We start from the raw sequence: 72,089 nt of genomic DNA, 5'->3' as shown, positions 1-72,089 counted from the left end.
AAAAACTATTTGACTGGAGGACTACATCAGGTCTACATAGGGTAGTAATCCCAAGTCTTAAAATTAAGTATCAAGGGATGAGATAGAACTTGAAAAACACTCAATTTCAAGATAAATCGCCCTGGCGTCGCAACACCGAAGGTCAGAAGCAAAAATCCTATGCAGTTTGGGGATGTCCTAAGTCACCATATGTCAAAATCCTGTCCTAAAATGGTATTAGCCAGCAGCCCCCCTCAAATGATGAGGAAGAAGGAAGAACACCCAAGGTCTAAAAAACCACTCGAAAAAACTTGAAAACAAGTAAAAAAAAAACTCCCGAGCAAACTATCAAGAGGGTGCTGCTAGAAGGAATTGCAAACATGTTTTAAGCACACTGGGATTGGAACTGTAACGGCTCTCTCCCTCAAGTATCCAATCCTATCCCCTATCCTTCGAGACAAGGTTGACATGTCCCCGTTTCATACACGATATCTCTCAAGACATTCGCTCCAGGGAAGAGAACCCTGTGATACCTATACAAGAAAAATTCTCTGGTATATTACTCGCAGAAATATCCCAAGTAGAAAGCTGCCTTTGAGGAACTTTCATCAGGACGACATGGCTCGAGCCCCAAAAAAAGGACGAAGAAAAACATAATTTGGTCGGAGATTTACATCAGGTCTAAGTATGGTGGTAATCACAGGTCTTGATATAGGTATCAAAGGAGGAGATAGAATTTGAAAAATGCTTATTTTTGGGATAAATTGCACTGACATCACAAAATTGAAGACGAGGCAAAAAATCATATGTGGTTAGATGTCCAAAGTCACCTTATTAAGTGGTATGAATGTCAAAGTCCTGTCCTTTAAAAACAGCATTGGTCAGCTGACTCCCTTATGGTTCTTTACAGGCAAACGCACACAAGCTAATGCTTAAGCACGTCAAAAAACGTGATTGGGAAATCGATCGTTTCCTTTCAGGAGAACTTGAGCCATTATTGTCCCTACAGCGAGTGTTCCCAGCTCATGCCAGTGATTGTGAGAGTGGTGAAATTTAAGGATCTACATGTGCGTTCAGGCATGGTGCTTGTGGTCATGGTGACCTAATCCTAGGGATTGTGCACATGCTAGTCAGTGTGTGTGTCCTCGTCAGCGGAAAAGGCTTCGCTTTATTAGAACTCCTCTCAACCCTAGAAACGTTTGGAGAAAGGTCAGCAGGGAAGAAGATGCAGGAACAGATGAAGCAGGTGACGTGGAGTGAAAATGCTTCTACTTCACCAGTCACAGATTTCACAGCCAACTGGCCCTCAGTAACAAGTGGTGGCTCGTCAACAATCACATCAAGGGATGCATCCAGGGGCATTGCTCCACCACTCATCGCCACAGGCATGATGGAAGCAGCAGCAGGGTGGGAAGGCTTCTGCAACTACATAAAACGCAGCTGTAGGAAGGTCTAGAAGCTCCAAGAAAAATTATTATTATTACAAGCTAAGCTACAACCCTAGTTGGAAAAGCAGAATGCTATAAGCCAAAGGGCTCCAACAGGGAATAACAGCCCAGTGTGGAAAGGAAATAAGGAAATAAATAATTTGCAAGAGAAGTAATAAAAAAATTAAAATAAAACACTTCAAGAACAGTAACAACTTGATATTAAATCTTTCATATTATAAACTACAAAAACTTCAAGAAAACAAGAGGAAGAGAAATAAGAAAGAATAGTGTGCCCGAGTGTACCATCAAGCAAGAAAACTCTAACTCAAGACAGTGGAAGACCATGTCATTACCAAAGACTGGATAGAGAATAATGGTTTGATTTTGGAGAGTCCTCATCCAATAAGAGATGCTTACCACAGCTGAAGTCTCTCCTCTACCCTTACCAAGATGAAAGTAGCCACTGAACAATTACAGTTCAGTAGTTAACTCCTTGAGTGCAGAAAATTTATTTGGTAATCTGGTGTTGTCAGGTGTATGAGGACAGAGGAATATGTGGGGAGAATTGGCCAGATTATTTGGTGTATGTGCAGGCAAAGGAAAAATGACCCATAACCAGAGAAAGAGATCCAATGTAGTACTAACTGGCCAGTCAAAGGACCCAATAACACTCTAACGGTGGTATCTCAACGGGTGGCTGGTGCCCTGGCCAACCTAGTACCTACGAGGCATCTAAATTCCCCCTATGAAGAGGGAGGATCTGGCAAGGTTGAAGAACTTTGGAGCGCTCTGTAGGCAGCATTCAGGAGGTCAAGGCCCTCGGTGAGCACACTTCAAAGAGCCAATGATCTGGAGGAGATCTCCAGAAGGCCAAGACCTAGGGTTCAGAGCTGAAGAAAACAACTGCAGTCGCCAGCCACACCTCGCAAGCGGATGACGTCTTCCCTGAAGGTCCCTGTACAAGCGAGGGAAGAACAGGAAAACTCGAAGTTACTGCCCTTAGGGAAGAGCTACTCCTCCAAGGGGTAGGGATCCCCCATAGCAACGTCTCGTCTGTCTCTAAGGCCTAAGGGCTCCCACACAAGTTGAAATAAAGACTTCCCTCAGGAGGAGGACTCTAACGGGAAGGCCTCCCTACTTCGAGGAATGACAAGTCAAGTGTTAAGCGAGAGGTCGTGGTCAAACCAACTCCAGGATGACTACGAAAGCACTGAAGACTGCTTCCCCAAGGACGACAACCACATAACAAAGAAGTCCAGACTCCCTAATGCCAGGTAGAGACAAACCTAAAAGGCTCTGAACATATACACTTTCAAAGAAGCCCTTGGAACCGGTCAAACAATATGTAAGAACACATCATCCATTCAAAAAGGCAATGAACATTGGCCAAAAGCCCTTCAAAACACAACCCATAAAAATACTGGAAAAATAAGACACCGAATTTAGCAATGCCGAAAAGCAGCCAGCAAGAACGTCTGTTCTAACCGACGGCTGAAATTTAAGGGAGACTTCAGAGTACAGGCAGGAGAGGAAGGTTAACTATTCATCAGTTGTTTACACCTCATTATACAGTACAGTAATTTTAACCGACGTGTTCCAGCTTTGCTCTCCTAATCACAAATACTCAAAACTTTATTTAAATATTATACAGATCAATGAACTGCAAATACCAAAGACCAACTTTATAACCTTGGCAGCTTCAGCCAAGAATCCTCAGGTTGTGGCTGCTCTTTCTTGACCTGCGGGGGAGTAAAACTTGACTCCAGAGGGCGTTTTACCACTGTATATTGTGCCATTTCCTTATCCATTTCGATGGGAACGACTTGTAACCTGGAAGCTTAGGGTTGCCTCTCTTCTTGTCAATCACAACTCTTGGAAAAGGGACTGGATGTTCATCAGACAACAACCTTTCTTTGGCTTCCTTTCAAAGAGTACTTCAAGAGCCATATATTCTGAATGCTCCCTTCTTATTGCAGACTACTGTATTCATTGTGTCGTCGTTTGTCCTGTGGTGAAAGTCGAGCCAAATCGAGATCAAAGCATGCTCCTGAGGATGTAGTCGTTCTCGTTGTCTGGGCTGAGGATAGCATGCTCGTGTTCGAGATTAATGAACACGTGGTCAATGGTCACACTCTTGTGGCTATGGGTTGCGTGCATGCAGCTGGCGTAGATCTTGGTCACACACTGGTTGGTCTCGCAAGCCCGTAGGTCCAACAGACTCGAGCAAAGCCTAGCCTATCTGATGTTATTGCGTCATTCACTCCTAAAGGAATTAGCAAATCCCTTGGACACAAAATCCTTAATCACAAGAATAAATGGTCATGGGCATCAAAGAGGACAATGACGCAATAAGGCGCTTCTAATCAAATTTAGGGAGAGCTTCGGTAGGAGCAAGTTCAACATCCAGGATGTCTAAAACTGGCAATCGGAGATCACCTTGAAGCGTAGGCCTCAGTTTCTCTAGGAGGAGCAGCAGAGTCCATCGCCTGGGACCAATGTCTTTTAAGTGCAAAGGTCATGGATCCTCTTCATTTTTCCCACCGAAGAGTTCACCAAATATCATTAGAAGAGACTTTCAGTAGTCTGAAGACGGGATCTCATTGAAGCCGAAGAATGATTAGGATTGGCTTTCGTCATGTTCCTACACTGAAATCTAGCCAACTGGGAAGGCTAACGGTCCCAGCACAAGGTAACAAAAATGGCATCAATTATTATTAATTGCTAAACTACAACCCTAGTTGGAAAAGCAGAATGCTATAAGCCCAGGGGCTCCAACAGAGAAAATAGCCCAGCGAGGAAAAAAACAAGGAAAAATAAGATATTTTAAGACCAGTAACATAAAAACAAATATCTCCTATGTAAACTATGAGAACTTTAACAAAACAAGAGGAAGAGAAATAGGATATAATAGTGTGTCGGCGTGTACCCTCAAGCAAGAGAACTCTAACGCAAAACAGTGGAAGACCATGATATAGAGTCTACGGCACTACCCAAGACTAGAGAACAATGGTTTGATTTTGTAGTGACCTTCTCCTAGAAGAGGTGCTTGCCATAGCTAAAGAGTCCCTTCTACCCTTACCAAGAGTGTATTTGCCATAACAGCGAATGTAGAATAAGTATATATGTGAAATAAATAATATGACTATACTGAATAAAGGGAACTAGAATAAAGAGTTAAAAGCTAGCGAGAGAAAATATGCTTATTATTGAGTAAAGCGCTCATCCCGGGCACATTAACCTTAAGCCTTAACACCACCATAGGAAAAGAATCAAGCCATTGATGTGCGAACGTATAATTTAGTTGTGAACGAGAATTTGCAGAGAATACACACCGTAGAGCAATCTCCAAACCTACCACAATACTGCATCGTGTATGTATAATGTTGTACACAATTATGTAATATGTTAATATTTTAACAACTGAAAGTTAGAGGAGGCTATAACAATCAACATACAAATCATTGTGTTATTCATTGTCTGACACATGGATTTTAGATCAATAACATGTCAATTTGTAACGATACTAACTAGCATATTGTCTATGTCACCAGGTTTGATCACAACAAATAAATAGTGAATTCAACGCTGCGGTATCAATTACTCCACCATTAGTCGCTAGAGAAAGAGAGGCGACTACAATCAAACACGGACGGATATTGAAGTTGTGGGACCTTGGCATCATAGTACGGACAGAAATCAAGTCTACGGGAATCTCCCCCAATTATGAGGACTGCTCTTACAGAAGTGGATCGTATCTACAGAGGACGTTGCTGAATAGCACCACGCACCTATTTAAGTTACATGTGTGCAGATTATGAATATGCTAGAAGGGTTTCCATTAATATTTCGTTTGTATACGTGCGTGCTTACTCCCCACTTTTTTTTCATTTGTTGGACAAGGAAAGGGGAGGCAAATGCTGTCGAGTGACGAGTGAAATGGAATTAACTTGGAGAACAGATAACCGATATCATGCATAGATTAATGATAAGTAATATTTGAATATTATCGAAGTGTAGCATATATGTGTGTAATTACATATGTATAAAAAGGGGTGAGTGAAGTGATATTAAGGTATGTAATTGAACTGATTCATAAGGGATACATAATGATACGCAATTAATGAAATTTCCAGTGAAGTGATTTTCATGTGAACGATTAAATAGACAGGTAAGAGATAAATAAACTTAAGTCAAATAAACGTAAATATAGAAGGTATGATGAGATAAAAATTTCAGCAGGATTGTGTTTATTGTTAAAACTACGAGGGACATGAAGTTCGCTTAAGTAATAAAGGGACAAATAGAAGAAAGTGGAATAAAGAGGTATTGACAATTTTTGGATGCAAACTTAAACAAAACTAAGTGCATGACTTAGTGTAATTTGAGACACAGAAAGGCTGATTCCGTTGTAAGCGAAGTTGATGATTGGGTTATTAGATGCAAGCTTAAACAAAACTAAGTGCATGACTTGATGTAATTTGAGACACAGAAAGGCTGATTCCGTTGTAAGCGAAGTTGATGATTGGGTTATTAGATGCAAGCTTAAACAACACTAAGGGCATGACTTTGGTGTAATTTGAGACACAGAGAGGCTGATTCCGTTGTAAACGAAGTTGATGATTGGGTTATTAGAGGCAAGCTTAAACAAAACTAAGTGCATGACTTGATGTAATTTGAGACACAGAAAGGCTGATTCCGTTGTCAACGAAGTTGATGATTGGGTTATTAGATGCAAGCTTAAACAAAACTAAGTGCATGACTTGATGTAATTTGAGACACAGAAAGGCTGATTCCGTTGTCAGCGAAGTTGATGATTGGGTTATTAGATGCAAGCTTAAACAAAACTAAGTGCATGACTTGATGTAATTTGAGACACAGAAAGGCTGATTCCGTTGTAAGCGAAGTTGATGATTGGGTTATTAGAGGCAAGCTTAAACAAAACTAAGTGCATGACTTGATGTAATTTGAGACACAGAAAGGCTGATTCCGTTGTAAGCGAAGTTGATGATTGGGTTATTAGAGGCAAGCTTAAACAAAACTAAGTGCATGACTTGATGTAATTTGAGACACAGAAAGGCTGATTCCGTTGTAAGCGAAGTTGATGATTGGGTTATTAGATGCAAGCTTAAACAAAACTAAGTGCATGACTTGGTGTAATTTGAGACACAGAAAGGCTGATTCCGTTGTAAGCGAAGTTGATGATTGGGTTATTAGATGCAAGCTTAAACAAAACTAAGTGCATAACTTGGTGTAATTTGAGACACAGAAAGGCTGATTCCGTTGTAAGCGAAGTTGATGATTGGGTTTTTTGGGCTCAAGCCATGGCGTCCTGATGGAAGGTTCCTTTTTGGTAGCTTCCTTGGGTAAATAACTAATAGATATTCCCAGAGAATTTAACCACAGGTTATCACAGAATTCTAACTTCTGGAGCGAGTATCCTAAAGGTTTCCCTTTAAGACATCGTATATCAACAGGGGACGCATGTAGTAACGCGCCACATAGCTATCTGCACCCCACATAGAGTTAACACTTCGATGTGTAGGGGCGGAGAATAGCTGGGGAGCCGTTCCACAGCTAATCTCGTCCGTGGCTACTTTTGGTACTCGAAACGTAAACAAACTGGCGCCATTGCTAAATGACGTCACGTCCGTCCTCATCCTTCGCATAGTAGCTTGCCTTACTAAGACGGATTTTCCCTGTGCTTACTTTATCGACTAGCATCTTAGCCATGTCTCTACCCTCGGCCTCGCCTTCTTCTGGAAAGTTGAGTACCAGGTTCCAGTATTGTTTAAATAAGCTCTGACCGTAAAGTAACTTTTACTTTTCGAGATATTTTATGTTTTTTGGCAGAGCTGTGCTGCTACCGGACACGCCATTTTATGGCGTCGCTGTTGTCTTGCATGCCTTATTTAGCTAGCCTCAACAGCTTCTCCGGCCTTATTAACTAATCGATACTATTAGTTATTTAGTCTTCATAGCTAGGAACTTTATATATCGTGTTTTGACGCTCTTTTATTGGTCATCGCCTGACCCCATACCAGATCGCTAGCCTAGCCCCTAGGCCAGAGTGCCTATCATCAGTGTTCATGCATGATATATTACAGTGATCCTAGGTTAAGTTATGAAGATAGTGGCTTATTCTATGATACTGTTTACTGAGATGCAAGTGTTTTCGCCTTCAGGGACCATATAGGGGATAGGTTTGATAGTGTGCCTTTCTAACCTAACCTAAATGTAGGACCCCTATATGCTCCCTTCACCCCCTGCCTTAGGGCATTCCCTCTGTGTAGCCTTGCTCCCCCTACCACGTAAGGGGATCAAACTCATATCAGAGTACCTATCGCTTCTCTGTCCTCCCTAAGGGAATGATCCCCCCTTAGGGTTGCGTCCGAGAATGAGGAACGGCCTGCCCTTCCTCTATTGCTGAGGCTAGGTTCCTGACCTTCCCTGCAATAGCGATACGTCTTCCAACCTTCCTGGTTCAGGGTGTAATATCCCTGCTCTAGGTTAGGCTTGGGGGGAGCTAGTTCTGTGCCTTGCTTGAAACGGTACCCATGCACCGTTCTCAGCCAGTCTGCCTACCTTAGGCTAGGGAGCGTCCTCCCTTCCTTGGTGGCCGTTTTGGTACAGAACCTCCCCTATGGAAGACCCTTCTTTTTCTCCCCTCCCCACCTATCTCTTGTATGGCCTAGCCTATACTTAGGTTAGCCTATACCCATCTGTCCCCTGTCCTACAACTCCTCCTTAGGGTGGAGTGATAGGGCTTCCTTGAGTCCCTGTATGCAGTCCGCTCTGGTACATATACCCTTCATAGTGTCCTATGGGGTTAGCCACTGGATGCGTTTTGTCTGCAGGGGTTCTCCCCCTCTTGGGTGTTCCCTAGCCCTCCCTTGGGCTACTCTGGCTCCCGGCCGCCGCCGGCTCCCTGCCACTGGGTGATAGGGCTAGCCCCTATCATGGATACACCCATTCAGGTGGGATGCCTTGGGGTTCGTGTCCGTACTCCTACATCCCTCCTTCTGTCTCTTTCACTGTCCTGGTGCCGGTCCCTTGCCGCCTCTACTGTCGGCGATACCGACCTCCCCCCTTGGTGACACCTTCCTTGCCCCCGTAGCCGACAGCCCTCCGTGTGCCGGAGGGCTGCCGCCTCCCGTCGGCGTACAGCCGATGGCCTACCCTCATACCTCCTACCTTCGGTCGTCCGTCCTTCGGACCGACCCCCGGCGTGCCGGCATCCATTGCCGGCAGTCCGGTTCTGCTATAGCTCACCCTTGTCCCTGTCACCAAGCCGGCAACCTTCGGCTGCCGGAGCCGCCGCCTCCCGCCGCTGTACCGGCGGCCGCCATCCTGGCATTACTCTTGACTTCTCTATTTGTCTTCCCTAATGCCAGAAACTCTGCTGGAGCGGCCTCCGGCGTTCCGCCGGTCTGCTGGCGCATTCCGGAGGCGCCAAGAGACTTGCACCCCTCCTCCTAGCTATCAACACATGCTGATAGCCCTACCTTGCAACCAGATGGTTTGACTACATAAATAGATAGGTATTGTCTTACCGTTCTATTAGTAGCCGTGCTGTCTTCTTGCATATCACAATTTTCCAGCATGCTGTGTGTATCTTAACACGGCTGGTTGCCGGAAACCGTTACCCTATGGGGTTTTCTACATCCGAATTCAATGGTCTGAGTGGTCTCAGTCCCAGTTCTATATCCTTGGCAATTCCTTCTAGAATTCCTTTGCCTCCCTGGCAATCTATGGAGAATTCTACCCTGTGTCCTCGGTCACAAACAAATTGCCTATGGATAAGGTTACGGTAACCAGCCGGGCGGGTTACACGGAGTATGTGTCTATCTACTTCATTTCCCGCTCCACTCTCAAACATCCCAATGTTTATATCACTTAAGATTAAGTTAAAAATTAACCTTTTAATATTTAACTTTAGAATATAAGTCATTAATATGACTTCCCTATACTCATGTTCTCTTTCTCTTACAGGAGGAGTACGTGAAATGCGACCACGGCTTCTGTGGAGTGAAGCGCCCGCACTTCTACGGGCACACGGCGTGTAGGACCCACGCCCCTTGCGCCAACAAGAAAGGCGATCTGAAGTTTTGGGACCCGCAGAACTGTACAGTCTGCAAGGACCGCCTGGTCGAGGCGTTCAATAATCCTCCCTCAGCGGAGGTTATGGACACTTCTCGAGAGAAGCTACGCAAGTGGGTGCGTGGCTTCCAAAAGAACGCCACCGGACCATACCTTGCCACCGAAGACTTGAGGGCCTTGCTTTTCCCGAAGGCATCCCCAGACTCAGATACCCACCGTCCAGATAACGGTGGAACCTGATGTAGTCATGGCCCAGTCCATGCACGAGTGCCGTTTGGATACCGACAACGCGGAACGTATGTCGGAAGTGTCGGAGAAAACGGAGAGGAACCTCATGGGCAAAGAATTGGACTATGAGGAAGACCAGGTGGAATACACTGAGTCGGAGCAGGAGGTCGCTCCACCTTCCACCCCCACACCGACTCCTACACTGACGGACGTATCACTCACGTCTACCTCCGCTACCCCGGATCCCATCCCATCCAGCGCCCAGGAGATGTTCCGAATGCTCCAAGCTCTCATGGACAAGAAACTCCGTGAGACACACGAATACATCAGGACCAACATGGGAAGTTCAAAGCAGCCGAATAGGATTTCGGTTAAGGACCTCCCGGCATGCTCGGATGCCAACCCCTGGAGGTATGCCGAGCACATGCCAATTACAACAGGAAGGATCTTCATCAGTGAGAAGATCGGCTCGATTGTCCTGGAAGAAGTGGAATTCTTCCCGAACTGTTACGTCCGACTTTGATCCGAACCTGCCTCTAAAGAGGAGACCGAACCGAAGGAGGCGATTGTGTTCGATCTCCCGAAGGCCCAGGCTATGCTGGCCAATACAGTAAAAAGTAGGGGTTTTACCTGCTCAAAACTTCCGGCGCTTAGCAAGAAACACCCTACCTACGTCGCACCAGACGATGGGACCCTCCCCTTCTTGGAAAAGGCCTTCACTGCGGTACATAAGGCAGTGGAAGAAGGAAAACCTTGCCCTGCACTGGAGGAGTGCAGACCCTTCTCCCTGACTACTCCCCCCGATGTTCGACACTGGAAAGATGTCCAGCATACATTCGTGGTGGGAAAACTAGAACCTGACGTCGCTGGCCGTCAGTTTAACGAAGACCTCCCGAAACTTAATGACCATCTCCTTCGTCGGGAACATGACACGAAGGAAAGGCTCGCCGCATCCATGTCCCTCCAGGTACAGCTCGACGTCATGGCCGGTGACACTAGAGTCCCTGACTACTATATGGTTCTCGCCAAAACACATTTGGCGACCGTAGTAAAAGATCTGTACAGCTTCACGAAGGCTTGTAGAGCCTGTCGTGAATTCGTGTTCTCCAGTGCCACAGTGAGACACGAACCCCGGAGGCTGATTTCCTCCAACATCTGGGGTAAGCCCCTCTTTTCCTCCTCCCTTGTGAAAGAGATCACCGACAAGGCCGCCATGGAGAACAGGAACCTTCTCCACAAGTGGGGCATGTCGAAGAAAAGGAAATCCTCTCAGGACGACGGCCCTCAGCCGAAACCCCAGCAACGTCAACAGAGACGGCAGTTTCCGGGATCCGCTACTCCCCAAGTGGCAGCTCAGCCACAGCAGACCTTTCAGCTGGTCACCCAACCGGTCTTGTCACAGTCGCCGGTTTTCACCCCTGCTTTCGAGCAACAGTCAACTACCTTTCGTCCCAAAGGTAGAGGCTCAAACAGAGGTGCAGGCAGAGACACATCTCGCCGTCCCTCCAGAGGCAGAGGAGGAAGGGGAGCTAGCGGCCGAGGCAGTAAACCCTCGGGACACCAGAAGCAATGAAGTGCTTCCGGTGGGAGGAAGACTCCGCCAATTCCAGGATCGTTGGACCTTCGATCCCTGGGCACACAGCATCGTCAAGAAGGGTCTAGGCTGGAGTTGGACTCAACCACCCCCAACCTTCCAGCAGTTCTTCCAACAATCAACCCCCCTTCTGGAAGAATATGTCCTAGATCTCTTGAACAAGAAGGTGATAAGGAGGGTAAAGTCAACCAGGTTCCAAGGGAGACTGTTTTGCGTCCCCAAGAAGGACTCCGACAAACTCAGAGTCATTCTAGACTTATCCCCCCTCAACAAGTTCATAGCGAACAACAAGTTCAAGATGCTGACTCTCCAACAGATAAGGACCCTTCTGCCTCAAGGTTCCTACACGGTCTCCATAGACCTGGCGGATGCCTACTGGCACGTTCCAATGAACCACCACGCTTCCTCCTACCTAGGATTTCGACTCCAAAGGAAAAGCTACGCCTTCAGGGCCATGCCCTTCGGCCTCAACGTGGCCCCTCGGATCTTCACAAAGCTGGCAGACGCCATCGTTCAACAGCTTCGCCTCCGAGGCGTCCAGGTGATGGCCTACCTCGACGACTGGCTGGTCTGGGCTCCATCGCCCGAGGATTGTTTAAGATCCTGCAACAAAGTTACCCAGTTCCTAGAACACCTGGGATTCAAGATAAACACAAAGAAATCTCTCCTCTCTCCAGCTCAGAAGTTCCAATGGTTAGGAATCCAGTGGAACCTTCAGTCACACCGCCTTTCCATCCCCCAGAAGAAAAGGAAGGAAATAGCAGGGTCTGTCAAGCGACTGCTGAAATACAAATGGATCTCAAGACGTCAGCAGGAACGAGTTCTAGGCTCTCTACAGTTCGCCTCAGTGACAAACCCAGTGCTATGTGCACAGCTAAAGAATGCCGCGGGAGTCTGGAGACGTTCCGCATCCATCGCTCGAAGAGACCTCAAGAGACGGCTCCCAAACAGACTTCGGTTACTCCTAAAGCCGTGGTCGGAAGCAAAGGCCCTGAAAAGGTCCATCCCTCTTCAACCCCCACCTCCATCACTCAACATCCACACGGACGCTTCGCTGGAGGGTTGGGGAGGTCGCTCCCACCAAAAACAGGCTCAAGGAACATGGTCTCCCCTATTCAAGACGTTTCACATCAACATCTTGGAGGCCATGGCGGTCCTTCTAACTCTGAAGAAACTCTCCCCGCCTCCCTCGATCCATATTCGTCTGACCCTGGACAACTCGGTGGTAGTTCGATGTCTCAATCGCCAAGGCTCAAGATCGCCCCAGATAAATCAGGTGCTTCTAACAATCTTCCGTCTGGCAGAGAAGAAGAAATGGCACCTGTCTGCAGTTCACCTACAAGGATTCCGCAACGTGACGGCGGACGCTCTATCTCGAACAAGCCCGATAGAGTCGGAGTGGTCTCTAGACGCAAGATCCTTCTCCTTCATCTCTCACCAAGTCCCAGAACTCCAGATCGATCTCTTCGCAACGAGCGACAACAATCAACTTCCTCGATATGTGGCCCCGTACGAGGACCCCAAGGCAGAAGCAGTGGACGCCATGTCACTGGATTGGAACAGATGGTCCAGGATCTACCTGTTCCCTCCCACCAACCTTCTGCTAAAAGTCCTCTCCAAACTGAGAACCTTCAAAGGAACAGCGGCCCTAGTGGCTCCCAAGTGGCCCCGGAGCAACTGGTACCCCCTAGTCCTGGAGCTACAACCCACGCTGATCCCTCTCCCGGGCCCAGTTCTCTCCCAGCAAGTACAGAAGTCGACTGTCTTCGCTTCATCATCGAAAGTCAGGGACCTTCATCTCATGATTTTCTCTCCCTAGCCGTGAAGAAAAGGTTTGGGATCTCGAACGTGAAGAAAAGGTTTGGGATCTCGAAGAAAAGTCTAGACTTCCTCGAGGAATACAAGACCGAATCCACACGACGGCAATACGAATCATCCTGGAGAAAATGGGTCTCATTCGTCAAGGCAAAAAATCCTACGGAAATCACCATTGATTTTTGCATGTCCTTCTTCATTCACCTTCATGGACAGGACTTAGCAGCCAACACGATTTCTACTTGCAAATCGGCCTTGACTAGACCACTAATGTACGCCTTCCAGATTGATCTGTCCAGCGACATCTTCAATAAACTGCCGAAGGCATGCGCTCGTCTACGCCCAGCACCCCCACCAAAACCTATCTCCTGGTCCCTGGACAAGGTGCTCCATTTTGCCTCCAATTTGGACAACGATTCGTGCCCTCTCAAGGATCTGACTCAAAAGGTTATATTTCTTTTTGCTCTTGCCTCAGGAGCCCGAGTCAGCGAAATAGTGGCATCATCAAGGGACGAGGGTCACATTCTGTTTACAGACTCAGGAGACCTTACCCTCTTCCCGGATCCGACGTTTCTCGCTAAAAACGAACTACCCACCAAAAGATGGGGCCCTTGGAGAATCTGCCCCCTGAAAGAAGATGCCTCTCTATGTCCAGTAGAGAGCCTCAAGGTCTATCTTCGTAGAACTTCTGACTTTGGTGGAGGCCAACTCTTCAAAGGAGAAACATCGGGCAGCGACCTGTCACTGAAACTAAGAGCGAAAATCACCTACTTCATTCGCAGAGCGGATCCTGACAGTACACCCGCAGGTCATGATCCTAGAAAAGTCGCATGTCTCAGAATTTCTTTCAGAGTATGGATTTCGAAAGCCTCAAGAGTTTCACAGGCTGGAAATCCTCGCGTGTTTTCTTCAAGCATTACGCGAAACAAGTGCATGAAGTCAAACATTTCGTGGTAGCCGCAGGTAGTGTTATGAAACCTGCACCTAACTCTGCATAGAACAGTGAGTTACTTGGGACTCCTCGGGTGCCTATGTTGGCCCTCGCGTGATACGTAGTGAATTCAAAGACACTTAGTGTTTTTCATACTGTTCTTCTCTCAGGTGAAATGTCATAGTCGTCACATGAGTGCCGTATGCCTAGTGCATGATGTGTTTTTCTTTTAAAAGACTAATGTTCCTCTGGAACCCGTGCTTTCTAATAATTTGAAATTTTCTTTCAGATTCAAGAGCGAAGTCTTTCATTACTATGTACATTATAATTTATTGTAAATACCTTTACATCCTTTATTGCATTCATTTACCATATTCTACAATTGTGAAATAAAATTTCTATTTAATTTACTTGTGCGTCTCAATCCGCACCTACTTATACTATGAAATACATGGTTGTCATAGTTTCATTATCCTTCCCCTTTATCCTCTATAAAAAAGATGAAGATAATTGGTTCAATCCATATTATATACTCACCCATGCTATGTAATATTCCGAACTGAATACTTACTTGCGCTATACCTTCGAGACCAGACTGTTCTCCTTTACAATATACAGTGCCTAACCACCACTTGTCTGTTTTTTGAAAATGTTCCTATACGAATAGCAACCATTCTGTCTTGTCTCCGAGTTCTTCACGTTCTCCCCGCAAGGTGGGTAGCCCTTCAAGAACCACTTTGATCCTCAGCATGGTCCATTGGGACTTCTCTGCCAAGGGGGGCAGGGAGTTTCAGCCCCACGGAACCTCTATCAAGATTACCATGCTTACTCTATTCAAAGCCCTCGGCACTTACACTAAAAGGGGAAAATCTACCACGATACATTGATTCTCTGGTATTCTTCCATCAGGACGCCATGGCTTGAGCCCAAAAAACGGATTTTGAGCGAAGCGAAAAATCTATTTTTGGGTGAGATAGCCATGGCGTCCTGATGGACCCTCCCTGCTACTTCGTCCAGCCTTTCAGGTCCCACCCTGTCCTGCTGTATCATGGTGATCGGCAAGCAACTGGCTTCAGGATGAGGACGGACGTGACGTCATTTAGCAATGGCGCCCGTTTGTTTACGTTTCGAGTACCAAAAGTAGCCACGGACGAGATTAGCTGTGGAACGGCTCCCCAGCTATTCTCCGCCCCTACACATCGAAGTGTTAACTCTATGTGGGGTGCAGATAGCTATGTGGCGCGTTAATACATGCGTCCCCTGTTGCTATACGATGTCTTAAAGGGAAACCTTTAGGATACTCGCTCCAGAAGTTAGAATTCTGTGATAACCTGTGGTTAAATTCTCTGGGAATATCTAGTAGTTATTTACCCAAGGAAGCTACCAAAAAGGAACCTTCCATCAGGACGCCATGGCTATCTCACCCAAAAATAGATTTTTCGCTTCGCTCAAAATCCGTTATTAGATGCAAGCTTAAACAAAACTAAGTGCATGACTTGGTGTAAGAGACACAGAAAGGCTGATTCCGTTGTAAACGAATGTTGATGATTGGGTTATTAGATGCAAGCTTAAACAAAACTAAGTGCATGACTTGGTGTAATTTGAGACACAGAAAGGCTGATTCCGTTGTAAGCGAAGTTGATGATTGGGTTATTAGATGCAAGCTTAAACAAAACTAAGTGCATGACTTGATGTAATTTGAGACACAGAAAGGCTGATTCCGTTGTAAGCGAAGTTGGTTATTGGGTTATTAGATGCAAGCTTAAACAAAACTAAGTGCATGACTTGGTGTAATTTGAGACACAGAAGGGTTATTAGATGCAAGCTTAAACAAAACTAAGTGCATGACTTGGTGTAATTTGAGACACAGAAAGGCTGATTCCGTTGTAAACGAATGTTGATGATTGGGTTATTAGAGGCAAGCTTAAACAAAACTAAGTGCATGACTTGGTGTAATTTGAGACACAGAAAGGCTGATTCCGTTGTAAACGAATGTTGATGATTGGGTTATTAGAGGCAAGCTTAAACAAAACTAAGTGCATGACTTGGTGTAATTTGAGACACAGAAAGGCTGATTCCGTTGTAAACGAATGTTGATGATTGGGTTATTAGAGGCAAGCTTAAACAAAACTAAGTGCATGACTTGGTGTAATTTGAGACACAGAAAGGCTGATTCCGTTGTAAACGAATGTTGATGATTGGGTTATTAGAGGCAAGCTTAAACAAAACTAAGTGCATGACTTGGTGTAATTTGAGACACAGAGAGGCTGATTCCGTTGTAAACGAATGTTGATGATTGGGTTATTAGAGGCAAGCTTAAACAAAACTAAGTGCATGACTTGGTGTAATTTGAGACACAGAGAGGCTGATTCCGTTGTAAGCGAAGTTGATGATTGGGTTATTAGAGGCAAGCTTAAACAAAACTAAGTGCATGACTTGGTGTAATTTGAGACACAGAAAGGCTGATTCCGTTGTAAGCGAAGTTGATGATTGGGTTATTAGAGGCAAGCTTAAACAAAACTAAGTACATGACTTGGTGTAATTTGAGACACAGAAAGGCTGATTCCGTTGTAAGCGAAGTTGATGATTGGGTTATTAGAGGCAAGCTTAAACAAAACTAAGTACATGACTTGGTGTAATTTGAGACACAGAAAGGCTGATTCCGTTGTAAACGAATGTTGATGATTGGGTTATTAGAGGCGAGCTTAAACAAAACTAAGTGCATGACTTGGTGTAATTTGAGACACAGAAAGGCTGATTCCGTTGTAAACGAATGTTGATGATTGGGTTATTAGAGGCGAGCTTAAACAAAACTAAGTGCATGACTTGGTGTAATTTGAGACACAGAAAGGCTGATTCCGTTGTAAACGAATGTTGATGATTGGGTTATTAGAGGCGAGCTTAAACAAAACTAAGTGCATGACTTGGTGTAATTTGAGACACAGAAAGGCTGATTCCGTTGTAAACGAATGTTCATGACTGGGTTATTAGATGCAAGCTTAAACAAAACTAAGTGCATGACTTGGTGTAATTTGAGACACAGAAAGGCTGATTCCGTTGTAAGCGAAGTTGATGATTGGGTTATTAGAGGCAAGCTTAAACAAAACTAAGTACATGACTTGGTGTAATTTGAGACACAGAAAGGCTGATTCCGTTGTAAGCGAATGTTGATGATTGGGTTATTAGAGGCAAGCTTAAACAAAACTAAGTGCATGACTTGGTGTAATTTGAGACACAAAGGCTGATTCCGTTGTAAACGAATGTTCATGACTGGGTTATTAGATGCAAGCTTAAACAAAACTAAGTGCATGACTTGGTGTAATTTGAGACACAGAAAGGCTGATTCCGTTGTAAGCGAAGTTGATGATTGGGTTATTAGAGGCAAGCTTAAACAAAACTAAGTACATGACTTGGTGTAATTTGAGACACAGAAAGGCTGATTCCGTTGTAAACGAATGTTGATGATTGGGTTATTAGAGGCAAGCTTAAACAAAACTAAGTGCATGACTTGGTGTAATTTGAGACACAGAAAGGCTGATTCCGTTGTAAGCGAAGTTGATGATTGGGTTATTAGAGGCAAGCTTAAACAAAACTAAGTACATGACTTGGTGTAATTTGAGACACAGAAAGGCTGATTCCGTTGTAAACGAATGTTGATGATTGGGTTGTTAGAGGCGAGCTTAAACAAAACTAAGTGCATGACTTGGTGTAATTTGAGACACAGAAAGGCTGATTCCGTTGTAAGCGAATGTTGATGATTGGGTTATTAGAGGCGAGCTTAAACAAAACTAAGTGCATGACTTGGTGTAATTTGAGACACAGAAAGGCTGATTCCGTTGTAAGCGAAGTTGATGATTGGGTTATTAGAGGCAAGCTTAAACAAAACTAAGTGCATGACTTGGTGTAATTTGAGACACAGGAAGGCTGATTCCGTTGTAAGCGAAGTTGATGATTGGGTTATTAGATGCAAGCTTAAACAAAACTAAGTGCATGACTTGGTGTAATTTGAGACACAGAAAGGCTGATTCCGTTATAAACGAATGTTGATGATTGGGTTATTAGATGCAAGCTTAAACAAAACTAAGTGCATGATTGGGTGTAATTTGAGACAGAAAGGCTGATTCCGTTGTAAACGAATGTTGATGACTGGGTTATTAGATGCAAGCTTAAACAAAACTAAGTGCATGATTGGGTGTAATTTGAGACAGAAAGGCTGATTCCGTTGTAAACGAATGTTGATGACTGGGTTATTAGATGCAAGCTTAAACAAAACTAAGTGCATGACTTGGTGTAATTTGAGCCACAGCAAGGATGATTCCGTTGTAAACGAATGTTCATGACTGGGTTATTAGATGCAAGCTTAAACAAAACTAAGTGCATGATTGGGTGTAATTTGAGACAGAAAGGCTGATTCCGTTGTAAACGAATGTTGATGACTGGGTTATTAGATGCAAGCTTAAACAAAACTAAGTGCATGATTGGGTGTAATTTGAGACAGAAAGGCTGATTCCGTTGTAAACGAATGTTGATGACTGGGTTATTAGATGCAAGCTTAAACAAAACTAAGTGCATGACTTTGGTGTAATTTGAGACACAGAAAGGCTGATTCCGTTGTAAATGAATGTTGATGATTGGGTTATTAGATGCAAGCTTAAACAAAACTAAGTGCATGATTGGGTGTAATTTGAGACAGAAAGGCTGATTCCGTTGTAAACGAATGTTGATGACTGGGTTATTAGATGCAAGCTTAAACAAAACTAAGTGCATGACTTTGGTGTAATTTGAGACACAGAAAGGCTGATTCCGTTGTAAACAAATGTTGATGATTGGGTTATTAGATGCAAGCTTAAACAAAACTAAGTGCATGACTTGGTGTAATTTGAGCCACAGCAAGGATGATTCCGTTGTAAACGAATGTTCATGACTGGGTTATTAGATGCAAACTTAAACAAAACCAAGTGCATGACTTGGTATAATTTGAGCCACAGCAAAGCTGCTTCCGTTGTAAATGAATGTCGGTGATTGGATTATTTGATGCAAACTTAAACAAAACTAAGTGCATAACTTTGTGTAATTTATGCCACAGCAAGGCTGCCTCCATTGTAAATGAATGTCGATAATTAGATTCATAAATGCAAATAGAAATGAAGTTAAGTGCTAAGCCATAACAAGGCTGCTTCCATTGTAAAGGGAATCAAGAAAAGTAATATCCATTAAGTTAACAAATAAGTAGCCGAGGGACGGACAAACATCCTTGGTGGACAAGGAAAGACCCATGACACACATGGCCTCGTTACAGGACGGCGAAGGTCATGGTGTGTGGAAGACGTCCATGAGGGATAAACAAACAACATGTGTGTGGAAGACGTCCATGAGAGATAAACAAACAACATACTTGGTGGACAAGGAAAGACACATGGCACCCATGGCCTCGTTACAGGACGGCGAGCGACATGGTGTATGGAAAATGTACATGAGGGACGGACAAACAACATCCTTGGTGGACAAGGAAAGACCAATGGCACCCATGGCCTCGTTGCAGGGTGGCGAAGGACATGGTGTGCGGAAGACGTCCATGAGGGACGGACAAACAACATCCTTGGTGGACAAGGAAAGATCAATGGCACCCATGGCCTCGTAACAGGATGGCGAAGGAAACGGTATGTGGAAAACGTGGAGAAGGAAACCCATGGTCTCATTACAGGACAGAGAAGGATATGGTGTGTAGAAAACGTCCCCTTGGGGGGCAAGGAAAGAACCATGGCACCCATGGTGTTGGTATAGGATGGCAAAGGACTTGGCGTGTGTAAGACGTCCTTGAGAGATGAACAAACAACACCCTTCAGGATAATGGGAAAATGATATGAAGTACTGTACATATAGTCTCATCAAAAGACAATAACGTACATGATGAGCCAACAAGGTTCTCGATTGACAAACAAGTAATATCCTCTAGAGAAAGGGGAACACGGCATGAACTACATCAAAACTAGAGAAGAAGGTATGAAGTTGAGTCTGATACAAACTCTTTAGAACGGGAGAGCGACCACCACTCGAGATGCAGAAGTGCTGTACCTCGACACAGAAGGTTCACAAAACAAAAGTAAATACTAAACCAACTCCACTGACTCTAGTGAAGATTATCACTCAAGATACAAAAGAAAGGGTACAGTAGTAGGCAATCACCAAGTAACTGATGGAGAAGGATGGAAATGGAAAATGAACCCAGTCCTGAACCTTTAAAGTCCTTTCGATCAGCAAAGGATAAAGACCTTTCGATCAGCAAAGGATAAAGACACAAGGAAGTGGCAAGACGTTCGCAAATGGGGAAGAACCGTAGATGACGACAGCGACTCCAGTGACAATGTACATTATTTAAAAATGTATATCCTGCATAAGCCCAGGAAATTGGCTTCCAAACAAACATCCAGCCATCACCAAGAGGAACAATCCAAATTGGGAGACCAGACCAACACTAAGACTCCAAGCTCAGAAAAGAACCAAGGTTACCTGGCCGAACTCCTAATAAAATTGGAGAGCTTGACCCAATCAAAGTTACTCAAATTCCACAGCGCTAGTAAAGAGAAATGCTGGGCATTTCTCAGTATTTTTAATCAAATCTACAAAGGAAACAACATTATGGATGCACACAAATTCAGCAGGGAAGTGACAAGTTTGGGAACATTTATTGTTGAAACAATTTTCCTCAACAGAAGGGATGAAATTGTCGAGATGCAAGTCCAACAATTTCAGGGTGTAGACACTCAAAAGGATACATACAAAATGGGAAAATACATCGAAGATTACAAGGTTAGGCAAATATGGAACGCACCAGAAAGGCGTGTTGGGACCCACTACCAGATTCCAGTACCTTTTAGGGAGGAAGTGCCCATTAGCGACTCCAGTGACAATGTACATTATTTAAAAATAGATAACCTGCATAAGTCCAGGAACTTGACTTCCAAACAAACACCCAGACATTACCAAGAGGAACAAGCCAAATTGGGAGACCAGACCAACACTAAGACTCCAAGCTCAGAAAAGAACCAAGGCTACCTGGCTGAACTCCTAATAGAACTGGAGAGCTTGACCCAATCAAAGTTACTCGAGTTCCACAGCGCTAGTGAAAAGGAATACTAGGCACTTCAGTATTTTTAATCAAATCCACAAAGGAAACATTATGGATGCACACAAATTCAGCAGGGAAGTGACAAGGTTGGGAACATATATTGTTGAAACAATTTCCTCAACAGAAGGGATGAAATTGTCAAGATGCAAGTCCGACAATTTCGGGATGTAGACACTCAAAAGGATACATACAAAAATGACAAATTCGTAGGTAATTTGTATTTTTCCTAACTATACAAACCTCAACTATTTAATATGTTTAATTACTTTCGGCGTAGCTGAAATGACGAGCCATAAGAATTTTAACGGGGGTAGGGAGGGTAGCTTGTTACCCCCCCCCCCCCCACACACCTGTGCTGAGCTCACGTTGCTTAGAGGTAGGATTTCACAGGGGATAGGGCTGGTTGGCAAGTTTGATTAAAAGCTAAGGTTTGTATAGTTAGGAAAAATACAAATTACCTACGAATTTGTCATTTGTTCCGTAACTGAAATACAAACCACGCTATTTAATATGGGTGACTCACACCTTAGGAAGGGTGGTAAGTCCCGGCCAGTACTGGCTTTTGGCTTTGCCCGGGGACTCAGTATCTGAGTGTGTTAGCACTCAACAATAAGGAGTCCCTGCACCTCTCTAGCACCTTGCTGTGCAAGGGCTGTGGCCTACGTAAGCTGTGTGTGAAGGTTTGAAGAGTGACTCGTCCTAGGAAGTTGACCTGTAGTCCTTTAGATGGAAACTTTAGGCTAGGACTCTCCCAATACCACCTCGTCAGGGTATGGGGACGTGACAGTATTAGCTTAATACTACGAACACAGGAGACATGGTTTACCTGCAGTGGTTTGAGGTTAGCTGTGCAGAGAACCAAGGATGCTGCTTTCCCCAAGAGAGGGGAGGATGAAGAAAAGAATAAGGGCCAGACAAACCTTTTCATTCATGCAGACTAAAACCGGGTAACAATGCCCTCAACCTTCTGCGTCACCGAGATGTTATTTTTGAAGGCCAGGGACGTAGCTACGCCCCTGACATCATGTGCTCTAGGGCGACGTGACGGAGTTGGGTCTAGATTCAGGGACAGATGGATTACCCTACGAATCCATGCCGAGATAGTATTCTTGGTAACCCTCCTCTTTGTCCTCCCAGTGCTCACAAACAATGCCTGCACTTGGGGACGAACTGCAGCCGTTCTTTTGAGATATAGCCTCACACTCCTTACTGGGCACAGTAGGAGATGGTCTAGGTCATTTGTTACAGAACAAAGACTCGAAATCTGGAAAGAGTCAAACAGAGGGTCCAGCACTCCCGGATTCTGAGTCTTAGCAACAAACTCAGGGACGAATCTGAACGTTACCTCCCCACATCCCCTTGAATGGGCGATGTCATACGAGAGACCATGAAGTTCACAGACTCGCTTGGCCGAGGCCAAAGCTAGTAGGAACACCGTCTTCCAAGTTAGATGGCGATCTGAAGCCTGGCGTAATGGTTCGTAGGGAGGTCTCTTAAGAGACCTGAGAACTCGAACCACGTTCCATGGAGGAGGTCTCACTTCCGACTGAGGGCAGGTAAGTTCATAACTTCGTATGAGCAGGGAAAGTTCCAGCGAAGAAGAAATGTCCACTCCTTTAAGCCTGAAGGCTAGACTTAAGGCAGAGCGATAGCCTTTCACTGCCGAGACTGAAAGGCGCATTTCTTCTCGCAAATACATGAAGAACTCCGCTATTGCTGGAATAGTGGCATCGAGTGGAGATACCCCTTCCACGACACAAACCAAAGAAAACTCTCCACTTTGCCTGTTATAATGTTGTACACAATTATGTAATATGTTAATATTTTAACAACTAAGTTAGAGGAGGCTATAACGATCAACATACAAATCATTGTGTTATTCATTGTCTGACACATTGTCTATGTCACCAGGTTTGATCACAACAAATAAATAGTGAATTCAACACTGCGGTATCAATTACTCCATCATTAGTCGCTAGAGAAAGAGAGGCGACTACAAATAGTTAAATGGCAACTGACCAATTACACAGTAACCCCTTAGGTGAAGAAGAATTGTTTGGTAAACTGAAGTGTTGTCAGGTGTGTGAGGACAGAGAATATGTAAGAATGCGCCAGACTATTTGGTGTATGTGTAGGCAAAGGGAAAAATGAACCGTAACCAGAGAGAAGGATCCAATGTAGTACTGTCTGGCCAGTTAAAGGACACGATAACTCTCTCGCGGTAGTATCAGGCAGTCATAAACATGTCTGCATTTTATACATTGGTAAAAAACACTTAGAGGGCTTGAGAATATGTCTGTTCAACACATAGGCGCATTAAACATGTCCAGAGTGGGCGAATCCCACAAGTTAAAACTCTTTGCCACTTTAGTAAATTAAGACCACTATTATTATTATTACTTGCTAAGCTGTAAACCTAGTTGGAAAAGCATTATGCTATAAGACCTGGGGATCCAACAGAGATAATAGCTCACTGAGGAAAGAAAACTAGTTAACACAAAATATTTCAAGAGTAAGATATAAAATAAATATCACCTGAATAAACTTTAACAAAACAAGAGGAAGAGAACTGTTGTCTCCAGTCAGCTCAGAATGTCTGCCGTTACATTTGTCTTTCTTGAAAAAGAGACTGCCTTTATTTGGGGCCAATGTTGTATTTTCACTACAAGTTAGCATAGCAGTTGGGATACCAATACTCCTTGCTTGTTGATATAGGTTACTCGTAGCGGTGTTGCTCATCACCACCAGAATTACCTCGATACGCCGCTTTTATCTCTAGGTAGTTGATGTGGAGTCTGTCTTCTTGTGACCACATCTGTGAAATCTGCAGTCTCCGAAGATGGATTTCACGCCACTGGCACAAGGCATTTGTAAACAAAATCTGGGGGACCTGGCTATCAAGTTCTCCGCCTTCATCCACTAATAAAGAACTGATCCCTCCTCACTCAGTTGAGCCATTACACTTGAACCCTTAGTGCACGAGATGATCTTGTTTGCATGACAGCATTCGTGATAGTGTAGAAAAGCTATTGAAAGTATGGATACATAAAGCATCATACATATACCAAAGGCACTTCCCCCAATTCTGGGGGGTAGCCGACATCAACAAATGAAACAAAACAAAAAAGGGGACCTCTATTCTCTACGTTCCTCCAGCCTAAACAGGTACTCAACCGAGTTCAGCTGGTACTGCTAGGGTGCCACAGCCCAACCTCCCACATTATCCACCACAGATGAAGCTTCATAATGCTGAATCCCCTACTGCTAACTCCGCGGTCATCTAAGGCTCATGGATAATAGAAGTAACCACACGTGTAGATGGATCACGTGAATTGCTTCGAGGATCTGAAAACTTTGGGCTATGGTCCTCATGATGGTGATCACCTCGTGTATTGCAATAGATCATGAAGTGTCATCTCTGGACCATTGCAATAAGCAAAGGGGAGGCAGTAGTTGCCGCCAGCTTGTGTTCCAGAGGATTCATTAATGGAGGGAAAAAAGAGAAGACCTTTTATCTCCAGACTAGCAGTTGGATGAACCAATGTTTCTAACCACAATTGGAGAACTCTGACCTCACTCCTCCAGACAATTGATGTCAGCTAAAGGTGCAATAACACCTGTACTGCATAACCAAACAGCAATTAGGGCTTTCGCAGTATCTTGTTACTATTGGAACTATCCAGTGTTTTTGGACAGAGGTCGCAAGTCCATTCAAGCTATACTTTTTTGTAGTATCTGCAACCTTCCCATCACAGGGAGCTAATAATCTTGGTTTAGGGGAGACTATAGGCTCAACTGCGTAGTCACCAGCAGCCATTGCATGGGTGAAGGGACTTGATACATATGGTCAGTCCCTAACCCATCACGATTCCTTGCCTATGCAGCAGCCACTTACTGAAACACTACCATTAGTGTTAAGGGGGACTTTGACTGGCCAGACAGTAATAAATTGGATCCCTCTATCAGGGGAACTCATCTGCTAACAAATCATCCAAGGCCAGCTACCTACCTTAGGGTTGTCTGCAAAGGACAAAGGATGGGAAAGGAACAATTGCCAAACAAAACCCCACATGTTGAGTAACACCAGATAAAGTTACCAAATGCCACATTTCCATGTTTTCTTCTATTAATATCCATCAAGTTAAGGCATTCAAAATGAAAGGAAAATTGGACCAAAACTTGAGAATGCAGAAGTATGTTAGTACAGCTTTCTTCAAGGTTGTGGCGTCACACTCATCAACGGACATGGGTGTATATTACAGGAAGTTAGGGGGTGACCAGCAATTAGGTGCCTTCAACATTTTTATATTGCTTATTCCCAGTCTGATTTTCATTATCCAGTACAGATTAAGGATATTAATATTTGGGACTTATTAGGTCTACTCATTAAGCATTATCAATTTGCTCATAAATATTCCCTTGCACAATAGAAATTGTGGAGAAACCAGTGCAATTTGGATTCTGGGTAGAGTACCCAGAACTATTTCAAGAATTGCAATAAAAAAGCATACTATTCAAACTGCTTTACTAGCATTAGACAAAATAGCTGGTTTCATAGTAACTATTGAGCCAGTGTGATAAATTGAGCAACTTTCTTGAAAAGCTCAACACAATCATAGCTATTTTTATTCTAATATTTATGCCATTCATATACAAATGGTTGTTTGCAGTGGTTACATTCTTATTTCATTGGTAGAGTTATACTAAAAACTACCAATTAATGAAACACCAGCAATGTTAAGATTTTTCAAGAGAATTTCCCATTAAGGATTTTAGCTTCTCAAAGGCCGTTTTCATGTAATAAAGCAGAAAACCATATAAACCAGCATGAACCTTAAACGTCTAAGGTTAAAATTCCTAGTGAATTTTTTCAACATTGGTTAAATTCTAACCTTATTAAAGAAAATTCCAAATTGTTGTACAGTATTTAAGCAGATTGGTTACACTTTCATAAGAGCACTCATAAGCATGTTAATAGGCTCTACAGTATACATAGATTTAGATGTTACGGCAAATCAAATATAAAATTCTTGATAAAGCTCTAAATTGTGTTGAATATATTAGTTACCATGGTTCTCTATTATAAACCAATGACTACCTTAAAATAAAAAGGCATATAAAAACCTTTAACACAAAAATCGCTTTATTCATACATGTACGGACTGTACAGCCAGGAAAAATTGCTTAAAACTAAGTAAAAAATATTTGTATGAACTGTCCAGAGTACAGCAAATGCCCTGTACACAGGAATGCTTCACATGAACTTTCACAAATTTTTTTCTTCTTTTCTAGCATTTTTCAGTTTTTATGGACTTTTATTAGTAAAATATATACGTGTATTCTTGAGGATACTGGTGGATGAAGACGACTGGCTCTCGACAAGTGGGGGTGATCCCGTCAGCGTGGCATATCCTTAGTAGGATGTGCCGTTACAGGTCTGATTATAGTCTCGACGTCCTCCTCCCTCAGTATGGGTTGTGCCGCGTCTGCTGCCGCCCACGTTGGCTCTTCCCGTCGTACCCTTGGCCGCCTGGTAAGGGCCAACATCGCCATAAATAATCAGTCTCGTTGAACACTAATAGTAATCTTGCCCCCCGTTCTGACCCGTGGGTACATTTAATCTAAGAAGCTGGGGCAGCATGCAAATAATTGAGAATATTAATGTTTATTCATGACACCTTTTCTCACAATTAAACATGCAATAATACACCTTAAAACCATTAACCCAAGCAAGAGCCTGATACTTACCATAATATCCACCGTTGCCATAGCCATAGTAATCATTACCGTAGCCCCCATATCCACCATAACCCCCATATCCGCCATATCCATAATCATAACCACCTGCAACAACAGTAAGGACTAAGCTATAACAACCTTTTCTAGTCTCGTACAGCTTCCTTAAGTTAATAGTCCTACTCAGCTTTAATCAGAAAATAAGGTCAAGTGTCTCCGGCACTTTTCTGGCATCTCTATGGCAAACCTTGCACTAAGAAATTGATAATGGTGTAATAACAGAATACGGTAGTGTTTTTATCAAACCACTAAGACTGATTATATGTACGTTAAATTTTGCACCAATAAATACACCACTGACCGTACAAAATTTCGCTTAATGACTTGAACCTATGCCAGATAATGTGCTCATGTAACACTGCCTAAACATTAGGTTGAAGAAAACTGATTAAACCCTTTAATGTTAAATCCTCTAGCTATGAACAAAAATGTCTTACGATATAGTGCAAAAACATTTGAACAAAATTAAACATATGATTGTAATCAACCAACAAATATTGTCTACACAATTACTGAACTGCAAAAGTTAGATCAGATGTCAACTGGAGAACAACTGCAAATACTTGTTACTTGAAACATTTCGTTATTAAAATGAACAACAAAACCTTAAGACGTTTGTATGATCTCAAGTATTTGTAGCAGTAAATTTAACAGTCCTATGTATATATAATATACTGTACTGTACTAGGTTTAGTGCAAGTACGTTTACCCTAGTAAAAATGAAATCTTGCTTTCATCTACATTTCTTAAAAAATTTTTATTCACCTAAAAAAGAAGGTTTAATACTAAAACTGAATATATGAAATGCAGACACTTGACTAATTCAACCATGCTTATTGGTGCACATGAACATTGCAATTGTAACCTAAGAATGAAACCTTTAACCCAATGTCCTGAATAAAGTGAAAACTTGTTAAAACCCTACAAAACCTTGACCTTAACACAATACCTTCATTCAAAACCCAAACTACCTTACTCAAATCCAATCTGTATCCTAGCAGATTCACTACAAGGATTATCTACCACAATAAATACCATGCACTATGCAAATGATAGTTGGTTAACATCTTTCCCGAGAGCCATATACTTTAAAAGCTCTTTACTATTTTACGGTAATTTATAGGAATTGAGTTATTACTGGTGGATATGTTGGCCAATACAGTAAATCATTTTGGCATATGCTTCAAAACTACGATCAACAGTACAGTTCAACAAAACACAGAATGAAGTACTTAACTTTGATGGCTGGTTGATCTACATAACCACATTCCATGGGACCTTTATCATATGAAATTGATACCCTGACCCTATCCAACTAAAACATTCCAAAAATCCCCCCACAACAAAATCAAGGGGGTAGAGGTCAGAATACATCCTAGTTCTAAAACCCATTGGAAAGGCCTGAGGAACAAATAATTTCCATCCTCTTTTGCAAGGGGAAGCATGAATTAAGAATACAATACATGACCTGCTATCTCCCCAGACCATTCCAGCCCCAATCAAACTCTTGCTCACCCAAGGGATTGGAAAATATGTAAGAAAAGAACATTCCAAATCAGTAGAAAACTTCATATTAATTCTTATTTGCATGTGGAAAGTGTTTGCCAAGAAAAACTTGTTATTCAGCTGTAAATAATGTGAGTGGTATGGTGGAACTTCACCATCAAGGATTTACTAATGAACTGAAATTACTCCTTTTAATGCAAGTTTCTGAAGAACTTCCCAGTTAAGGCTTTACAGAAAAAAAAACTTTCTGAATAAGGCATGGATTTGACGAGTTAATACATTACACTAATGAAAAACTATCAATCACCCATAATCTGGAAACTGTCACCTAACCACTCCATTGGCTTCTTACAGCTGTCAAGATTCCACAGCATTTAAAAATGAAAGTTAGTTAATGGACAAAAAGGCCGCACCAAAGGGTCTTCATAAAACATTATCAGAAGGCCCTTTCAGAAGCATTCCCTAAAAATATAATCCCTTTACAACATATTGAAAATTTAGGGAAACTCCCACATGCCTTCAAGATCTAATCTTTGAACTAAATCTTCCATTAAAAAATTAGAACATTGCCAGTATACATCAATACATTATGCTAAAAATACAATCCATAAAATCATATTACACAGGGTCTCCTCCCTATTGATTGTGCTGGTTCAAAATGTGTGATCTCATTGAGACAAGGCAGAGCATAAAAAAAATTAACTGCCAGCCGAAAATTCATAACGTTGCAATTAAGAAAAAAACAGGCAACAGATGCAGGTGGTTATGATTAGGAGCCGTATTTCAATAGAAAAAGAAACAGCACTCGAGTACCTTGCCCAAAAAAAATCATGGCATTGGTAAAAACCCTCCCCACTTAAGAATTTTAAAAAAAGTTACCATGACATTTTGCCCGTACATTAAATTCCCATCCAACCAGCAAACATTTTTGTTAGTTCAGGAACCAAAATCAATGTACTAGGTAAAAGGGTACCCCTTAATATGACAGGTGCCACCCAAAAAGGTCTTAGTAATGTACTGGTAATAACCGTTTGTATTTGCATTCAGTTCTAACTTCCAAACTGACTTCCTACCCCGATGTTTCAACTCTGGAATTTGGCCCCCTACTGAAGAAATCCTTTACACCAAAACCACAATCCTGTCAGTAAGGTTCATGGTTGGGTAGACTTGTCATCACACCATTTGGTCCAGCAGATGATAAAAATTTAATTTAATTTATTTCAAGCAATGAAAGGTTAACAGATTTGACAGTAGTAGTTCTACCATTTATTAATTGCCAACAAGGATTCCTAAATACAGTATTTCCCTTACTTTATCAAAAAAATTTAAGGTAGATTTGAGTATCAGTAGCACAAGCTTTTCCAAGGCAGAGCATTGTATTAATTGCTTTCCAAATCACGCTGATTTCAACATCACCCAATCTTTCTGACCCTGACATGATATTATCTAAGTGCCTACAACAATCTGTACGCCAAACAGTTTGTGAGTACTTAATTTCCTGCAATGATATTGGAATATAAGGCAATACCCATTGAAGCATAAGAAATTAATTACTTTGGGAATGTAAACTTGGCAAGAATGAAGTTATCACACCAAGGTCGTAAAGAGTTTGAACAGTTTCAAACTTACTCAATTTGGACATAGGAAGGTTTACAAAAGAATATTCATATGCATTTCTATATTCTTTCCCATATCTTATACCTAAGACCCTACTGTACTTTGGAAATCACTATTGCTGGGAATAACAACCCACACCTACATTACACCCTTTGCTTTATACAGTTCAACAATTAAACCCAAAATCCTATCCATTTAAATACCTCCAGTCAATTTCCAACGACTGATACTTACACAGCACTGTTCAGTATTCAATTCTTTAAACAACATCCCAGACCTACAAATAAATTACTAGTGATCAACATAAAAAGCTTATAAAAACAGCTCTCCCTAGTAAAATAATTGTATCCTATGTACGAAAGCAATTATTCCCTCCACTTACCATAGGATCCATATCCACTGCTATAGTTTTGACCATATCCTCCATATCCATAGCCACTCTGGTTGCCCCAACCTCTGCCTCTTCCTCTGATACCGCCTGGAGCTCCTCGGGCTCCACGCATACCTCCTCTCATGCCTCCACGCATCATCCCCATGGCGTCAGGTTTGGGCGTGGCTTTCTTGACATCTACTTCGACTCCATTAATGCTCTGCTTGGGCGTTTTTAATAATTCTGTGACGACGGCTTCTTGTTCGAATGTAATAAAGCAGAAACCCTTTCGCTGATTCTTTTGCTTATCAAAGGGCATTTCTACTTCAATAATGGTGCCGTATCTCCCAAAGAAGTTCTTGATGTCATCGTCAGTCAGTTCTGGTTTAAGGCCACCAACGAAGATCTTCCCGTGTCTCGCCTTGGCTTTCTTTGGATCCACCTTCTTGCCATTGATAACATGATCTCCCGCGTTGATAACCTAAAAAGTTAAGAATTGAATCACCAATGAAAATCCAGCACGTCTAGGTGAAACAATCTATGAATATAGAACAAAACCTTACAAATTAGGAGATTTAAATCTCCATACCTGACTTAAAAATGCAATCTGAATATGTAATACACTTCACGAGCAATAAATTGATAAACATACCTTGTCTATAGCTTCAGGTGTGCTGAATACTATAAAAGCAAATCCTCTGGATCTCCCAGTGTTTGGATCAGTCTTGACATTTATACTGTCAATTTCACCATATTTACTGAAGTGCTCTCGCAATTTGGCTGCAAGTATTTAAAACAGTTTTAAACAAGGGGTAATCAAACCTTAAAAGATTAAGTATAACTTATACAAGCCTATTGTTTCCCTATTATCTAAAATTGCAGTTTTGAGTAGGGAAAATACAAGTTGAGAACCAATTCTTAAGAAAATTAATCATATAAATTGTAAGTGAAATTATACACAAAATTATTAGGTTTCCTTATGGGTAAACACTAGCCATGAGAATTCTAAGTTAAAAATCATGCCGCAGATTGTCATGATACTGTATATGAAATAAAAAAAAAACTAGCATACCCTGAAAATGAGATCAAAAGTGCTAATGTCAAAGTATTCACTGAATTACAAAATAGTTAGTGAAGGCAAGGGGCTTGACCTTCATAGGTGTTGCCAAAGCTTTAAATATTCTGTCTACTGTATTACATGTACTTGATCTAATTTGAATACTATGGAGGCAACTCAATATTCTTAAGCAAGTTTTTACAAGTTTTGATAAACCTTGTACATTACCACTAGCATCTTTGCTACATTACAGAAGCTTCACAGCAAGCCTAAAAGAATTTCAGTATACAAAGAAACCACTATATAACCAGTGTCAAAAAAATAAAACACCACTTCATAATCATGTCATCTGCTTAACTTTTACACTACCTAGAATTATTCAATCAGATACCATATACGGTTTCCACATTTATAGGCTATTAAAAAGAACCATATCTTAAACCAATCCACACTATCTGTGGAAACCCAAATATTAACACAATAGGAAGGACTTTAAAGTTTACCGTATCAATTGACAACAGATGGTATTAGTTAGCTGTAAGCCTGAACATTGTTTTTACTCAAAATTAAAGCAACTTGGTAATATTTGCAATCGATAGGTAAGGAAACTTCTCAACATAGGTACCATCAATGTGATATTAAGGCTCTATAAAAAGCTAATTTTTTTCTTGTACCCAGAGTAAAAAAAATTACATGTAATTCTCTCCTTACTCAATGTGATTGGAAAATGAACAGTTGGAGGTAGAGCCAAACAACGGTGTACTTTCAGTTACTCCAACTTGAAGAAAAAAAAAATTGCACTATTTCCATCCCAATTCAATCCTATTTTGAGACAAAAATTGAGACCAGTTGTCCTTTCAGGAGAAATTTCAAGTTTTGTCGAGATGATAGATGTAAATGCTGCTCAACAATCTTTTGTTGAGGGTAGATGGTGGCAATTATGGCTTTAAGAGCTCTTCTGAACATTCAATGAAATACAGTATGTCCTGTTGAAAAGCATGCTTGACATAACATTTGAACAAATTGTGAACTGAACATAATGTTAAATAAGACACGGGAATATCCAACAACATATTTCCCAGTTACCAAGGAATGGCTCAAACGGAAATTTATCATGAGACCCATAGGTCTTAATTCTGCATGACTTCAAACTTCGATAAACCTGAAAAGGCTTCATGCACTGAATTAAATATTTGCTAAACTACTTTGCCTATAACCATTTATCTTATTTATTAGTTTTGAAATAAAGGCAGATATGTAAGAGTTGAATAGCAGGTTTTTGACAGGCCCAGAAGAGGACTCGAGTAAAGGGGGTACCAAAGTTTAGTGAGCAACCCTTCCCTTTTTTCCAAAAAGTGGATGGTGGCATTCAGCCAGTTTATTAAACAAAAAATTAAAATTTATTACACTTCATCTAAATTTTAACCTATCTTTGTGTAAATCAACAAGGAACCCAAAAAGGATGAAACCACTCTCGATATGACATTGAGAAAAAAAAAACCCAACTTTGATTAAAACAATTTTCTTAAACATGCCATAAAATACAACCCTAGGGCAAGGACTTAAAAGCCTGCCTTTATGTAATTCATGACGCCATTGGATTTACGAATTTGGGCTAAACACAACTCCCTGTTGGAGCATGTGTGGCCATTCAAGTGCTCTGTGAATATAGGGTTGAAACCTATTATATATTAAACTCAAACTGGGTAAGGGAAAAAGGACGCTAAAGACCAAGGGCCAAAGTTATAAATCAAATGGGAATAAAATTGGCGTCACGGTATTTGTTTCCAAGGGGTTTGGTTCATGCATTACTTCCCAGCTTTTTTCTTCTTCACTGGGGTATTTTTCACCATTGGGGTCTATGGCCATATAGCATTCTGCTTTTCTTTTTAGGGTTGTAGCTACTTTCTTCTTCACTGGGTTTTTCTTCCACCATTGGGGTCTATGGCCATATAGCATTCTGCTTTTCTAATTAGGGTTGTAGCTTAGCTACTAGTAGTGATACAGTCTTTAAAAGATGTTTAAACAAACCCACAGCTGATTTCCCCAGGCCAATCCTATATTAATGTTTTCATGTCTTTTAGTAATGCAATTCTCCAAATTTATAATGAACTGTTAATCTTGTATTGTTTTTATGTCATTTGGTAATGCAATTCTCCACATTTATATTGGACTCTTAATCCGGTTATGTCTTTAGGTAAATTAATGCTCCAATTTCATAATGTACTGTTAAATCATGTATTAATGTTCTCAAGTCTTTGGGAAAGCAGTTCTCCAAATTTATAATGTACTGTTAATGCTGTATTAATGTTTTCATGTCTTTTAGTAAAGCATTTCTCCAAAATTTATAATGAACTGTTAATCCTGTATTACTATTTTAATGACTTTTAGTAAGGCAATCCTCCAAATAAATGTCCTGTTAAAAATGTATTAATGTTTTCATGTCATTTGGTAAGGCAATTCTCCAAATTTATAATGTACTGTTAATCCTGTATTAATGTTTTCATAACATTTGGTAAGGCAATTCTCCAACATTATAATGTACTATTAATCCCGTTTTAACATTTGGTAAAGCAATTCTCCAAATACTGTTAATCCTGTATTGTTTTCATGTCTTTTGGTAGAGCAATTCTCCAAATTTATAAATATACTGTTAATCCTGTGTTAATGTTTTCATGTATTTGGTTAAGCAATTCACCAAATTTATAATGCACTGTTAATCCTGTATTAATGTTTTCATGTCATTTGGTAAAGCAATTCTCCAAATTTATTAGTTGGTCTTGCATTAATGTTTTCATGTCATTTGGTAAAGCAATTCACCAAATTTAAGATGTACTGTTAATCGTGTATTAATGTTTTCATGTCATTTGATAAAGCAATTCTCCAAATTTATGATATACTGTTAATCCTGTATTAATGTTTTTGTCATTTGGTAAAGCAATTCTCCAAATTTATTATGTACTGTTAATCTTGTATTAATGTTTTTATGTCATTTGGCAAAGCTATTTGGTAAAGCAATTCTCCAATTTTATGTACTGTTAATCCTGTATTGATGTTTTCATGTCATTTGGTAGTAATTCTCCACATTTATTATGTACTGTTAATTTTGTATTAATGTTTGTTTTCATGTCATTTGGTAAAGCAATTCTACAAATTTGTTGTACTGTTAATCCTGTTTTAATGTTTTCACGTCATTTGGTTGAGCAATTCTCCAAAATTATGATGTACTGTTAATCCTATATTATGTTTTTGTCATTTGGTAAAGCAATTCTCCAAATTTATTATGTACTGTTAATCTTGTATTAATGTTTTTATGTCATTTGGTAAAGCAATTCTCCAATTTTATGTACTGTTAATACTGTACTGATGTTTTCATGTCATTTGGTAAGGCAATTTCTCCATATTTATAATGTACTGTACACTTTAAACAAGTTAGCTGCATGTATTTGTTGCAGTAGAATGCAGACTTGCTTAGCATTTTTTTTTGTATAATATTAAGGCTAGAGAAAATATTTGTATCCCACAAGTAACATGTCATATACTATCAATTTCTAAATGCTTAGTTTATATATTCTAGTATTGTTGCTGTTCTTGTATTCTTGTTAATTCCCTTGTTCATTACTTCTTGCAATTCAATTAATCCATTTCCTTGTATTCCCTCCTCAACGAGCTATTTTCACCTATTGAAGCCCTTAGGCTTATAGCAACTTGCTTGTTCAACTAGGGTTGTAGTTTAGCCAAGCATTATGTACATATTGACAAAATTTAGAATTTTGACATTATATGGGATCTCTCAAAAACTTGCTCAAGATATAACATCACGTAATGGGGGCAAGAGAGGTCCTTCAATACATTCATACATGTTGGTTATAAGAATATTACACACATTTAAGAGGTAAAAAAAAAAAAAAAAAAAATAGGCATTACATGACAATTGTTTTTGTGGTTTTGTTAGTAAATAAATGAAGTTTACTTGGGGATTCTGTTTGACATTGGGATAATAGTGGTTGTACAATTTCCAATTCAAGCCTAACCTCTAATTGCACAATACAGAAACTATTTTTTTGGCTCAACCTATGAAGAAAACCCCTTTTGACGGATATAAAAAAACTTTTAGCAACAAAACCTATTCTTGCTTTGTTAAAAATATCTACATTCTACATATTTCGGGTGAGCAACATGTTCAGGCCTATGTCCAAGGTGACCGAAAGGCTCCAGTCCACCCACAGAGCTAGCCTACTTACAAAATACGGCAAATATATGTAGGATTTACTAACTCACCTTCATTTGTTTCCCAACTAAGGCCACCAACAAACAGTTTCCTGAAATAGAAAACTGCATTAGATACGAGTCTATAAATTGGATAAATATGGGTTTCTTATTAATTCCTTAATTTTTACAAGTACTGTACCTTAAGTTGACACTGCGCCTAAGAATGGCAGAGGGAGTTAAACTGCACAAATCTAACCCACTTCGGCACGTCAATAAAGTTGGTTAAAGCAACTTCCATTTTCTGCTATGCTATTTATTTTATTCTGAAAATGGTCTGGGCAAAACATAAAAGGAAAGAAGTGTATTGCATAGAATGGCTGGATTGTTTATGCAGTATTCTAAAGTCTCGGAACCATTACGATAAACAGCTAGAACCAGTCAAGTAGTAGTAGTAGGCTAGTAGATGACCTTGGAAAATAAACCACTAAGACAACACTGATAAATACCCTGGTGTGGATGCGGTGCGCTACAAGGGGGCAACATTCTTCCCGAAGTAGCTGCCACCTGGGAGGAGAAGTAAGAGGCGCAGTTAGTGGCAGAAGCAATCTCGCCAAATTCAAACTTCTCTCTATGCAACCTGCGGCATTTCTTTTACTTTACCTTTACATCATTACTTAACCAGTTTTCTCTAAAACTGCAACATTAAGTGCCCTTGGAAGGGCATCTCAAGAGGCATCTCTTACATCATGCAGCAACTTGACTTACAATGAGCTGGGTTATTCTCAATCTGAAGCTTTTCCTTTACTTTACAACTGAAGATCCTCAAAGTTTCTTACAAAATTTCTCTTGAAGCAAAATAATCTAAATCCACAATAAGGCATCCCACACGCAAATAATAATACTTCTCTGTACCAGCCATTCCAACCACCGTGTGATTTTCACCAAAGAAAATTATCGTAAACCAACAACTAAAGTACGAATCAAAGTGCAGGAGATAAAATCCACATGACTTAAAAAGAGTGACCTGGAAATCAAGATTCTTAACATTAAAGAGACAGGATAACAAAATGCTCTCAACCCACATTAGCCCTACGCATTTTAAATTCTAATTGCAACATCAAGATGCTGGCTGTCATTCAGTTGTTATTCATCTCAGCAGTCAGTTGACATTAGTCATTACTTTAACATTCATGGAGCATAATTATGAAGATTCACATTTCCAGACATGATTTGATCAAATTTAATTTTTCTAGCAAAATCAATCACGTTTGGTCATTCCCTTGCCCCAGGCCGTTAGGCTTGACCAAGATACAAACTATATATAGTATAAGGTCCTTGAGACCGTAGAAAACAGCCATACTACTTTTAGTTACATGAACAAAAAATTTGCGTAGGAGCAAGATGAGAAGTTCGACAACATTTGGTTCAAAAAAATTTATTTATTTCATGATGCTTGAGTCTGTAAACCCCCTTGGCTTAGCAATGACCCTCAAACCAATTTGAAGAGCAACCAATAAGAAAAAACAAAATTATGTAACTGGTAGCCAGGGTGTTTGAAAAACTTTAGCATTAAGATTAAGAACTAAATAAAAACAAAGATAAGACCCCCAAAAATTGTCATAAAAAGTTCGAGACGGCGGCGCCGGTAGCGGCCATACTGCCGTGGGCTAACTACCACGGCGCCATCTTTGACTACAAGAACACAAATGAGCGGAAGTCATGCGCCGGTACAGTATTCGAATTATCCATAAAATTACGGATGCTAAAAAGATTGTCAAGAAAATTCAAACGCAATGTAGCACTTCTGGTTCAAATGAAAACGATTTAGATGCAAAACACCGTCGGATGACGTCGATAATCTACGATAAAGAAAAGCGTCGGGGGATGCCTTTTGCGGTCGGGCCGAGCCAGACTGACCCGGATAAAATGAAACTTATAATGACGCTTTACACAACTTAAGACCTTTAAAATAAGAACATGATATGTAAAGATATCAAAAATATTCATATGGAATTAGCAGACACACTTGACATAAGCTTACCTGTCGTCGTCTCTACCAGGGGCATCGGCCGACCCACTGTCCCTAGTAGCGTCGTCTATCGGCATAGAGCCGTTATCACCATTTTCCATGGCATTGTTCTGGAAATCACCACCAGTACAATCCTCAGTAAAATCTTGTTGCTCCATAGACTGGTCAGCCATGTTGTTTTGGTTTTTGTTAAATGAAACTTAATACTAACTGTATACGTCCGTCACGTATGAAGTCTGAGCGGCTAAGAGTAGGAGCAGCGGCCCCGTGGCAAGCGATCTCCTTCTGTAGACTCGTTTTTCAAGAATAGACTCGCAAAATAACAAAGACAATGCTACTCAGGAACTATTCTACGAGCCTAAATCCCTTGCGCATGCGTACAAAAGGACGCTATTTCTTACGGAATTTGTTGATGTCCAGGAATCTATCGATTTGTTAAAAGTTTTACGGAGAAAAAAATAATTAATTGTAGACCCACTCAAAAAAATGTTACACTGAGACGCTTACCTATTTTTAGCCTTTGCTCGATTTATCAGGCAGTTGTTATATTTTCATAGCATTCTTCTATAATGCTTTACGATACCATAGTAAAATTTATTCAGACTTTTTGTATGTTACCAGTATCCCATCAATACAAGATTCTAAATTTTTGTGGAGTAATGGTGATAAAATAATCATTACGCATTAGTGATTCATCCAGGGTTTCCGTTTCACTCCCCACAATATGAAGTACGCCGCCTGTTAATTACTCGCACGTGAGATTAAGACTTCATCTGTGCTTGATTTCTCACAGAAATTATTTATCACCATTCTTTATTTCATGGGTAGGATCATATCTCCTGCTCTCTCGAAATCATAACCTTTATGTAAGAGGACCATTCGCCCTTAAAATCGAACAACAAATCTTGTTCGTTACGTAACTATTCCTAGGGAGGTTCATTCTTAATTTGGCGTCCACGTGTTCACGTTCATACAAATATCCATTAACATATAATGCCGCTTAGTTGAACTTTCTCGGAATCTTTTAAGTTCTTTTTATCACATTTGTGCTTATGCAAGGAAAATATTTGAGGAATGGCGATTAGCGTCGTAACTGAAGTACCCGTGAAAGTCAGTGACCTATCTTGTCTAACTGAGCCACTGGTATCCTGTTTTGTTTAGAAATTAGATCAGGCAAGGTTCATTTTACAACGAAACAAATTAAAATACATGTTACATTCAATGGTGATAGAAAAGAGAATTTAGTCACATCGGGAGATATGAATAATAAAGTACATGAGAACTAGCATCGTAGGCTAACAAAAGAAAAAAAAAGTCGTAGTACTTTTGCCAAAACTAACAGGCATACAGCATATACCATTGCTCTGTCGAGGTATTAAGTTTGCAACAATATCAAAGGCAGTCTAACATAGGAGGACTTTCAGATGAAAATGGATGCATAATATGACAATGCGTTTTAACTTAAATTGTTGACTGCCATTATCGGGAACCCAAATTAGGTTTGAATATAACCTTTAAAGTACCAAATACCCCTAGGAGACATTGTTTCGTTTCCTCAACCATTATATACTTTTTAAACCAATCATTGATAAGCACGTTTGACTGCCAGTTCCATCGGCCGCCGCTGGAAATAGATCTCGGTAGGCTATTCATCTAAATATCAAACTACCGATTTTCTTTTACTTTTGTTCTGCAAGAAAAAAGTGGAAATTGCATAAGAAACTTAGTTCATATAACATATTCTTCTTTCATGTAACTGACGCCGAAAACCCATATTGTTTTTATACTAATTTTATATCAACACATGAACGCATATATATTCATGTGTCATGGTAGAGAGTAAGTGCCACACACACAAACACACACACACACACACACACACACACATATATATATATATATATATATATATATATATATATATATATATATATATATATATATATATAGTATACTGTATATATACTTAGGAGAGAGAGAGAGAGAGAGAGAGAGAGAGAGAGAGAGAGAGAGAGAGAGAGAGAGAGAGAGAGAGAGAGAGAGATTTTCCTCTTATAAGTAGTATTGTTTTGGTGTAGGCTACCTTAATCATAATCAAATTCAATTATTTCTTTAACTCGAGAGGTTTTCGTTTACTCCGTCTTAATAATAAAAATAGTGGTAGTAGTAGTAGCAGTCATGGTAACAATAATGATAATAATCACAACTATGATACATTTGTTTTTGTAATGCTTATTATTGGCCTTATTTATATTATTATTATTAGTATTATTATTATTATTATTATTATTATTATTACTATTATTACAAGCTAAGCTATAACCCTAGTTGGAAAAGCAAGATGCTATAAGATCAAGGGCTCCAACAGGGAAAAATAGCCCATTGAGGAAGTTAAATAGAAAAAAACTACAATAGAAGTCATAAACAATCAAAATAAAATATACTAAAAACAGTAACATTATAATAGATCTTTCATATATAACTATAAACACTAAAAAAAAAAAAAAACAGGAGGAAAAGAAAAATAACATAGAACAGCGTTCCTGAGTATACCCTAAGCAAGAAAACTCGATTAGTCCAAGACAGAGTGAGGCCATGTAGTCTAGGCGTCACATAAAGGGCGACTGTGGTTGTATGGCACAGAAAATGATTTTATGTTGTCCAGGGATGATTTCTAGCTTGGGTACGCATTTCTAATGGGGGGAGATTTTCTCGGACCCAATCGGAAAACTGTCTATATCTCGAGAACGGATGCTTCTAGAGGAAAAACTATAAGGGACTGAATCAATTCAAAACACTTTTCTATACCAGAAGGACACAGTTTTGTCCAGTTTGTTTGCAGATTGTGCTAATATAAGGACATAGTACATAATTAAGTGGTTGAATTGCCCAATTAAATGTTAATTCTATCAAAACAAAAGCTTTACTTACTTCATTATATCTTGAGTTAACTAATGTTTAGTCAGCTGAACATAAGTGTTATAATATCTAATAAATATAAAGTGAAATCGAATGATAAATAAGTAACTATCCAATAAAAGGGTATATTCAGTCATCCGTAATCTGAACGAATATGTCTATCAGACTGTATATGCATGTTGATTATACAGTGCCACATTGTGCAGACCCTGTGACCCTTTTTGGGCACTCCTTAGTTGGAATTACATAATGGTTGGTCCATGGTGCATGTGAAGTTATATATACCAACTACGAAATGGTGGAACTTGAATACATAATCAATCAATCATGCTGTAAACTAAAAATTCCTTCCAAACTTATTTTAGGGGGAAACATCTAGCTGTCTCGTCTTTCGCTGCCTTTGTATATAGAGAGTGCATACTAGTTTTATATGTTATTATTTGTGCAATTGCTCGAATTTACACAAACACAAGATCTTGGGAATGGTACCGAGTTCATTCTGGATTCACATGAGTTTGGTCTGTAACAGATCTTGCAATTACATGAGTTAGGAAAATCCTCAGGTATTGGCTCTATAATAATTGTCCTTGTTCTTCATATCCGTAATGACACGGATCATGAGTGACCACATCATCCTTTAATAAATTGTACCATCTGTTTGCTTGCACATACGCCCTTTGATGTGTAGTTTTAGAATAAAAGTGGGTGGGAGCTTCATAAAATTCGGATTCTTCATGCGGTGGTACCTGAAGAGGCGCAGATAATTCATTCACTTGAAATCTTTTGACAACATTTGTCAAGTACTCTTCAGCACTTTCTAGCATTATTTCTGATAGGTTTCCTCTTCCAAGGTCTTTCGGAAGATATATACAATCGTATCCTCCCATCAGAGCTACATGGTTTGTCCCAACCTCAAATTGTCGTGTCACAACCACCGAGTGTACGATTAGCCAGTAATGTTTCAATATCTTGATTCTCTAATATTTCACATATATCATGAGGATATGTAGAAATCAACCACAATGACATTTAATACCGAATTCTATCTTGATAGGTCAGTTGGTAGAGTCCTCGCAGGCATAGTTTTGGCTGAATAGGCAGGAATTCGAATCTCTGTCTAGCCAGAAGCTATTTACCATAAATGAATTCCAGTGGATATATATTCCCAAGATAGAATTCCGTATTAAATGCCATTGTGGATGATATTTACATTGGTTAAAATCACGTGAGTTAGTGATATATATTCACCATGGGGTTATGAGCACATATCCAGAAAGAGTCCAAAGATTCTTCAGACCGTTTGAATAGAAAACACTGTGACATAAGTAAATATCACACAAATACATGAGTGTCAGATGAGGCAATTAGAAGAGTATAGACCAGTGGTTCCCAACCTGGGGGACGTGCGGCAATTTGTTGTTAGCCATTCAATTGTGATATGATCATATCATTTCTCACTGACATGATATTCAAAGGGAAAATTGGAATATCATGCCCATTTCTGAGGCAGGCGAGTGGGCATGAGGGCTGGGCGGGGCATGAAGGGGGAAATCTGGATGGTTGAACTGGGTGCAGGGGGGAAATGACAGGAAAAAGGTTGGGAACCACTGGTATAGACACTTGTAGATTTCAAAGCTTGATTAATGTAAACTAACACTCTTTCATCTGCTTCTTCGACAGTAGATCTCAACTTTGGTACCTTTGCCACGTGTTCCTTTTGCACTATAAGTGCTTATTCCCCAATTATACCACTTAGAAACATAGTTACTCTTGTTAATCTTCCTTGATGATGTAGAGAAATTGTTTGAAAGAATTTCTGGAGTTGATTCTTAACATGGATTGAAGACCAAAACGCATTCTTGTCTTTTGGTTAGGCTGTCTAAACTGCTTGATATTGTTATGTGAATAGGATCTTTTTCTAACTTTTATACAGATATTATTATTATTATTATTATTATTATTATTATCATTATTATTATTATTATTATTATTATTATTATTATTATTATTATTATTATTATTATTATTATTATTATTATTATTAGCTGAGCTACAACCCTAGTTGAAAAAGCAAGATTCTATAAGACTACATCACTTATTTTTGCTACGTTTGACAGGGATATAATTCTAATCAATATAATTTCAGCTAACTCTCCAAAGGCTTTCATAGAACTTGCAGCGCCAGTATTATGCACATTGAGCATGGATACAATTACTGTGAAAGTTGTGGATGGAAGACCACAATATGGAGTATTTCCCAAATTCTTTTCTTTATCATGAAGTAATTCAGATATTTTAGTCTCATGTAGTTCTCCATCTTTAAATAAGAAGGATGTACCTATACTTGTTAATTCATATTCTAGGAGTCTATCAATAGAGTAACCTCACTCTCTACCTATCTCTATTATCCTCTGACCATTAGATGCCTATTATTATTATTATTATTATTATTATTATTATTATTATTATTATTATTATTATTATTATTACTTGCTCAGCTAAAACCCTAGTTGGAAAAACAGGATGCTATACGCCTGAGGGCTCCAGCAGGGAAAATAAAGCAATGAGGAAAGAAAATATGAAAACTACGAGTGAAGTAAACAATAATTAAAACAAAATACTTCAAGAACAGTGACACCAAAATGAATATCTCATATATAAACTTTAAGAAAACAAGAGGATGAAAAATAAGATAAAATAGTGTGGCTGAGTATACCCTCACTTAAAAAACCCATTTCTTCGACAAAGGACGAAGTAGTTGCTGGGCCTTTTTATTTGAAAACTTGTTCATGAAATTTATTGTATTTCTTACGTCATTCAGTGATGAATTTTGTATTAAGATCTGCCTTTGCCTCTGACAAGTGCTTTTCAGTTGCAAAGTTTAATACTTAATCCTTAATCCTGGACTATTAGAACAAATAGATTATACATATGAAGAGATAAAGTCAACCATATTTGTACATCAAATCCCAAACCAAAAGTTTTGAGTCACTTGCTGATATTTCTCACAAATGTTCTTATTCAGCAATATTCCTTGATATAGCGGCTCAATTTTTACTTCCCTATTTTCAGAAGCTCTTTAATTATATATTTCAATAAATGTGTTTCATCCAAACAATAAGAGCGGAGCCACGTTGTTATTATTAACACCGACACCATCTAGAAAAATGCCTTTCATATAATACTATTTATCACGTATATTTTATTACATCCCACTTATCTATAATGTTTTTTTTTTCTTTTCGGGTTTACACATAGAAAAGAATGTTTCCACTTTCCAGCCGTAGTGTATGTTCATTGAATTTGCATTTTATTTTTTTCTTTCACATAAAAATGTTTCACCAAAAATAAAAAATGTTATCTGGCCGTTTAGGGAGCTGCTCCTGCACGTCTGTTCTCCGCCGCCACATCAGATACACGTAATTACGATTAATGATGAATCAGCCAAAAAACATATCTTACAGTATAAGAACATTATTGTTGACGTATATCATAAAAATAGAAATAGAGTCGGCATTGTCTTTGTTGAGGCCGGTATTACATAATACCATTCTTGATGTTTTACAATGGTCACAGCTTATAGCATAACAAAGACCATTAAGAGATTAAATAATGCATTGAGGAGGCCACAATAAAAATAAAATCCTTATAATAATAAAACTAAGGCAATAACCCACTTACAATTCATCAATAAAAATAATAAAACATAATGTACAACAATGATAATAGTGTAAGTGAACGAGCCCCTCAAACATTAGTGACCAGACAATCAGACATAGACGGTGACAGTCATAGACTGATGTCGCAAACCTAGTGTCAGTGACACGTTGTTGTTGATTTCTTTTATTTAAGACTAGTTGGGCTAGTACCATGTGATTTGAATGCTTTAGTTTACAATTTTGTTTAATTTAAATAGCCAAAATGATTCCCATAGTATCTGATCTGTTAACACAACCGGGTGTCATGGTGGGAATGGGTCTCGGAATATGTGTTGGTTTCTTCGCACGGGCCTCCATATTTGGCGACGGTGCCGACCCTACAGCTAACTTGGAGGAGGATGATGATGACGGTTGGGATGAGGTTAGTATTGGGATCCATTACTCATCAAAATATATATTTATACCTTTTTGCACATCATTGTTGGGTAAACTAATTTTTACTTTGCCTACCTGCCGGGCCGGAACCTCGACGTGTATGATAGGTAAACTATCTATAAATATTGGTAAAATTATAGAATATGCAAATAAACGGTTTGTAGAAACGTTTTCTAAACGTTATTTCTAATTATTCCTGGCTGAAATCCATAGTTTTTGAGTTATGGAAGATTGACTACCATAGCTGAAAAGCTATGGCTTTGCACTAGGTATAGTTATCAATTACTTTTGAAACACCTTAGAATATAATTTGGGAGCCTTTGTAGGGTGACGGCCAGATCCCGTAGAAAACGGGAATATTCTGAACTGTGGCCGTCGTTCTAAAAACTATTTTGGCGGGAGAAGCTAACTTAAAAACCCACCTAACCTATGCTAAAAGCCGTGTCCTTACCCAGGGGGGCTGCGCCCCCCCGGACCCCCCCATTACACAACATATTTAAGATCCCTAGACCATTTCCAAACGTTTTTATTCTATACAAGATAACAGTCGGAGCGATAATAAACAAATTAGGACGCTTGGCCGTAGCGCTACAAACTACCCATAATTTGTTTGAAACGCTGTTCCCGCCTGTCATTGTCATAAAAAAAGTAATTATTGGAAAAAAAGTCCACAAAATCAGAACCGATTAACAGAAGTGAAACATTGTCCAAACACTGGTTTCTATGGAGTCATTTTAAGTACAGTACCTTGGTAGTGTACCTCTAGTTTGTAGCATTGTTGTGTTCATTTTAATTGAGCTAATGTTTTGGTTTTTGCTTTACCGTATGCTTGCTTTGCGTCCAAATAAACATTATTTCACTGCTCCTATATTCTGGCAAGCGGACTATGTTTAGAAACACGTTAGCCCCGGGGGCTAGTATTTTGGCGTTATCAATTATATGTAAGGGGGTTGTCGCAGGGGGCGAGGCCTGGCCCCCCTGCTAGGTAAGGATACGGCTAATAGGTTAGGTTAGGTTAGGTACTTTGTTTAGGTTAGCTGGTGGCCTCGTTTATTGCTGATTCTACATGCGCCATTATTTGTATGTTAAAATGTATTCTTTAATTCATTCCCCACCCAAAAAGCCCGGTTTCCCACTGGAGGTCCCCCAAGATTGGAAAGGTTAACAAATAGGGTAAAAATACTGTTCCTCCTCAAGAAAAAGGTCAGCTTTAGATAAAGCACTAAGTAATTCGTCAGAAGAAAAAATATTATCAAAATTATTAGTGGCGGGGCTATTATGTAGAATTACCAAACTACAGTAAGTGTAGGGAGTACTCTTCCTCCTAGTGGGAAAGGTTTGGGCGACGGCGGAAGAAGTTGTAAGCGGGATATTTTTCCTTCGAAGAGAGAAAAACCCAAGGCCTCTTCTTCTGTCTCCCGACCTTCCTCCGTTCGGTCTCTTCTGAGAGACCGTCAAGTAGTGCGTAGACCAATTTAATATCGGCCAACCCCGGTCCCCGAGAGATGGTGTTGCTTCCCCTAGCGAAGCAGCCCACCTCTCCCCTGGGGTGAGGCCTTGTCACTGACTTCCTTGTTGCAGGTTTGGTCGTCTTTCGGGCTCTTGGGTCCGCCCTCCAAGGACGCATTGGTACAAATCATCCACAGAGGTGCTAGTGTGCAGCAGTCATCGTCGCCGTCAGAGGTAGATCCTCTGGCCCTTGTCGATGTTGTGGTGTTAGAGGTGTCGCCTATGATCTCGTCCGACTCCTCTGCTCCTCCAGACTCTCCAGCTGTTGCTGCTGACTTAGTTTCCCCTGTTCCTGATCATCCTTCAAGGGGGAAGCTAAATCCAATGCCTGTCTCTCCTGCGAATGTTTCTCTCCCTCGGGGGAGTTCACTCATAGAGACTCCTCTTCGGAGGACTGCTGCAGCGTATGGTCAGCTTGCTGAACCAACGGCCCGTAGAGGGCGTCTTTGTTGAAAAGCTCGCCCTCCACTTTGCCTTAGAGGTCTCCCTTCACCATTGGGGAAAAGGCGCCTCTTCGGCTCTTTTGCTTCGTCGTTGCAGCCTTCATTTGCAGAGGAGCCTCCGCTGCAGTCATCTTCTGGCCCTCGACCTTTGACCGTGCCTGGACCTACTACTAGTCCTCCGAATTCTGTCCTGGACCTCTCTGCAGATCGTTCGCGATCTCCATTGGTGGATGTTCGCCCTCCCAAAGGGCACATCCCGGTTCCTGATCAACTATCCAACAGACCTGCTGACCTTCCATCATCGTTTCTGTTCCCGGTAAAGCCTCTTGAGGCCCTGCCGAAATGCGCAGCTGCGTGCCATTGCCCTTCAGCTCGCCAACCTCCTGCAGTGCACCAGCGCTCACCAGCAGCCCTACAGCACCAGCCTGCTCGTTAGCGCTTTACAACGCTTCGGCGCGTCCCATCACCTGCTTGCCCTCTTAGACGGCAGCTGCAACATGCGCCTACACGCCAGCGCTCTCCTGAGCGCCAGCATTCTCCTGCGCGCCAACACTCTCCTGTGCGTCAACACTCTCCTGTGCGTCATAGAGCTCCTGTGCGCCAGCATTCTCCTGCGCACCAGTGCTCTCCTTCGTGCCATCGTTCGCCTACAAACGCGCGTGCCATCTCTTGCCCGCACGTATATGCCATATCTCTCCTGCGTACCAAATCTCGCCTGCAAGGTATCCCTTGCGCCAGCACACTCCCGTGCACATTCGCCATCTCTCTCCTACGCGCCAGCGCTCGCCCACGCGCCAGCGCTCACCCACGCTCCAGTGGTCTCCTAAGCGCCAGTGCTCTTCTGCTCGCCAGATCTCTCCCACGTGCACGCACCAGGTCGTGTGCTGCCGACACTCGCCCACGTGCGCGCCAACGCTCGCCAGCGAGCCAGCTGTCACCCGCGCGCCACCATTCGTTCGCACGCGCCAGCCAGCTCTCGCCCACGCGCCAGTTCTCACTTGCGCGCTAGCTCTTGCCCGTGCATGCGTGCCAGCTCTTGCCTGCGCCCACGCCCCAGCACTCTCCCCCATGCGCGCGCCAATACTCGCCCATGCGCCAGCGCTCACTAACGCAAGTAAAGGAACTGCACTCGGTCAGGTCACCATTGCTTCACTCCCCTTCCCGCAAACGCCTTTCAGCACGCCCATCGGGAAAAGGGGAACAGGCTTCTGCAGAAGGGTTCAGGATCCCCAAACTGCCTTCTTCTAAGGCGGACCCAACTTTAAAGGAAACTCCTCACTGGGAACCTTCGGTCCCTTTCTCTTCAGGGGATCTGCCTGACAGTGTACGTATCGGTCTGTCAGCAGCCATGGTTCAGTGCCTTAGTCAGAGCTGTAGCACAAGCCTTCAATCCTGCCCTGTCTGGCTGCTCATCGGAGCAGCCTATAGCTCCAGACTCTCTACACAGAATCATGGCTTCTTCCACCCCCCTGAAGAGGAAAAGAGTGGTCTGATGTGGTCATTTCCTTGAGGGTAAAACTGACTCCGATCAGGCCATCAAGGCTAGTCCCCCTGTATCTTCCCTGGGATACTCTCCCATCTCACCTTTGCCAATGGAGTTGCGTGGGGAAAGAACCTCCTCCATTCCACCGTCAGAGGAGGCCTCCTCTCTCACAGAGCGTTCCCTATCAGAGATCAGGAAGGACACGACATCTAGGCCTTCAATGTTGGAGTCCTACCTCCTTCCTCAGAAGGAGCCTAAAGATTCCAAGACTTTGCCAAAGTCCTCCACGAGGACTACCAAAACGGAGACAGCCAGCCACTTGAGGGATGTCCGCGACCCACCCCGGGAAGAGCTCTCGGGGTTGGAAGATGGAGACTTCGCTACAAGTCCGACGTCGGAAGGACAGCAAAAAGAGTCAGAACATGCATTCTGGCAGGTCCCGATTCTTATAAGGGTTGTCAACGGGTTTACCGACCCAGAGATCCCTCCTCGGGAGGGCTAGTACACAGTTGTAGACCTTGTCTTTGGCACCCAGAAGCCCTCAAAGACCAGTGCAGTCTTGGGGTCAAGGGTTAAAGGGTGCAAGGGCTAAGATCGCCCTACAGCTCTCAGAGTATGCCTCCTCCCAACGTTCCGGCTCTACCAACAAGCTCCTCCCACATCCTCTTGTCCAACAGAGGAGGTACTTCAAGATCCTGGAGGAGCCTAGTCCAGCTCTTCCTCTCCACCATTCTTTGGAAGAGCTCACTAAGAGAGTCTCTCTAGAGAGACTTTCCAGCCGGCAGGTCTCGTTTTCGGTGGCCGAGATCCTTAATCAGCAAAAGGTCACGAAGTATGATATGCAGGCTACTTCGTGGCTTGATATCTGGTTAGGTACTTTGGGAATCCTGGTGCAAACAGAGGATTTCTCCAAGGAACGTACCAGGAAGGCAATGGAGACTCCTTCTCTCGGGTACTCGCACAATCGAGTTTCTCGCCCACCAAGATTCGAACTTGTGGGCGAATACCATCTTGAAACGTCGAGACGCAGTGTTTGAGAGATTACAGTACACCAACAAGTCCCCAATGTTGAGATAGCTAGGCTCAGCCATTCCTCTCTAGAGGGAGCCCACCTGTTTGACCCTAAGGATGTGGAACATGCTGCTGAGAGATGGAGGAAGTCCAATCAGGACTCCCTCCTCCATAGGGCTTTGACATTCAAGCCCTATAAACCACTAGCTCCTCAGCAGCCCTGTCCAACCAAGACCACGTTGACCAAGTCAGCAGCGAAGACAATGGTGTCTAAGAAGCCCTTTCCTGCCAAGGACAGGAAAAGCACTAAGTCCTCCAAGGGAGGGAAGAATCCTAGAGGGAGCAACCAAGGCCGCAAACGCTAGGATAGGCACTCCCCCTGCTTCTCCACCAGTGAGGGGATACCTACAAAGTTGCTCGGACAGGTGGAAGCAACTCAGGGCCGAACCCTGGACAATCTCCGTGATTCGTCTAGGGTATCGCATCCCGTTCATAACATCTCTCCCTCCCCTGACCAGGAATCCAGTGTCGATAGACTCCTTTGCCATGGGATCAGCAAAAGTGCCGGCCCTTTGGGTAGAAGTCCAGACCCTGTTGAAGAAGGGCGCTCTCCAGGAGGTCCTCGACGGCTCCCCAGGCTTCTTCAGTCGACTCTTTCTTGTAAGACCAGTCATCGACCTTTCAGCCCTGAACAAGTTTGTCAAGCAAACTCCGTTCAGCATGGAGACGGCAGACACAGTAAAACTAGCGGGAAGACCACATGACTTCATGTGTACACTGAACTTAAAGGACGCGTACTTCTGGATCCCTGTCCATCTATCTTCAAGTAAGTACTTAAGATTCAGTTTAGACAACAGGAATTACCGGTTCAAGGTGCTGTGCGTCGGTCTTTCCACAGCGCCTCAAGTTTTCACCAGAGTGTTTGCCCTAGTGTCATCTTGGGCACACAGGATTGGCATCCGTCTCCTCCGCTATCTGGATGACTGGCTAATCCTAGCAGACTCGGTGTCAACCCTTCTTCAACACCGAGACAAACTTCTGAGACTTTGCCAAGGTCTGGGGATCATGGTAAATCTTGAGAAGTCATCCCTGCTTCCTACACAGAGACTGGTATACCTAGGCATGATAATAGACACCAATCTCCACAAAGCCTTCCCATCAGACGACAGAATAGCAAGGCTGAGGAAGGTCGCAAGACCCTTCCTCAGACGAGAAGAACTTCCAGCCCAATCGTGGTTACGTCTCCTCGGTCACCTTTCATCACTGGCCCGTCTAGTTCCCAATGGTTGCCTCAGGATGAGATCCCTCCAGTGGCGACTCAAGTCCCGGTGGAATCAGACTCTCGATTCCCCGGACATCCTGATCCCCATGGGATCAGCTGAACTGACGGACCTCGATTGGTGGGTGGCAGACGAGAATCTACGACAGGAAGTGGATCTTCTTGTCCTCCCCCTGGATTTGATGCTGTTCTCAGACGCTTCAAAAAAAGGGTGGGGGACCCACATGCTGCACCACACAACCTCAGGCCTCTGGTCAGAGTCAGAAGAGTACCTCCACATAAATCTCCTAGGGATTAAGGCCGTCTTTCTGGCCCTTCAACAGTTCCTGGCGGGCCACTCAGTGGTGGTGATGAGCGACAACACCACAGTAGTGGCTTACATCAACAAGCAAGGAGGTACTTTTTTGCAGCACCTATCCCATCTAGCAGTAGAGATACTGAGATGGGCCGAGATCCACTCTATACCATTGGCATGCTTCATTCCCGGCAAAAGGAATGTGCTCGCCGACAACCTGAGCAGAGCATCTCAGATAGTGAGTACCGAGTGGTCTTTGGATCATCTAGTAGCCAACACAGTCCTGACTCTGTGGGGTTCTCTGACAGTGGACCTCTTCGCAACAGCCCTGAACTTAGGCTCCCGTTGTATTGTTTCCCAGTCCCAGACCCCAAGGCTCTCTGGCAAGATGCATTTCAACAACGGTGGGACATCATCGACGTTTACGCCTTTCCCCCGTTCTGTCTGATGAGGAGGTTACTCAACAAGACCAGAACATCAGTCAACCTTTCAATGACCCTCATAGCTCTGCTATGGCATTGCGCAGAATGGTTTCCGGACCTTCTGCAACTCCTGATGGAGCCACCAAGAGAACTCCCTCCACGACACGATCTCCTCGTACAACCACATGCCAACATATTCCAGAAAGGCGGAGCTTCACTACGACTTCACGCCTGGAGGTTATCCAGCATCTCCTCTCTCAGAGAGGATTTTTGCAACAAGTTGCGATCAGGATGTCTGAACACCTGGAAGAGTCATCAGCAGCAGTCTACCAGGCAAAGTGGAAAGTCTTCTGTGTTTGGTGTCATGGAAGGGGTATCTCTCCTCTCGATGCCACTATTCCAGTAATAGCGGAGTTCCTCGTATATTTGCGTGAAGAAATGCGCCTGTCAGTCTCGGCGGTAAAAGGCTATCGCTCAGTCTTAAGCCTCGCCTTTAGACTGAAAGGAATGGACATTTCTTCATCGCTAGAACTTTCCTTACTCATACGAAGTTATGAACTTATCTGTCCTCAGTTTGAAGTGAGACCTCGCCCATGGTACATGGTTCGAGTTCTCAGGTCTCTTAAGAGACCTCCCTAGGAACCATTATGCCAGGCAACAGATCGCCACCTAACTTGGAAGACGGTGTTCCTGCTAGCTTGGCTTCGGCCAGACGAGTCGGTGAACTTCATGGTCTCTCATACAACATCGCCCATTCAAGGGGATGGGGAGAGGTAACGTTCAGCTTCGTCCCCGAGTTTATTGCCAAGACTCAGAACCCGGGAGTAGCGGATCCACGATTCGACTCCTTCCGGATTTCGAGTCTTCGTTCTGTAACAGATAACCCTGATCATCTCTTACTATGCCCAGTGAGGAGTTTGAGGCTGTACCTTAAGAGAGCAGCCGCAGCCCGTCCTCATGTGCCTGCACTCTTTGTCAGCACAGGAAGGACCAAGAGGAAGGTCACCAAGAACACAATATCAGCATGGATCTGCAAGGTTATAGACCATGCATTGAATCCAGACCCTCCTTCACGTCGCCTCAGAGCTCATGATGTCAGGGGCGTAGCTACGTCCCTGGCATTAAAGAGAAACTTCTCGGTGACGCAGGTTCTTCAGGCTTGGGTGTGGAAACATCAAACTACGTTCACATCCCACTACCTGCAAGACGTGACTCACAGGAGACTCGATACGTTTTCTATCGGTCTAGTGGTGGCTGCACAACAGCTGGTTTAAGATCTCAAGCTCCTTATTGGACAAGTAGCAGAAGGTTGAGGGCATTGTTACCTGGTTTTAGTCTGCGTGAATGAAAAGGTTTGACTGGCTCTTATTCTTTTCTTCATCCTCCCCTCTCTTGGGGAAAGCATCATCCTGGGTTCTCTGCATAGCTGACCTCAACCACTGCAGGTAAACCATGCTCTCTTGTGTACCTAGTATTAAAACTAATACTGTTGCGTCCCCATACCCTAGTGAGGTGGTATTGGGAAAGTCTTGGTTACAACAGTTTTTCCTTCTAAAAGACTCGGAATAACTTTACCTGGATGGTCACACTTCTATATATCTCAACACACAGCTTGCATAGGCTGCGGACCCAAGGTTTTAGCAAGGTGCAGGGACTCTTTATTTTTTAATACTGACATACTCAGATAAGGAGCCCCCGGGTAAAGCCAAAAGCCAGATTGGCAGGGACGTCCACCCTTCCTAATGGGTGAGTCTTCCCTAATAAATAGCGTGGTTTGTATTCCAGTTACGGAACAAATGATAAATTCGTAGATAATTTGTATTTTTCCTAACTATACAAACCTTAGCTATTTATACAAACTGGTCCGCCAGCCCTATCCCCCTTGAAGTCCTACCTCCAAGCAAAGTGAGCTAAATCACAGGTGTGTGAGTGGGAGCAGTAGCAAGCAACCCCCCTCTCCTACCCCCCATCTAATTAGTGGTGTGGGTAGTTAACCCTCGCTAAACTTTAATGGCTCAATATTTCAGCTACGCCGAAAGTAATATCCCTGTTAAATAGCTAAGGTTTGTATAGTTAGTAAAAATACAAATTATCTACCAATTTCTCATGTTTGATATTTGATTGTAGGCTTACATGGGTTTCTTACTTAAAAGCATTAAAAGCTAAATGTCTCGAGGCTCTGAATACAGTATTTTAAAAGTATTGTCCCATACATCATGGGGGCAGACCGCAATACTATTTTCAAATTATACAAGGCCCTGATTTTTCAATATTAATCTTACCCGATGATCATGTAGCTGTCAACTCTGTTGCCCGACAGAAATCTACGGTCGGGATACGCCAGCGATCGCTATACAGGTGGGGGTGTACACAACAGCGCCATCTGTGAGTAGGTACTCAAGTACTTCTTGTCAACAAGAACTCAATTTTTCCTCTGTCGTGCCACCGGCAAGACCTACTAATACGCCGTCCCTAACTGGATTTGTTTTCACAACTTTTTGGTGAAGTACACTATTCCAGTTTTGAGCTTTCGCTATGCAGGGGTTTTATCTTCATTTCAAAACTTGAACTCGTTTTGGATAGATTTTATTATGGTGACGAAGAGAGTATGGACTCTCTTTCACTTTTAAATGGCCGACCCTTCCCTTAGACGGAAGTGTTGGTGTCGAAGAGAGTATAGACTCTCTTTCACTTTTAATGACCCACCCTTCCCTTAGACGGAAGTGTGTTTAGGTTTTTGGTAATTTTGCTTAACAAAGTTATAGATTTATTTTATATCTCTCCGCCATTTATAGGCCTCTTCGATTAACTTTCCATTTATTTTAAACTTATAAAAATTAATTTTTATGTTTGTTTATATGCGACCTTTCCTAATAATAGGCGGTCCTTACTTGGAACCGAAGTTAATTAACATTGAGCCCGTCATATTGTTTTTCCTGTTAAGAATTTATGCTATTTTAATTTTAATGTTTTTGGAAGAATTTCTTTGATAGTCTCGTACTGTTTTCAAAGTTGAACTAACGTTTAGTTTAGTCTCCGCAGTTGTTGACGTTCAGAACGTTCAACTTGCGCTCTATCGTTACGATAGAGAGAGAGTATTTCACGGTTTCACGTTGCAGTAAGAGTAAACCGATTCTAGCGTTTCGTTCATTCTTTCTTAGCTTAAATGGTTTTAATTCTAATAAAGGAACTTTTTATTTGGGAAACCTTTCAGTTTTTTTCCTTTAACAAATAATATGTTTTAACGATATATAATTGGGCTCATCTCTCAGGTTCTAAGTCAAGAGAGAGAGAGAGAGAGAGATAGAGACGGAGGGAGAGAGAGGAGGATAAACGTTTCGTTCAAGCGGGTAACGTTGTTCTCGTTTTTTACTCTTCTCCCTAGTCGCTATAGGGGAAGAAGGTAAAACGTTTCTAGAGTTTTATTCTTGTTCCCAGGCTTTATGCGGTGAGAGATTTTAAACGTAGTTTATTTGATCTAGTGTTTAGTCTCTTTCCAGCCACTGAATTCTTTATCTTTCATTATGTTTTTCTGTTACATTGTAAAACTGTTTTCGCAATTACTTCCTTTTAATGAAGGATAGGATTGCGTGTTTCAGGTACAAACCACTTAAAGTTTTGATTTCAGTGAAATTAGTGCAAACAGAAAATCAAAAGTGATAAAGTGATATGCGCAAAGTGTTACAGTGTTGCGTTCGAGGGTTCGTTTGTTCGTGCCAGTTGTTCACCTTGTCCGATACCTCTTACAAGCTCCCAAGCCCAGGGGAGAAGTAATGTCGAAGGACTTATGGGTTCCACAGGTCTTGATCGACGAACAAACGTTTCCCTCCGTGGTTTCGGGTGTATCTACACACGTTGCCGACGTGATCACCCCACCCACACAAAGACGAGAGAGCCCATTTATTCCTCGTCTGCGGAAGAGGTTTCTCGCAGAAACCATGGACCAAATCTTGCAGCTTTTAAGTGCAAGTCGGTCCCTTCCGCGCAAGTCCAACGGCCTAGGTGTAGCCACTGGGTCAGTTCGGACTCGCTGCAGTACGACAACTGCACACCTCCCAAGAGAGGCAAGGTGGTACCGCAACAGGAGTTTACCGCAACAGGCAGTAACTCCGTCTGTTGCCGCACCAGCTGTTTTAGACCCTCAGTCACAACGGACAGTAGCTCCGTTTGTTGTTGTCTTTCATAGACCCTAGTGGTCCATGCTGCAGACTATACAGTCTCAGCTTGCTCCTTCATGCAGGAGTATCGTGCTGGAAGGTTGACAATGCACCTGTTAACCTACAACCCGCCGAGGCTGTGCGCTCAGCAGATACTGCGGCTGCCTGCTCCCACACTCCACCTGTGAGAGCTCCACCACCGATGCGCAGTCCACCCTGCCAGACGCATGTTCTTGCTGCACCATCTGCTAACATGCGTGAGCTACCGCATCAGCAGTGGGTAGGTTCTGTAGAGCTGCCGGGTTCCAGCTCTATGCGGCATTCTCCGCAGCCCATGCAGCATGCTCTGCATACCTTACAGCATGCTCCGCATACCATGCAGCATGAGCCGCATACCTTACAGCATGCTCCGCATACCATACCGCATGCTCCTCAACCCACCGCAGCCCCTCCCACGCACCAGCACTCTGCTTTTGTTGTTGCCAGCTCCCACTCTCCGACTGCGGAGAAGGTTGACGATGCACCCGTGGGCCTACACCTCCCACGGTTGTGCGCCCGGCATGGCTTCCTGCTCTCACACTCTTGTTGTGAGAGCTCCTCCACCCATGCACAGTCAACCCTGCCAGATGTATGATGACTCCCACACACAGAGCACTCCGTTGCCGTGCGTGAGCTACCACAAGCTGCCGTGTTTTGACACGGTGTGTCAGCCTCCGCAACACACTGTGGTTACCGCCACTCGCCCGCAGCAAACTAGTCAGTCAGGAGTTGAGGCTTCCCCACACAACTTTGGTTGTTGCCAACTCACAGGCTGTCAAACAGTTACATGACGTTGCCTTCTGGTCTGCTACTTATACACCAGTGCTGTATGTCCTCACGCTCCTGTTGTGGTTGACAGTTCAGTTTTTGACAGTTCACAGACTGTCAAGCAGTTTCATAACGTTGCCTTCTGGTCTGCTGCTTTTGCACCAGTGAAACCCTCACTGAGAGAACCTAGCTTTTCTCGGATATGGTTCCTGTAGATGAGAAAGTGCTGTTCTCCCTCCTTCTGATATTCCCTTGAGGACTCTGTCATTTGGAGAGGAGCCTTAAGCTGCTTAGCCTCCTATGGACTTTTATTTAAGCATAACATGCTTCCAGGGAGGGTAAATGGTTCCGCTTCAGTCGCTAACCCCGTCTGTTGCCACACCTGCTCCCATAGACCTTGGGCTTTGTTGCAAGACATGCAGTCCAAGCTTAGTCCTTGATAGAGGATTTTTTACGGAGAAGACCCTTCTTGCCAACGACCTTCCTACCGGTTGGTTGTACGCCCTGTTGACGCTGAGGTATCCTACTCACGTCCGCCAGTTGAGATGGTTCCTCCACCGGTGCGACCCAGTGTGGGTTGCCAGTCGCACGTTGATGTTATGCTACTCTCGGAGGTGGTTGTGGACGTTCAGTGTGTCACTGGGAAGACGTTCAACAACCAGCAGAGGTGACTTGTTGTGACGCAGTGCGGCAACCTCAGCAACCCGATAAGGGGTTGTCTGTACTACCCAGACAGTCTAGACAGTTTCGGGTTGTCGCTGTACTTCCTCGCTTCCCCATGGTTGACAGTTCACAGACTGTGCAGCAGTACCATGATCTTGTGTCCGGCTCCGTCACGCATCCACCAGTGCGACCGGATTCAGCGAGTCAGACGTTGCCCACTCCGTTGCCGTTTCCTCATCAGTTTCGGATGAGGAACCCTCTGATGAGGACATGGCTGAACAAGAAGATCAATCCCCAGCCCTGCTATCCATCCAGAAGATGCTGAAGAAGGAATACGGCCCTGTCAGGCTGTGGATGAGTCTGGTTAGGACACTGTCATCCGTGGTGCAATTGGTGTCACTTGGAAGACTACACCTCCGTCCTCTTCGGTTTCATCTAGCTCTTCACTGGAAAAGGACAAGACGCTAGAAGCGGTCTCGATCCCGGTTTCCGGAAGATAAGTCTGGTCTAACCTGAGGAAAGGACTTTATCAACCTTTTATAGGGTCTTCCCCTGACTGTTCAGACTCCCAACCACGTTCTCTTCTCAGACGCATCGGACGTAGGCTGGGGTGCGACCTTAGGCGGTAGGGAATGCTCGGGATTATGGAACTCGCGTCAAAGGACAATGCATTTTAACTGCAAGAAGCTTCTGGCAGTACGTCTGACCTGGAAAAGCTTCAGGTCTCTCCTTCAAGACAAAGTAATGGAGGTCAACACGGACAACTCCCTGCTTTGATGTTCATCTCCTAGCAAGGAGGGACCTACTCTCTGACATGGTGCGAGTTCGCTAGTGACCTCCTCTCCTGTTCAACAGGTCTAGACTTTTCACTAGTAGCAAATTTCTTCCAAGGCAACTTGAATGTCTTAGCAGTTTGTCTCAGTAGGAAGGGACAATAATTCCAACATATTGGACCCTCCACAGAGATGTATGCAAGAGACTTTGGGTCACCTGGGGCCAGCCAACCATAGATCTCTTCGCAACCTCGATGTCCAAGAGGCTCTCAATACTTTGCTCACCTATCCCGGACCCAGCAGTGGTTCTTTTAGATGCCTTTCTACTAGATTAGTCTCATCTAGATCTATATGCATTCCCTCCGTTCTAGATTGTCAACAAGGTACTGCAGAAGTTCGCCTCTCACGTTGGGACAAAGTTGACACTAGTTGCTTCCCTCTGGCCCGCGAGAGAATAACTTACCGAGGTACTTCGATGGCTAGTAGACGTTCCCAGAACTCTTCCCCTAAGGGTGGACCTGCTACGTCTGCCACGCGTAAGAAGGTACTCCTAGGCCTCCACGCTCTTCGTCTCACTGCCTTCAGAGTATCGAAAGACTCTCGAGAACTAGAGGTTTTTCGAAGGAGGCAACCAGAGTGATTGTTAGAGCAAGGAGAACATCCACCCTTAGAGTCTACCAATCGAAGTGGGGAATCTTCCTAAACTGGTGCAAGTCAGTATCCGTATCCTCGACCAGTACCTCTGTAACTCAAATAGCTGACTTCCTCTTATATCTGAGAAAAGAGCGATCTCTTTCAGCTCCCACTTTCAAGGGTTACAGAAGCATGTTGGCATCAGTCTTCCGTCACAGAGGCTTAGATCTTTTTAACAATAAAGATCTACAGGACCTCCTTAAGTCTTTTGAGACCACGAAGGAGCGTAGTTTGGTTACACCTGGTTGGAATTTAGACGTGGTTCTAAGATTCCTTATGTTAGACAGGTTCGAACCACTTCAATCAGCCTCCCTGAAAGATCTCACCTTTAAGACTCTTTTCCTGATATGCTTTACCAGCTAAAAGAGTCAGTGAGATTCATGCCTTCAGCAAGAACATCGGATTTTCATCCGAAACGGCTACATGTTCTACATCTTGGTTTTCTAGCCAAACACGAGCTGCCTTCTCGGCCTTGACCAATATCGTTCGTTATTCCAAACTTATCGATATGGTTGGAAATGAACTAGAAAGAGTATTATGTCCTGTAGAGCTCTTAAGTTCTATTTTAAAAACCTTTACGAGGCCCGTCTGAAGCTTTATGGTGTTCAGTTAAGAATTCATCTTTGCCTATGTAAGAGAATTCTTTATCCTATTATTTTCAGACTGTTAATACGAGAAGCTCATTCCCTTCTGAATGAGGAAGACCAAGCTTGGCTGAAGGTAAGGACACACGAAGTTAGAGCTATCACAACTTCCGTGACCTTTTAATAAAATAGATCTCTGCAAAATATTTTCGACGCAACCTTTTGGAAAAGCTAATCAGTGTTCGCGTCTTTTATCTTAAGAATGTCCAGTCTCTTTACGAGAACTGCTACACTCTGGGACCATTCGTAGCAACGAGTGCAGTAGTGGTGGGGGCTCCACCACTACAATTCCCTAATTCCAGAACCTTTTTAATCTTTCTCTTGAAATATTTCTGGGTTGTCCGGAAGGCTAAGAAGCCTTCCGCATCCTGGTTGATTTGGCGGGTGGTCAAATTCTTTCTTGAGAAGCGCCTAGATTAGAGGTTGTGATGAGGTCCTTTAGTATGGGTTGCAGCCCTTCATACTTCAGCACCTAGGAGTCGCTCAGCATCCTAAGAGGATCGCTAGGCTCAGTAAGGAAGACGTACTTAAAAAGGCAGAGTAATGGTTCAAGTCGACTTCCTTACCAGGTACTTATTTATTTTATGTTTGTTATTTTGAATAACGGCTAAAATAAGATACGGGATACTTAGCTTCTTTGTTAACATGTATGCTGGTCTCCACCCACCACCCTGGGTGTGAATCAGCTACATGATCATCGGGTAAGATTAATATTGAAAAATGTTATTTTCATTAGTAAAATAAATTTTTGAATATACTTACCCGATGATCATGAATTTAAGGACCCGCCCTTCCTCCCCATAGAGAACCAGTGGACCGAGGAGAAAATTGAGTTCTTGTTGACAAGAAGTACTTGAGTACCTACTCACAGATGGCGCTGTTGTGTACACCCCCACCTGTATAGCGATCGCTGGCGTATCCTGACCGTAGATTTCTGTCGGGCAACAGAGTAGACAGCTACATGATCATCGGGTAAGTATATTCAAAAATTTATTTTACTAATGAAAATAACATTTTTCCAAAATTAATTATGGATGTGAAATATACTCCTCAGTCACCCCAAGCCGGTTAAAGATATTAGATTCAATACATCATGCTGGTATTAGATTGCCCACAGGAGCGTTTAGAACCTCACCTATCCCAAGTCTCCTTGTTGATGCTGGAGAGTTACCTCTAGACCTTTACCCAATGTCTTCTGTTTTTCGGTATTGGTTTTGATTGCAAAGACTCCCTAATTCTTTAGCCTTTCAGACTGCAAGCCTTGTAAGGCACTCAACATACTTTGAGTTGCACCCAAAATCTCCTCAACCTTATGGCTTTCGGGTGAAACAATTATTAAACAGTCTTGATATAATTAGAATTAAGGTGCTTCCATTTAAGGTATCATCAATGCCTTCATGGAAATTACCAAAGGTATCTTTTTGTAAATACTTTATTGAGTTAAGAAGAATATGACTGACTTAGAATCCAGGTCTCATTTTATGGAACATGTAGAACATAGGAGATCGACTTTTATATATACTGATGGCTCCAAATCTGATGCTGGGGTTGGATTTGGAGTACATAGTAATGGTTTTAATTGTAGAGGTGCAGTTCCTCTAACAGCTTCCATATTTACTGCTGAACTGTATGGCATACTAACCGCTATTGAGAAAATAGCATTGGAAAAGGAGGGTAATTTAACCATTTTTAGTGATGCAAGGAGTGTCCTTCAAGCTTTAGAAGTTTTTAATTCTAGTAGCCCCCTAGTTTTAAAGATTTTAGAATGGCTTTTTATTATTGGACTGAGAGGTATAATGGTTTGCTTTTGTAGGTGTGTCTGGGAATGAGAAGGCAGATTCACTGGCGAAGAATGCTGCATCCGAGTTGTTGCCAAGGAGGTATCCCATTCCCTGTAATGATTTCCTACCTAACATCAAGAAATTGTTTTGCAATAAATGGCAACAGCACTGGGATAGTCTAGATGGCAATAAATTGAGAGAAGTAACAAATGTCATATCTCTTTGGAGGTATGATATGATGTCCCGAAAATGGGAGACGTCTCTTTATCGGCTCTCAATTGGTCACACTCGGTTGACTCATGAGTTTCTGCTGAAGGGCCAACACCAACCGTATTGCGACGACTGTTTAGTACTTTTAAAAGTGAGGCATTTGTTGATTGAATGCCCCAATTATAATTACTTAAGAAATAGATATCTGTTTGAGGCTCGAGGTGAGGATGGCAGATTCATCCTTGCCAAGATTCTTGGACATGATGTGTCCTATTATACGAGTGGCATTTTTATATTTATTTCAGAAGCAGGTCTTCTGAAAACTATTTAACTTCTATAATGACATTCAACTTTTATGGTTTTAATTGAATTTTCTTTACTGTATTTTTTATATAGAATAAAGGATATCGGCGTCAATGACCTTAGATGTCAGGATGCCTGAAAAGTTTAAATCAATCAGTTTATGACTGGCCAGTCTGAAAGAGTCATTGGCTGCACTGTGACCTTTTCAGGTTGAGGGGTAACCATGGAAATAAAGATTTCTGAGGCAGCTGCCATTGGACTACAAGGAGTAAGCGTCATAGCACTTACACCCTCCTTCCATGTAGCCCCATCTTCTACAATGAAGGCCTGGTGTTTAACACCCTAGGTACACCTCGGGACCAGCGGACTTCCTGGCCTTTGACTTCTTACTCTTCTCAACTGCTTGAGAAGAAGATGGACTCATTACCTCTTCAGCTCTCCCTGCTACTGGCTGAACCAGAGCAGGATGGGCAGGGTCTGGGTAGTTCTACCAGGTATTGTCCTCCACTTAAGAGTAGTTTGCACTGCAGTAGTTTCCCTCAAAGAACTGCGAGCAGTAGCCGACTTCTAGATGGGTGACCTATACCTAGGGGGTGTTTGTTGCCCACACACTGCGATATACTGGCTATCTGAGCAATTGTGTAAGCACAAGTCCAGGCACCTTTGGCGCTCCTTCATTGTGTGCCCTATTCTCTCACATTAAGTACAGTACCTTTTCTGAACTTGGTAGACCTGTCTAAGCTGTCTGGGGTGCACGACTATGGCAGGGCCTCTTCCTCAGGAACAGGTTGTAGACATTTCACGGAGATAGGCTAGGGTGGGCACACACATGAGCAGGTTATTGGTTGGGTGGGTACGCACATGAGTAGGTTATCGCTTGGATGGGCACACACATGAGCAGGTTATTGCTTGGGTGGCTACGCACATGAGTAGGTTATTGCTTGGATGGGCACACACATGAGCAGGTTATCGCTTGGGTGAGGCCATGGCAATCGTGTTGGCATATGAGCTGTGCCGTGACCTAACCTAGAGTCCCATAAGTCTCAGAAAAAGTAGAAATTATTTAACTATATTGTTAATAATTTAATGGATGCTCTAACGATGTTGAGGACGTATGCTATTCCTGTTTTCAATTTGAAAGATTAATTAATTCTCACATGAACAATTAAGTACTTGATTGATTGTAGGTTCACATCTATGCTTTCAGCTAATTAGTCTAAAATGTTAAGTCTTACTTCAATTATCATTTGACAATTATATTGTGGTTCTTTATCATCTTGATGGTGAAAGTTACTTTGGTATGACTGAGTTAAAGTGCTGCAAATCACCAGTCAGTGCTAATCATATTTTGTCCCTTTCAGGATGGATTTTTAGCTGAAGGAACAGGAGAAACAAAGCTGGTATTGGTGGTTCGAAGTGACCTCAAAATGGGTAAAGGGAAAGCTGCAGCCCAGGTATGGTTATACAAAGATGTGTTAGTAGTTATGAAAGCTCTCATCATCCTTTATTCTATGCCAAAATGAAACAATGAATATTACCCCATAATAAGGTTATATAAATAGTGAAATGTGATTACTGTATGTAATATAGGAGATTAAGAAAGGTAGAAAAATTGATATATAAGGTTAATTAAAAAAGTCATATCAAAATCTGCAACTTGAATGAAAACTGTTGTGTTACCTTGGTCAAGATTTATTTATACCTGTGGTTTTTAATGATCCAAGGTGTAGCTTAGGATGGTAAACAAGCCCTTTGTTTTCCTGATCCTCTTCTTTGGGAATATTTTTCTGGTCTTTCATATAGGATATTTTATGTAGGAGTCATGAAGAAAGATTTTATTATTATACCAAAATAGTTATCCTGGATTTTATAAAAAAAAAAAAAAGTTATAGGTATGTGATGTAATAAATATACTGTATCCTGAACTAATACGAAGTGTAACTTCAGTTGTATCTTAATTTTCAGTGTTGTCATGCCACGCTGAAAGCCTTCAAACAAATACAGAAAAGTAACAGGAGATTATTAAGAGCATGGGAAATGAATGGACAGCCAAAGGTGATGAAATTAATTTTCTGTTTCTGTATAGTGAGCTACTTTATGGTGGGCCTTTTAATTTTTACTAGTTCTGGTACATATACAAACCCTCATCCTGTACATAGGATAAATTAGAGTAAAGCTGGAGTACATTGCCATTACAATTTGTAACAAGGTGTAAACTGATCGGTAGATAACTGTCGGTAGTGGGGAAGCACCGTCCCCCGCTGACTCACTAAAAAACCATTTGTTCCCATACTAGCAAACCTTACGTTATTTATGTGGATATATAGTTTCGGCAGAGCTGGAAGGTAGCCATTAGACTGAAAGGGTGTGGGGTACCCATCCACCTACATTTACTCACACAAAGGTGAACTACATTACTTTTTTCTTTTGGCTTGTGGAGACTGGACGTCTCCTCTCTCTCCTCCTTAAGGCTTAGCCATTGACACTGTTTATGATTATTGATTTGTCTCACACTTATCCTGTATAACTTAATTCAGCCGACACAGATGTTATCGGCTGAATTAAGTTATACAGGTAAGTGTTTGAAAATTAATTTTGAATTTAAAAATTCATTTGTCTCACATTTATCCTGTATAACTGAATTCAGCCGATCAAATCTTTGTTGGCTGAATTAAGTTATATAAGTAAGTGTTCGAAAATTAATTTTAATTTTAAAAATTAATTTTTCTCTTTTAGGTGTGACAGCGCTTCTTCTTTGGCACTCCCATGCGAACCTGTCCTGGTCGCCTGGGTGCCTATAGTGGTACCTTCATGTCGTCAGTTGAGACCGACCCTCACCCCTTGTGTCCAACCTGTCTGGGCCGTCGTTGTGAGCAGGCTCGCCCTGTGACGTGTGTAGGGAGTGCCCTGCCTTCCAGTTGGAAAACTTTTGTCCTCTCAGGAAGAAGGCGGCTAAGAGTGATCTTTCTCCCCCTGGGGCGAAGAGACCACGAGCCTCTTCTTCGCCCACCCCTAAATGTCTTCCTGAAGCAACCTCTTCTTCGCGCACCCCTAAATGTCTTCCTGAAGCTCCTCCTTGCTTGTCTTCCTCCCGGGGGACGATCGAGTCGGAGCACAGACTGTGTAACTCCATGGCAACCTCGGGGTACTGGGGGCGTTGTTGCTTCCCCTAGTGGAGCACCCTCTCCTCCAGTGGCCGGGGAACCTTTTTCCCTTGCAGATATGTTACAGGCATGGCGGTCTCTGGGGGTTGCTGAGTCCCTTCAAAGGAAGCGCAGCTGCAATTCCTTCAGCGTGGCACTAGGAAGAACCCTTTGCATCTTTGGCTCTGAACGTATGTGAGGTCCATCTTTCGCCCTGTATTGGCCCTTCCACGTGTGGACGAGATGATCGCTCACGTTTGCCCCTCCAACGCCCTCCTCTTGACAACGAGCCTGCTTGCCATCCAGGGACATCGTCTTCAAACCTGCAGCCCTTTGTTTCTCTCCACAGGAATGGTTCTAGCGCACATGCTAACCTCATGCCTGCTGCAGACACTGATGATTTTCAACTTGCCAGCGTTCCATCTGCTAGCTGATTGCAAGGACAAGACTCTCCATCTTGTTTATCGGGACGATCTTCTTCAGGTCGTCGTTCGCGACGATCCGAAGATCATCTGAGAAATCGCAGTTCATCATGATCTCAGTGCTCTTCCCCGCAAAGGTGTTCTAACCCTAGAGCATCACGCTCTTGAGATCGCAGGTTATCCTGGTCTTGGTGCACTTCTTCTAGAAGGCGTTCTATCTCCCGAGCTAAAAACTCACGATCACGAGCTAGACGCTCTAGGTCTAGATCTGGATGCCTGCATTCTCGATCTCGACGATCTCGACTACAAGGGTGACGCTCACGCTCACGAGGGTGGCGTTCACGTTCACGAAGGTGATGCTCACAAGGGTGACGCTCACGTTTACACAGTCGACGATCACGATCATGAGTAAGACGTTTTCGGTCATGAGTCCAACGCTCACGATCGCAAGCAAGGCACTCAGGACGTTCCCACCATTCACGATCACGAGCTAGGCGCTCACGATCACGAACAGAACATCCACGATTGCGAACCATGCGTTCACGATCCAGACTGAAGCATCTCTTTCACGGAGAAAGGTAGGCGCTTGCACTTAACATCCACGAGGCTCTCTACAGCTCGAACCTCTCCTAGACGACCTTTGACCGGACATGGACTTCCTGACGAACAATTCTCAGAAGGGTGTCTCGTAAAGCTTCTCCAAACGCACTTCGCTGCCTGGGGTGCTTTAGCTAAGTGCTCGCCTACGCGACGCTCTCCAACGCGTTCCACCAGAGTGAAACGCTCCCAACGCTTTGGTTTGCCCCATTACCAAGGCCCTCATCTTCGCCACTAGCTAGTGTTGTAGTAGTTTGCTGACTGTGGCCAGATGTAGCATGTAGATTGCCTAATGTCCGAATACCGACCACACTCCAACGATCACTACACAAAAATATGAAACAGTAGAATACCCAGAAATCTGGTCAAAACATAAATAGTCGAGAGAACTGGGCACTGGTCACCACCCCTCGATTTTTTATACTGGGAAGTGGATCCAGTTAGAACCTCAAATTTCCCTGTTATCTTTTCTTGCCTTGAGCTTGCTGAATAAACAGGTACAGAAGTATGACCGTTGATTTAATTCTGGGGAAAATCAGCCATCTATAATAATTACCTCTATCTTCTTTAGGTAAGATCTCTTCAATCTTAAGTAAACTTTAAGAACATTAGGAGAAAGGAAAAAATTGTAAATTAACTCTAGGCTGGTGACCAGAAACAGTGTGGGAAAAAATATATTGAAAGAGGCTTATTAGAAACAGATTTGATAAGAAAAAATGAAACGAATAACTAGGTTGATAGTAACATTTTGACAAATTTTAATAATTTCTATTGTAAAAAAAAAAATAAAAAAACTAGTATCCCTTTTCATTTCAGTCCTACACTAACTATACTAAAAGTGCTTTGAGAACAAATAAACCATTCACATGTTGGACTCTCATATGAATACTAATCATCAGGAACGGGTTACTCAGTAACCACATATAAAAACAATATAAAATACAAAAAATCTACCTTCAAATTACCATCCCATCAGGTTCCAGATACTAAACACAAAAGTTAACAGCAGCCAATCTTGGCAGTTAGGATCAAGACAAAGCTTTTTCAGTTCCAAGCTTATGACAAAAACTTCAAGCTTAATGGAGAACCCCACCACATTGCGGTTCATGATCTACACTGGGTCAACAGTCTTGACATAAATTCTCTCGACTAACTACTGATAACAGATACTCAAACGTGGGGTTTCTTTCACTAAAGTGTCCACTGCATTAATATCCTAAGAATCTCCCACATTAAAAACTCTAAAACATCTTATCACAAGCTTGAAATCTCTACACACCGCATCCATCGTTTAATCACAACCTTGAAATCTTTTCACCATGTCCCCTCAAGTTTTATTTACTGTCTGTAATGTACATAGAATCAACAGACATCTTTTTCTTGAAACTTTTAAATCCTCTTGTTGTAGTCCAGTATTCCACATGCTCCACAGTTTGAGGATAGCACACATTAGGATCTGTTAAACTGTGTGACTGTAATTCTAGCTACCATCTCCAAGCCCCACAGGGAGTAGGGTGCAATGCCAGCCTCTGGCTTCTTAGCAAAACCACACACAGCATTAGGTCATGGCCCTGTCTTAAGAATATCAATTGTGGGTTTATTAGTAGCTTGGGTTTCAAGAGCTTTTACATAATTGAAAACAAAGCTCAAGTTTTTCTTTTTGTCTCTGTTTCCCTTCCACTAAGGTACATAATTTTTCTTTTTGTCTGTTTCCCTTCCACTAAGGTACTGTACATGATTTTGAGAACACTGCTGCAGGGATATATACTACTTGCACCTAAATAAATAATATTTTCTGCAAGTTCTTAGCCTTTCATGACTGAAAAGTATTCCTAGTTTGATAATTATAAGGGCCAAGAATGTAGGTTGGCAAAGGAGCTTTCAATTTTCCCTTTTGGTAAGGTAGCCACTAGGAATTGTCAGAGCTAAAGAATTCTCCAACACATAGCAGCATGGAGAAAGAGCCATTTTTCTCATGGACACTAGAGACCCGCTTGGATAACCGATGTAAACGTCCCTCTACATCACCACAAAAAAGTATCTTTTCAACTGTCACTCATTTTATATATGAACAGAAATCTTTATGTTGATAGGTCTGATAATCGGGACAATTAAACATTTAAAGCATACACAAACTTCGCATGAGTTGGGGTGCGAGTGGCTCTCCAGCACCACAGGAGCCCTTAGGGCTTCCCCCTTCTCGATCGGCACTAGTCGCTCGTGAAACGGGCCCTTCTGCTCATCATTCTCACCTGTTAACACATGAATTTTGCAATTTCATGTGTGAATCTGCAGTCCTCACGAGCGTTTCACGAGTATAGGTACTGGAATTGCGAGCGACCGCGATACCAACACTTCCACCACCTCCCTCCGGCAGAGACTTCCTCTGACAGTAAGCCAACCTAGTGTCCTCCTGGGCACACAGGGTCGGCATATGTCTCCTTCATTACCTGGACGACTGGCTGATCATAGCAGACTCTGTGGCAACCCTTCTTCAGCACCAGGACAAACTTCTGAGGCTTTACCAGGATCTGGGGGTCATGGTAAACCTCGAGTAGTCATTCCTGCTTCCCACTTAAAGACTGGTACAGTATACCTGGGCATGATATTAGACACCAAATTACACAAAGCCTTCCCATGAGACGACTGGATAGCGAGGCTGAGGAAGGTCGCAAGGCCTTTTCTCAGACAAGAACAACTCGCAGCCCAGAAGTGGCTATGTTTCCATGGACACCTATCATCCTTGGCTCACAACGGCCGCCTCAGGATTCGATCTCTCCAGTGGTGCCTGAAGTCCAATTGGAATCAGCCCATCGATTCCCCGGACACTCTGATTCCCATGGGACCAGAGGAAAGGACGGTCCTCGGATGGTGGCTGGCAGATGAGAATCTGCTGAAGGGTATCGATCTTCTTGTCCTTCCTCCCAATTTGATGCTGTTTTTGAACACATCAAAAGGAGGGTGGTGCACTCACGTGCTGCACCACACAACCTCAGGCCTTTGGTCAGAGTCTGAAAAGTACCCTCACATAAATCTCCTAGAGATGAAGGCTATATATCTGACCCTTAAAGAGTTCCACCAGTTCCTGGTGAGTCACTTGGTGGTGGTGATGAGCGACAACACCACGGTAATGGCTTACATCAGAAAGCAAAGTGGTACTTTTTCGCAGCCCCTATCTCATCTAGCAGTAGAGATACTGAGATGGGTGGGAGTCCACTTGGTCCTACTATCAGCTCACTTCATTCCCAGCAAGAGGAATGTGCTCGCTGTAGAGTATCGCAGATAGTGGGTTCCGAATGGCTTTAGATCATCTAGTAGCCAACAAAGTCCTGACTTTGTTGGATTATTTGACTGTGGATCTGTTCACAACGGCCCTAAACTTCAGGCTCCCGTTGTACTGCTCCCTAGTCCCAGACTCCAAGGCTCTCTTGCAAGATGTGTTTCAACAACGGTGGGACAACATCGAGTTTTATGCATTCCCACCATTCTCTCTTGATAAGAAGAGTACTGAACAAGACCAGAGCATGGGTCAATCTTTTGATGACCCTCATAACTCCGCAATGGCATTACAGAGAGTGGTTCCCGGACCATCTGCTGCTCCTGATGGAGCTGCCAAGAGAACTTCCTCCATGACACTATCTACTCCGACAACCTCACGCCAACACCTACCACAAAGCAGTAGCTTTGCTACGTCTTCACGCCTGGAGACTATCCAGCGTCTCCTCACACAGAGAGGATTTTTGCAACAAGTTATAAAAAGGATGTCTGGATATCTGCGATAGTCATCAGCTTCGGTCTATCAGGTGAAGTGGAACGTCTTCTGTGGTTTTTGTCGTGGAAGGGGGGTCTATCCACTCGATGCCACTATTCCAGCATTAGCGGAGTTCCTCGTGTATTTGTGGGAAGAAATGCGCCGTTCGGTTTCAACGGTTGAAGGCTATTGTTCAGCCTTGAGTCTTGCATTTAAACTGAAAGGAATGGACATTTCCTCATCTTTAGAACTTTCCCTCCTCATACGAAGTTATGAACTTAGCTGTCTTCAGTTGGAAGTGAGACCTCCCCCATGAAATGTGGTTCGAGTTCTTCGGTCCCTACTACAAACCATTATGCCAGGCAACAGATCGCCACCTAACTTGGAAGAGGGTGTTCCTACTCGCCTTGGCCTCGGCCAAACGAGATAGTGAACTTCATGGATGGGGAGAGTTAAGCTTCAGCTTCGTTCTTGAGTTTGTTGCAAAGACTCAGAATCCGGGGGTTTCGGATCCTAAATTCGACTCCTCCTTGATAACAAGCCTCTGCTCTGTAACTGACGACCCAGATCATCTGTTACTATGGCCAGTGAGGTGTTTGAGGCACTATCTCAAGAGAACAGCAGCACTTCAGCCCAGAGTGCCCTCACTTTTCGTCAGCACTGGCAGAATCAAGAGGATGATCACGAAAAACACAATCTCCGCGTGGATCCGCAGGGCCATTGACCTTGCTCTGAATCCCAATCCTCCTCCATCACGTCGTTCCAGAGCCCACGATGTCAGGGGTGTTGCTACGTCCCTGGGCTTTAAAAAGAACTACTCTGTGACGCTGGTATTGCAAGTAGGCGTGTGGAAATGCCAAACTACTTTTACCGCCCACTACATGCAAGACGTGACACACAGGAACCTCGATACGTTCTCTATTAGTCCTGTGATGGGTGCACAACAGCTGGTTTAATAGCCCAAGCTCCTTATTGGACAATTAGAAGAAGGTTAAGCGCATTGGTTACCTGGGTTTTAGTCTGAACGAATGAAAAGGAATGTCTGGCTCTTTTCCTTTCTTCATCCTCCCTTCCCCCGGGAAAATCAGCATTCTGAGTCCTCTGCACAAGTTGACCTCAAACCACTGCAGGTAAACCATCGCTCCCTTGTGTAACCTAGTACTGTCCCAATACTGTTGTGTCCCCATACCCTGGCAAGGTGGTATTGGGAATGTCTCGGTCTCCTCGATTATTTCCTACAAGACTCGGAATAACTTTTACTTAACAGTCACATTGCTAGTACTTCATCACACACAGCTTGCATAGGCCGCAGACTATGAGTCAACCCTAATAAATAGCGTTGGTTTGTATTCCTGTTACGGAACAAATGACAAATGTGGAAGTAATTTGTATTTTTCATAACGATACAAACCTTAGCCATTTATACATACTTGCCTGCCAGCCATGTCCCCATCAAAGTCCTACCTCCAAGCAAAGTGAAGCTCAGTCACAGGTGTGTGAGTGAGAGTTGTAGCTAGCTACCCCTTTACACCCCCCCTGCTAACTACCGGGATGGGTAGTTAACCCTCGCTAAATTCTAATAACTCGTCCTTAATACCCCTAATAAATAGCTAAGGTTTGAATCGTTAGGAAAAATACAAATTACTTTCACATTTGCCATTTGTTCCGTAACAGGAATAAAAACCAATGTTATTTATTAGGGTTGACTCATAGTCTGCGGCCTATGCAAGCTGTGTAAGATGAAGTACTAGAAATTGAAAGCCAATGCTTAGCTTTAACTGTTGTTAGGAAGTTACACCCTTAACTTCTGAGCAAAAAGATTTTTTTGAAGGTCAGGTTTGAATTCTGTTATGATAACAGAATATTCATCATGACTATTGGATTCTGTATTCTATTTGCAGTAGTGAATTATGTGAACTCTATTATAGTTATTTGAAGCAAGTAATTTTGTAAAAATATTAAAAATACTATATGCCATTCCATGTCTTTATTTCATCAGTTTTGAATGTTGTCATAAAGATTTTTTATCAAATATCATTGTTTAATCTATCATGTTAGTATAGTATAGTAAAATAAGGTTAACCTAATTGCAGGGGGATAATGCCAATTGAAAATTGAAGATGTTTTTGTATAGTGTAGTATGATTCATATTAATATTGCTTTTGCAGGTTGTCTTAAAGATTGATGATGAAGAATCAATGCTTGATTTAGCTTCTCTAGCACGGGAAGTAGGCTTAACGGTTAGTCTCATCCAGGATGCTGGACGCACACAAATAGCTCCTGGGTCACGGACAGTATTAGGTGTAGGACCTGGTCCAGTTGATCTTGTTGATCAGATTACAGGCCATCTTAAGCTATTTTAGTTGTTAAGTCTCATTGCCATTATTTTACAACAGTAATAGTTAAGTTTATTCATGTAGATTATATGGGCAATGCACTATAATCATGACATTTTTAATTTCACTAAAATTAAATTTTTATATTTATTGAGCTCTTAATTTACCATAATATCTGAGATCTTAAGGAATTTTCATCTTGGTGTTTCTGTGCTTTCATGTCCTTTAGTTCCGGCACTAAATACAAACCCTTCTGCTATTTATAGGGGTCATACTTTCAGCGAAGCTGGAAGACTAGCCATAAATCTTTTAAGCGAGGTATAAGTACCGGCTTTCTAGTTAGTGGGGGTAGCCCGCTACCCCTCTCACTTACAAACCAGTGTTGCCTTCTCACTTTTGTTTTAGCTTGGTGGAGAACAGATGTAGTGTCTCTCTGCCTCCCCAACAGACTTTGTCATTTAAATCATTTCTTTTCTTTGCTTTTTATTTTTATATGTACCTGTGTCTTCTTCCTACCGTCCATCATGCGGACTTATCCGGGACCTGAAGAGTGCTCCTGCGGAA

At 42.4% G+C, this 72,089-nt stretch overlaps 2 protein-coding genes across 6 annotated transcripts; one reads left to right on the top strand and one right to left on the bottom strand.

Moving 5' to 3' along the window:
• Positions 1-26,328: 26,328 nt before the first annotated feature.
• On the bottom strand, positions 26,329-38,060 carry LOC137657755 (RNA-binding protein squid-like). 5 transcript variants are annotated; one of them, XM_068392231.1, is made up of 6 exons: positions 37,803-38,060; positions 35,831-35,871; positions 31,145-31,272; positions 30,505-30,973; positions 26,952-27,047; positions 26,329-26,832 (listed from the first exon to the last, which is right to left on the bottom strand). In XM_068392231.1, exons 1-6 carry the CDS (start codon positions 37,961-37,963, stop codon positions 26,825-26,827), a joined length of 903 nt encoding a protein of 300 aa, XP_068248332.1. In that variant the 5' UTR covers positions 37,964-38,060; the 3' UTR covers positions 26,329-26,824. The 5 variants fall into 5 exon arrangements, with proteins under 5 accessions (XP_068248332.1, XP_068248331.1, XP_068248330.1 ...); XM_068392230.1 differs by having other exon boundaries at positions 26,329-26,733; XM_068392229.1 differs by having other exon boundaries at positions 26,329-26,746; positions 26,954-27,047.
• Positions 38,061-44,452: 6,392 nt separating this feature from the next.
• LOC137657754 (peptidyl-tRNA hydrolase 2, mitochondrial-like) lies at positions 44,453-71,675 on the top strand. Its single transcript, XM_068392228.1, has 4 exons — positions 44,453-44,789; positions 62,638-62,730; positions 63,242-63,331; positions 71,358-71,675. Exons 1-4 carry the CDS (start codon positions 44,631-44,633, stop codon positions 71,550-71,552), a joined length of 537 nt encoding a protein of 178 aa, XP_068248329.1. The 5' UTR covers positions 44,453-44,630; the 3' UTR covers positions 71,553-71,675.
• Positions 71,676-72,089: the final 414 nt, after the last annotated feature.

This window comes from Palaemon carinicauda, chromosome 18 (genome assembly GCF_036898095.1).
Source record: "Palaemon carinicauda isolate YSFRI2023 chromosome 18, ASM3689809v2, whole genome shotgun sequence".
NCBI lineage: Eukaryota > Metazoa > Arthropoda > Malacostraca > Decapoda > Palaemonidae > Palaemon > Palaemon carinicauda.
Note: the sequence above shows the minus strand (reverse complement) of the source record. Positions and strands in the feature narration are given on the sequence as shown.

Coding starts and splice junctions, on each gene's coding strand:
- LOC137657755 (XM_068392229.1), bottom strand. CDS start 37,963: ATGGCTGACCAGTCTATGGAGCAACAAGATTTTACTGAGGATTGTACT. Junction 30,974..31,144: donor CACCTGAAGCTATAGACAAG/GTATGTTTATCA, acceptor TTAACTTTTTAG/GTTATCAACGCGGGAGATCA. Junction 26,747..26,953: donor TATGGCAACGGTGGATATTA/TGGTAAGTATCA, acceptor TTATGGCGATGT/TGGCCCTTACCAGGCGGCCA.
- LOC137657754 (XM_068392228.1), top strand. CDS start 44,631: ATGATTCCCATAGTATCTGATCTGTTAACACAACCGGGTGTCATGGTG. Junction 62,731..63,241: donor AAGGGAAAGCTGCAGCCCAG/GTATGGTTATAC, acceptor CTTAATTTTCAG/TGTTGTCATGCCACGCTGAA. Junction 63,332..71,357: donor AAATGAATGGACAGCCAAAG/GTGATGAAATTA, acceptor TTGCTTTTGCAG/GTTGTCTTAAAGATTGATGA.